Source organism: Passer montanus, unplaced genomic scaffold, assembly GCF_014805655.1.
Source record: "Passer montanus isolate IOZ18808 unplaced genomic scaffold, ASM1480565v1 scaffold127, whole genome shotgun sequence".
NCBI classification, from domain to species: Eukaryota; Metazoa; Chordata; class Aves; order Passeriformes; family Passeridae; genus Passer; species Passer montanus.
Window position 1 is genome coordinate 1,288,263 of NW_024359499.1, and position 68,951 is coordinate 1,357,213.

General features: G+C 57.3%; 2 protein-coding genes across 2 annotated transcripts; both read right to left on the reverse strand.

Annotated features, from left to right (window-relative positions):
• Positions 1–15,695: 15,695 nt before the first annotated feature.
• ELF3 (E74 like ETS transcription factor 3) lies at positions 15,696–20,448 on the reverse strand. The gene is made up of 9 exons (XM_039698515.1): positions 20,293–20,448; positions 19,422–19,590; positions 18,590–18,811; positions 18,285–18,368; positions 18,078–18,191; positions 17,865–17,954; positions 17,214–17,330; positions 16,873–17,068; positions 15,696–16,768 (listed from the first exon to the last, which is right to left on the reverse strand). The coding sequence occupies exons 2-9, from the start codon at positions 19,582–19,584 to the stop codon at positions 16,648–16,650; spliced, it is 1,107 nt and encodes a 368-aa protein (XP_039554449.1). The 5' UTR covers positions 19,585–19,590; positions 20,293–20,448; the 3' UTR covers positions 15,696–16,647.
• Positions 20,449–24,403: 3,955 nt separating this feature from the next.
• Positions 24,404–59,170, reverse strand: KIF21B (kinesin family member 21B). The gene is made up of 34 exons (XM_039698544.1): positions 58,952–59,170; positions 58,446–58,628; positions 56,115–56,264; positions 55,763–55,897; positions 55,280–55,447; positions 54,707–54,822; positions 53,948–54,143; positions 52,852–53,041; positions 52,693–52,756; positions 51,525–51,749; positions 51,191–51,272; positions 50,603–50,720; positions 50,125–50,316; positions 49,350–49,549; positions 49,093–49,200; positions 48,690–48,758; positions 48,050–48,279; positions 47,516–47,663; positions 47,223–47,417; positions 46,319–46,420; positions 46,047–46,212; positions 45,602–45,662; positions 45,237–45,294; positions 44,589–44,794; positions 44,084–44,158; positions 43,846–43,959; positions 43,184–43,222; positions 41,007–41,143; positions 40,564–40,744; positions 36,583–36,747; positions 34,978–35,095; positions 34,116–34,286; positions 33,448–33,647; positions 24,404–33,027 (listed from the first exon to the last, which is right to left on the reverse strand). The coding sequence occupies exons 1-34, from the start codon at positions 59,012–59,014 to the stop codon at positions 32,928–32,930; spliced, it is 4,725 nt and encodes a 1,574-aa protein (XP_039554478.1). The 5' UTR covers positions 59,015–59,170; the 3' UTR covers positions 24,404–32,927.
• Positions 59,171–68,951: the final 9,781 nt, after the last annotated feature.

Consider the following 68,951-nt stretch of genomic DNA (forward strand, 5'->3'; position numbering starts at 1 on the left):
CTGCCCTGGTACCAGGCACACAGGAGCAAAGTTCAGAGCGTGAAAAACGAGGTTTACTTTCTTGGTAACATCTAAAAAGTTTAATTAAAGACAGTAGGAGGCAGAAATAAAGTAAAGGGTTAAAACCAGCTGGGTGCTTGGCATTTCGCTAAGAGTACACTGTTATTTTTGGAGATACTCTTTAAATACTGTTTCTATTACATTAGCTTGTTGCATATTCATAGACTTTTGCATATTTATATTTTTCTATAAACTAGTGTACATATTCTAGGAACTATTTCATATGGTTTTCCTTTGGGTTGTTTTCAGCTGTTTTCAGCTGTTTTCTTTCAGCTGGTTTTTTAGACCATGTGTGTTTTTTGGCTGTGGTTTTGGTTTGTTCTCTTTATCACTTCTAGTTTGGGGTTTGGTTTATACTTTCTTCTGATGGCAGATGCTGATAGTTGGTATATCAATAGTAGGGTTTTTATTACATGTTTACTGGATATTATTTTGACTAAATAGACAGTTCACTTATACTATGTTAGCTACTACTACTATGTCTAAGTTTTTGTTAATTTAGTAGAATTAATTTTTTTCTTATTAAATTTAGTATAATTTGTTATTTAGTAAAAATAAAAGCAAAGTTACTTTAATATTACACATATAGTATTTATTTTAATATTATACATATAGCATTTATTTTAATATTTGTGAAAAGCCAACAATATAATATGTATTTATAACAAGAGGGTCCTACAGCCCTTCCCCTCCCTGGCACCTCTTCCTTTCTCTGGGAAATGGGGGCAAGGTGCTGCCTCCATCCCAGTGGATATCTCAGCCAGTCCTGCAGTAAAGGGAGTAGCAGCCCTGCCACACTTGCTGAGCCCCTGCTCTGCTGTCCAGGGCCAGCCCAGCTGTGTGTCAGAGGGGAGCTGTGAGAGCAGGGCCACAGGGCTGCAGGCTGGGGGAAAGTAGGCTTCAAAATGGGTCTTACTTTGGGGTCTGGCACTTTCAGTGCTGTGTTTTATTTCTGTGGGCAACAGGTTTGAAGGAAAATTCATTTCAGGACCAGCACATGTCTGAAAAGACAGTGTGGCATTCACATTCTCTGAACAGAGAGAGACATAATTTTCTCTCACAGGATTTTTCCTGGAGAAGCACAGAGAAGAGAGAACAATTCTTATCTCTGTTTGCTGTTCCTGTTGTTTTGCACTTGTGGAATATGTTAGGAAGATTGTTTACCTGAAGGGATTTCTTAATTGGAATCTGGTGATGGTTGTTTATATTAATCGGCCTATTGGGTCAAAGCTGTGTCCTGGCTGTGTGGAGACAGTCGTGGGTTTTTCTTTAGTATGTATCTTTTGCATAGTATCTGTTTAATACAGTATAGTATAATGTAATATAATATAGTCTTAATGAAGCAATTGTTCACTTTCTGAATCAATGGGGTCAGATGCCAATCACTCCCTGCTTTGGGGGCACCCTGCTGTTTGATCAGACAGAGCTCCCCAGAGTGTGCAGCCCCACAGGGTTCACCCCAGGGCACAGAGCCAGCCCTGCACCCTAAATGCCCTCTGCAGCTGAGAACCACCACGGTGCTGGAGAAGCAGAGGTGTCTCAAAGCTTCTACGTCCCTCTTCTGGGCAGCCACCAGTTCAGGCTGATGTCCTTGGGTGTCCCTGGGCTGTGCCCTGGTGTCCCTGCCTGCAGGGATGGAATGGAGGGTGGAATAGCAGCCAGTGGGATCCCCAGCCACCACGGGACACCAGGGACACCAGGGACAGCAGGGGCAGCAGGGACAGCAGGGGCAGGAGCACCAGGACATCCAGCCCTGGCCGTGGCCACTGCACCAAGGAACAGGTAAATGGTGTTGGGCTCAGCATGGCTAAACTGAACTAAAATCCTGGCCACCCTCAGCAGCCCTGGGAGACCCAGCAGGATTGCAGGATCCCCAGCTGCCCTGGAGATGTGGACGGGTGCCAGGAACCTCCCTGGCTTCCCACATCTCCACGGGAGTCCAGCCAGCTGGTCAGGAACCCCAGATCCTTGTGCCCAGTGCCGGGGAGGTGCACAGGAATGCAGCTCCAGCTGTTACAGACCCACCAGGCACTTGGCTGGGGGAATCCTCAGTCCCTCATCTCGCTCGTGCCTGAGCTGCTGCTGGGCTTTATTTGTCCCAGGGCAAAGGCTTTCCCTGAGTCCTGTCCACTCCCTGAGTGTGCCCCACTGCAGGCAGGCTCTCCCGGGGTGACCTGGGTGAGGAGGCACGGCTCAGCATGGGCGCTGCCACTACCTACACTTGCCCTTTCTGTTGCTCATGACCCCAGGACTGTTTGCAAAATGAATGTCAGGGTGGTGCCGCACCCGTCTGCCACGGCATTCAGGGAGCTCCATGCGCGGGGACGCTGCCCACACGTACACACCTCCCACAGCACAGCCACCCCGGGGCCTGCGAGGGGTCCCTCTGCCCACCAGGGCACGGAGGGACCCCGGGAGCCCTCTGGCACTGGGTGCACCGGGCATCGTGCAGCTCAGCCGTGCCTGGTGTGCCCCAGGTCTGCAGGTGCCCCAAAGCCTCTTTCCTTTGCCCTGCTGGTGTGCCCCTGCACTGGGCTGTGCCTATCCTTCTGCCTCCATACAGGGTGGGTGCCCTCAGCTCTGGTCTCCCCTCCATCCCCAGATCCTGGGCTGTGGGTGCAGCCCAGCCTGATGGCCTCCAAAAGCCAGCAGGAGTGGGGGACAGATCTTCTGGCTGTGCACAAAGGTCACAGAAAGAGAAGTGGCTGGGACAGTGTCTCTTGTCTTCAAAATAAAAAAAAAAATAAAAAGAATACTTTAACATGAAAAAAGAAAATTTCCAGCCATCGTCAGGGCAGGGAGGAGCTGCAGCCATTTCCCAGGCCAGTGTCTGGAGCAAGGACCAGGTGTACTGTGGGGACAATGCTTGACCTGTCCACAAGAAGGGGGCTCTTGTAGTCCCCCAGCCCCTGGGAGCAGAGGTTCCTGCTGGCCCTTGCCCTGGGCTAGGAGTAGAGCCCCAGCAGTCCCTTGCCAGTGCCCAGCTGTTGGCTGGTGACAGGGATGGCTCTGGGACAGCATGGGCCTGGCAGGTTTGGGAGCACCTCTCGTGGTGCTTCCCTGGCCCCTCCTCTGTTTTCTGGAGACCTTGGCAGCAGCCAAATCTTTGTACAGAACACACATGGCACCAAGTTTCCAGCCCTGAGCTCTCCAAGATGCCCCTCTCTGCCAGCGGCCATGACCCCTCCAAGACCCCAACCTTCAGCCCAAGGGGTGGAGCAGGGAGGGACATGGATGGGAGAAAGATGGGGCAAGGATGGAGAGTGTGTGTGTGCAGGGTTGGGATGTGTGTGAGAAGAGGGTCTGTGTGTGTGGGGGGGGTGGAAGGGGGCACAGCCCCCCCAGAGGCATGGGGGATGAGCACATGGGGCTCAGGGGCTCTGGCTGTGGTATCTGCCAGCAGGAAAAGCAGTGGTGGGAGCAGAAGAGAAGGAACAGTACTCTGAAGCATCTCCAGGTCTCCAAGGTGCCCAGAGGGTGCAGTGCCCTGGGGTGGCAGAGCAGAAGGGCTGCTTGGCCTGCTCTCTGTGCCTTGCAGGGTCGTGGCCTCTCCCAAAGGAGTTTGCCCAGTTTGGTGGACAGGTGGCAAAGCAGAGCCTGGGGAGGGCAGGAGGGTGCTCCAGGGCTGTGGAATTGTTCTGCTGCATGGGGGCACGTTGAAGATGCTGGTTCTCAGGCTGGCAATGTGACAGTGGGGGACACGCTGGCTGCTGAGGAGCCCCAGGCATGGAAGGAGGCTGTCATGCTGCAAACGCCATCACAGGGGCACCCTGTTGATCCCATGCAGGTCAGGTCCCTGACCTGACCCACATATGACCTCTCCTGCTCCCACCCCACCTGTTCCGGCTTTGATGATAATTATGCCCCGCAGACTGTTCAGTCTCTGTGCCACACCCTGTAGGCGGGGGCAAAGTCTGCTGCTGCTCTGTTCGTGCCCTGTGGCTGTACCGCGGTGCCTGGCACCAAATCCCTCCTGAGCCCCCCTTTCCTGGAGCTCCTGTGGAAAGGGGAGGGGGCTGCACCCTGCCTGCCGGCCCAGCCCTCCTACCCCAACCCCTGCCCTCACCTGTCGGTGCCCTGCGCCCTGCAGACCTTGAATAACCTGTTCCCCCTCCTCCTCTTGCCTCATGACAAAGCACCTGGCATGCGGTGCGGAGGGTAACCACAGGGAATGAGCTCATCGCCACCCCGGGGGCACTGTGGGACAGTCACAGGGTCACCGGAGCTGCAGCCATGGCCCATTCCCCATCCAGCTTTCCCTGTGGCACACCCCATGCTGGGTGCCTGTTTCTCAGGATGAATGGGATTTGCTCACTCTTTGGGGACAAGAGAGGGAACGAAGCTAAAGACAGCCCTGGGATTCCCAACCTGCTGTTGTGGACCCAAGAGCAAGAACTGGTCTGCCCAGAACCCTGTGTACCAGGAGTTCTGCACAGTGCCAGATCACCCCTTGCTGTGCTGCACCCTCAGCCCTCCTCACCTCCCTCAGCTGGCAGAAGTTTGCTTTGAACCCTGGCCAGCGTGTCTGCCTCATGGAGCCCTGAGTGCTGCTTTCATCCCAGGGAGCTCCGTCACCCTGTCCCTGTTGCCCTCTTCCCCTGTCCCTGTCCCCTGTGTTCTGGGACCCACAGACCCAGGGACACTCGGTGGCTTTTGCCTGGGCAAACTGAGCCAGATGCCAGTCAGCTGGGCTGGTGTGTGTGACCCACCGTGGTTGGCTTGCCAGGGCCCACCCGCCTGTGCATCTGGGCAGCTGCATGGCACTGTCACCCCTGCCTGGAGGGAGAGGCACAGCCCCAGCCTCAGCCAGGTTTGTGAGGGGGTTGAGATGTCTGCAGCGCCTTTGCAGGACCTCAAGCTGTTTGGCTTGTTTGGAAGTGGCTGGGCAAGATGCTGCTGGCTGTCACTCGGGGCTGGAGTGGCCCAGCCAGATCCAGGAGGGTGTTTGTGACTCTCAGTTCATGCTGAGGTGCTGGGAGTGCTGGAGGTCTCTGACCCAGGTGAGCTCGTCCCTGCAGCTCTGAGGCCATCAGGCTGTGGGGACTGAAACCAGGGAAATACACAGTGTGGGATCACACAGCCCTTGTACCTGCCCAGCCGTGCCCAGCACAGCCCCTGCTGGGGACACACCTGGGAGGATGGCCGCCAGAGCAGGCAGGGTGCTGGCCAGCAGGTACCAGCCTGTCTTCGCCACCTCCTGATAAGGGATGGGCAAGAGTCCCCCCATGGCCTGCTTGCACCTTTCCCAGGCAAGGCTGGGGGTCAGCTCCTGACCCCTGAGGGTTCTGCTGCCACACAACAGGGAGCACTTACCTTATATCATCAGGTGCCCTTCCCTGTTGCCTCCAGCTGGGCTGGATCAGGGAATGACACACCACCGTGATTCCTTGGTGCCATCAGCACCCCTCAGGGATTTCTGCCCATCCCAAAGCCCTTCTCAATCCAGGGAGCTGGGAGCAAAGGCACAGCCTGGGGTGTGTATGGCTGGCTGAGGGCGAGGGGACACCTGGGCATCTTCTGTGGGTGATGGAGGTGGGACATGTGAGTGGCTTGGGCCACCACCATGTTGGGTGCAGCCTGCCTGAGGGCTGTATGCCCATGGGAGAGGAGTTGTGTGGGGACTCGTATGAGGAGCCCTGTGTGTAACTGCTGACACACTGAGTATTGCAGTGAGCACCTCTGTGTGTCTGTGTGCACACCTGCAGCTCACACTGCTGTACCTGTGGGTGTGCAGTGCACACTGTGTGTCTGTGGGTGACTGGCTGGAAGCCTCACCTTCTGCCTGCATCAGCTGTGTCTGTCTGGGAGGGTTTCCAGTGTCACACACCTTGGATGTGCCCACCACTATGTGTTTGCAGTGCACACTGTGTGTCTGTGCACACTGTGTGTGTTTTTGGGAGTGTTTCCAGTGTCACACACCTTGGATGTGCCCACAACTATGTGTTTGCAGTGCACACTGTGTGTCTGTGCACACTGTGTGTGTTTTGGGAGTGTTTCCAGTGTCACACACCCTGGATGTGCCCATAACTGTGTGTCTGTGCACACTGTGTGTGTTTTTGGGGGTGTTTCCAGTGTCACACACCCTGGATGTGCCCATAACTGTGTGTTTGCAGTGCACACTGTGTGTCTGTGCACACTGTGTGTGGTTTTGGGAGTGTTTCCAGTGTCACACACCCTGGATGTGCCCATAGCTGTGTCTGCAGTGCACATTGTGTGTCTGTGTTTTTGGGAGTGTTTCCAGTGTCACACACCCTGGATGTGCCCATAACTGTGTATTTGCAGTGCACACTGTGTGTCTGTGCACACTGTGTGTGTGTGTTTGGGAGTGTTTCCAGTGTCACACACCCTGGTTGTGCCCATAACTGTGTGTCTGTGCACACTGTGTGTGTTTTTGGGAGTGTTTCCAGTGTCACACACCCTGGATGTGCCCACAACTGTGTCTGCAGTGTCTGACACCCAGGACTCCCTTTGTGTGTGGGTAACAGGACATGCTGCAGGATCACAGAGTCACCCAGGAACACACGTGTGGGAAGGGCCTTGAGGGTCATCCTGTTCCACCCCTCTGCCATGGCAGGGACACCTTTCACTAGACCAGGTTGCTTCAAACCCCAACCAGACTGGACTTGGATGCTTCCAGGGATGGAGCAGCCACAGCTTCTCTGGGCAGCCTGTGCCAGGGTCTCAGCACCCTCACAGGGAAGAATTTCTTTCTGATATCTAATCAAAGTCTCTCCTTTTTCAGTTTAAAACTCTTCTCCCTTGTCCTGTCACTGTCTTCCTGAAGAAAAATTGCTCACCCTCTTTTGTATAAGCCTCTTTGAGCCACTGGCAGAGGCTCTAAGGTCTCCTGGAGCTTTCTCTTTTCCAGTCTGAACAACCCCAGCTCCCTTTCTCAGGATATCCTCACCCAGCAGTGCAGGTTTCCCTCTGTGGTGGGGCAGAGCTGTCCCTGCACGGTGGCACCGGAGCTGGGGACACCACTCCTCCTGCTGCTGCAGCAGGTGATTCCTGGCAGGACCCAGCAGGTTGGGACAGGCAGCGGGTGCCAGCCGCTGCCCCCACCCTTGCTCTACCTGTCAGACAGGTGGAGCTGGCCACCTGCCACCGCCTGCCACCGTCACTTCTGGGAAGGGAGGATGCGGGAGGGATGGGTCTGCACAAAGGCTGAGGACCTGCCCACAGCTACAGTGACCCTTGGGACCTGCTCCCTGGGATGGCCTGGGAAGGGCTCCCACTACCAGAGGCGCTGGCAGGCCTCGGGGCTTCCCTGCACGTGCCCGGGGAAAGGGGACAGACAATCAGCTCCTCATGTGCCTATCTCCTGTCCTGCTGTGCTCAAAGAACCCCTGGGGCACATGCCAGGGCACCCTCCCTCTTAGTCCTGTTGCTGGAGAAGGGTTTCCTGCACATGGATTCCACCAGCCTGTTGGGGTGGAGAGGGTGAAGGGCTTCTCCTTGGGTAAACCCAAGGGGCTCAGTGTCCATCTTCTGGATCCTGCACAGAACACCCCAGCCACTGCCACAAGCACACCTGGGGCCAGGCACATTCTGTGCATCCTGCTGGAGCTGCTGCCTGCTCTGGCCTCCTGACAAGGCCAGCAGCTCAGGTGCCACCAGCTGGAGCCCAGTGTCAGGCACAGCCAGGTCTTGCTGTGCTCTGCTGGGCACACTGGGAAGGTACAGGGAAGAAAACTGGGACAGGCACCTCCACACCCTGTGCAGACCTCCCAGTGGCACAAGCCACGCTGTGTCAGAAAGAGCCAAGGCTCTCGTCCTCCTGCTGCTGGAATAATGCAGATCCCACGGGGAAAACACAACTCTCATCCCTCAGCACCTGGCCCCAGAGTCCCTGGTTTTTGCACCACCCCTGTGGCCCAGGCTTCTTGTCAGCTCACCCCGCTGTGCACCCCCAAACGTGCCTTATGTAATGGCCCTGGTGTTTGTGGCTCCCACAGAGTGCTCTGAAACTCCTTTTAGAAAGGCCTGGAGCCATGAGATCTTGTCAGACCCACCCTTTGCCCAAGAGCAGCTCAGGCCTGGGCTTGTTCACCTGCAGTCCTGAAGGCAAAGGCTGGAGCAGGGCCAGCTCTGCAGGGAGCCTGAGGATCACACCGGAGCTGGCAGCCACACAATGGCAGCTCCTGGGCCACCTGGATGTGCCCCAGCTGAGGCTGGCATCCACGGCCTGGCCGCTGTGGGCACGGTCACTCTGCCCTGGGGGGTTTCAGCAGCAGGGACCCCCCCGGCAGGAGAGGAGTTCCTGCATGAGGAAAGCCCAGGCAGGGGGAGCTGCCCCCAGCCAGCTCAGTGTGATATCTTCCAGGGTTTTGTGTTGGGATGACCAGCACTAGACCCTCATTCTTCACCTCCCTGGCTCAGGCCGTCCTTCAGAGCTGGAGGGGCTGTGGCAGCTCAGCCCCAAGCACACCTTTGCCCCGGGCTCTGGCAGCGAGCAGGGCTGACGCAGGAGACACGCAAACCTGTCCTGTGCTTGGCGGGTGTGCCTGCAGCTCTCAGGGCACTGCCAGCCCTGCGCCTGTCCTGCCCGACGGGCAGGCTGGGCAGATGGAAACCTCTGTGAGGAAAGGCTGAGGGAACGTGGAATTGTTCAGCCTGGAGAGGAGGAGGCTCCAGAGAGACCTTAGAGACCCTTCAGTGCCTAAAGGGGACCCAGGAGAGCTGGAGAGGGATTTTGGACAATGGCCTGGAGTGCCAGCACAAGGGGGATTGGCTTCCCACTGGCAGGGATAGATGGGATATTGCGAAGGAATTCTTGGCTGTGAGGGTGGTGGGGCCCTGGCACAGGGTGCCCAGAGCAGCTGTGGCTGCCCCATCCCTGGAAATGTTCAGCGCCAGGTTTGAGGGATCTTTGAGCAACCTGGGATAGTGAAAGGTGTCCCTCCCCATGGCAGGGGGTGGAACAAGGTGGTCTCTAAGTTCCCTTCCAATCCAATGATTCTGTGACTCAGGGGCAGGCAGGCAGGCAGGGAAATACAGCAAACACCCCAGCACAACACAGTGCATGACACAGCAGGCTGGATATTTTATACCAGTCTCCTATCCACTCCCTGACCCTTGGAATCCTGCCAGGAATGCACACAGGAGGGCTGTGATGCTCCTGTCCAGGGCCATGGTGGTGCTGGCCTCCCTGGCCTGCCACAGGGTGACACACTGGCTGTGTGGTTGTTCCCATTTCCTCCCTGCATACCCTTGGAACATCTCTGGCCATCAGCAGCCTTCATGACATCCCAGTGCTGCAGGTCAGCAACCCCCAGAATCCTTTGTGGAGCACCCAGAGAGGGACATTTCCCTTTCCATTCAGGCTCAATGGACACAGTGAAATGCTCAGCAAGGGGTTCCCCATGGCTTCTTTAGGCACCATTGCAATGCAGCAGGGTGGTATAACTTCTCTATTCCAGTTCTCACCTCTCTCTTGCATCTCCTCTCAGGCATTTCAGACACCACTGCCCCTCATCTTCCTTCTCCCCCCAGCACAGCATTCTGCTCTCCTTCCTCTCTGACTGCTGTGCTCTGTGCTGGGACACTGCAGCAGGGCAAGGCGTGGAGCTGGGACAGCCCTGTCACACACCTGGAGCAGGGCCCTGGCCATTCTGCCTTTCAGCATTCTGCCTTTTGAGGAGCAGCTCTTGCTGAACTGGGATCAGAATGCACCCCAAAGGGTTCAGGGAGCTCAAACACCTTGATTTCCTCTGTGTCTTCTCAGTGAAAACTCCCAGGGGAGCATGTGGCCACAACTGGGTGTGAAGGTGAGCAGCGAGTGGAGGAGATCAGGGCTCCTGGTGAGCTCACTGTGGAATGAATCTGCACAGAAGATGCCAGCTGGGAGCTGCAGCCTGTGAGCTCACACACTCTGTCCCCCATCACACAGCACAGCATCTGCAGCTGCCCCTGTTCCCAGATCTCATCATCACCAAGCCCCAGCTCAGTCCCAAGCCTCTCCAGGGCTTTGAGGACCACTCCTCATGATGGCTTGGCAAAGGCTTCAGGGCTTGTTTGCATGTGGCCTGCTCGGGAGGGAGCAGAGAGAAGAGCTAGTGGTGCCTGGTTGCCTGTGGGAAGGTGGAGCTCTCAGGAGGCATTGGGCAGTTGAGTGACATGTCTGTGTGATGGAAGCAGACCTTGACAGCCTCTTTGGCTTCTGCCAACCCACCAGGGATGCCACGAGCTCAGCTGGGCCCTTCAGTTGGTGCTTTCCATTCCTGGAGTGCCCAGCTTGTGCTCTCTGCCCAGTGACTCCATTTCAGGCTGATGGAGTGCCAGGCTCCATATCGTGTTTGGTGGATAACAAAGGGCAGGGCTGGCCAGGAAACAAGAATGCAATGAACATTTCTTTTGATTCTACAATGAAACACTGTAATTCCTGGTGGCAATGAGGGACAGAGGGGAATGAAGAAGCTGGGAGACATCCACCCAAGAAGGGTGCCAGAAATCAAGGGCTGAGCATGTATCCCAACCTGAGCAGTCTGAGATCTGGTATTTTCTGTAGGAGGGGAAGGATCTGAGCAGGAACAGGAGCTGGGGAAGATGCAGAGATGCAGCTTTGTCAAACTTGTGTGAGAATAAATTTTTGGGCTGGAATCAGGTCACTCAATCAGACTCCTAGAATGGTTCGTGTTGAAAAGGATCTTAAAGATCATCCATTTCCACCCCTCTGCCATGGCCTGGGACACCTTCCACTAGCCCAGGTTGCTCCAAGCCCCATCCAACCTGGCCCTGGACGCTTCCAGGGATGGGGCAGCCCCAGCATTTTTGGGCAAACTGTTCATGAATCTGTCCCTGGGGAGCAGGGACCAGCCACCGTGGTCAGCAGGAGCTGGAGTGCAAGCAGAGCTCTGCTCCCAGAGAAGCATCAAGAGCAGCATGGGGCCATGAGGCTGGGACAGCCCCTCCCCATGGCTCACAGGGCAGCTTCTGCTTCACTCTCAGGCTGCAGGGAAATGCCTGGTGCTGAATCAGCAAGTGGCAAACCAGGAGCCAGCCACTTGGGAGCTTGGACCCTCCAGTCCCATCCTGCATGAACAAGCCAAGGATGTCCTGGGGCAGCCCCTGGGAGCTCTGGCTGGAAGCAAGGGATGGGTGGGTGCACAAGTTGAAGTGCTGAGCACAGAGAGAGGAGAAGAGGGGACAGGCAGAGGCACGTGGGGTGTCCCAGGGTGGTACCCTGCTTTCCCAGGTGGTACCCTCATGCCCTGGGGCTGCTCCTGATGTCACTGGCTACCTGCTGCCTCTGGTTCCAGGCAGCTGCACCAGCTTCCCCATTCCTCCAGTGGGAACAGCCGTTCTCTTGCTAAACAATCAAACAGCCCAGGGTTGCCAGACCAGCTCCTGGCAGCAGGCAGCTGCCCTGGCCAAGCAGGCACCCCTGGCAGCTCTGCTGGCAGTGGTTATCAAAGAAACCGTCAGGCAGGGGGAGGGTGTTCTGGGACCCCAGGTAAGTGCCCCCGGGGGGCAGGATGCAGCTCAGGGGCCTGCCCAGCCCTGGGCATGCCAGCCCAGCCCTGACAGCAGCCTGGCTTGGAGCCTGCCCCAGCAGCACCCTGCTGCAGCCCCTGGCAGCGCTGTGCTGCCAGCTCCTGTGTGATGTGTGTCCCCTGGGCAGCAGCTCTGCCCTCCACAGCTGCTCTGAGCAGCAGCCCTCCCCTCTGCAGTTCCACTCTCAGAAATGCAGGTGTGTAGCAGCCCCAACCCTCACAGCCTGGCCCCCCAAACATTCCCCCTCCTGCCCCAGCACAGCCCTAACACTCCACCCACGAGAGCCCTCACAGTGGTTCACCTGCTCCACTCCCTTTTCTCCCATGCTGGGAGCAGCTCCTCTCCAAAGGCTGCATGGCTCCCACATGGCTCTGCCATCCCTGAGCTCTGCCCTCGCTGCAAAGGCAGAAGGGTAAGGAAGGGTGAAAGCCAGCAGGGACTGCAGGGAGCTTGCAGGACCAGAAAGATGGTCCCTGCCTCCCACGGCTGTCCCCATCCCCACTGCATTCCCATCTATGCTGATCTGCTCACAGATGGCCACAGTCTGGCTGGGCTGGAAAATCAGGTCATGCTGTTGTGCTCAGGGGCAGTTCATGGTCAGGCATGTGGGATATTGGACACCTTCTTGCTGGTCCAGGTGAAACCTCTCCCCTCACCCAATTTCTCTGCTCCCACTCAGCGCATTTCAGCCACTTTCAGTTATGTGCTTTTGGCCACAGCTCCTAGGGAAGCAGTAGCCAGGGCAAGTTGTTCTCTTCCCTAAGTGGGACCAGGGCTGAGCAATGGCCCCTGTGTCCCTTTGGGAAGTCTTGAGGAAGACAAAACACACTGTAATAATGAGACTTGATGGGTGCCCAAGATATTTCCATGAGAACTGTGTGCCTGTTCAACCTGGGACCACCTGATGGGAAAAGTCTGCCAACAGACCCCAGGGTAAAAGTGTGAGGGGAGGCTGTCTTTGAGGAAAATCCTCTTTTTCTTCAGTTCTTGTCATGGCTTGCCACAGCCATAAAACCCAGGCACCTCCAAAGACAATAAAATAAACAAATCATCTGTTTTTCCTGCCTCCTGCTGAGAGTCTCTGCTAGGGTGGCTCAGTATGGGCTTGGAGGTGGCTGTGGGGTTACCCCAAGTGTGTGCTGGCTGTGCACTTATGTTGGGGTGTGTGCATTTCTCTAGCCTTGCTCTCTCTCCAGTCCTTCCTGGCTCTTCATCCCACTGACCCACACAGATTTCATGAGAGGCTGCAGGACCTGGTCCCCCTGTCTGTGCCTACACACGCCTGCCTCCTCTTCCTCCTCTCTCACAAGGTACCCACACAGCTGGGGGACCTCAAAGGACAAGGGGGAATGGCTCCACAGTGACAGAGGGTAGGGATAGATTATATTTTAGGTGGGCATTCTTCCCTGTGAGGGAGGTGAGGCCCTGGCACAGGTTAGCCAGAGCAGCTGTGGCTGCCCCATCCCTGGAAGTGTCCAAGGCCAGGTTGGATGGGGCACTGGAAGGTGTCCCTGGCCATGGCACAGGGAGTGGATCATGGTGGTCTATAAATTCCCTTCCAAACCATCTTCTGACTTTATGATCCACACACCCTTCCTCTGCCCCAAGCTCCTGCCTGGTGTGCCACCCACTCAGCAGTGGCAGTGGGGTGGCAGCGATGGGCACCAGGGACACTGGGGGCACAGAGGTGAGGCAGACAGGTTCCCTGCTGCTGTTGGAGCTGGTTAAACATTGTCCCAGGCCAGTTAGGTAACACAAACTGCAGCGGGAAAGAAATGAAACTGCTTGAGCAAACAAGGCGCGCTTGGCAGGGCACCAGGCTGCGTGACAAAGTTCTCCCCTCTCACTGCCAGCCTGCTGGGGTTATCTATTTACGGAGAATAAACACCTCACCCACAACCCCAAACTTGAGTGCCAGCAGCCAGGAGCGCAGCCAGCTCCTGTGAGACCCAGCCTGGGGCTGGCCTTGCTCCACTGCCGTGTTTGTGTCTGCTCACAGACACGCTGGTGGCCATGGGCACTGGGCTGGCATCTCCCGTGTGCCCCTCCTGCCACCCCTCTGGCCTGCTCTCTGCAGGAGCGCCAGCAGGTCAGGGATGGAGCTGGAGCACCCTCCACTCACTGGAGCCAGCAGACACCAGCCAGGAAAACCTGTTCCCTGGGGAGGGTTATGCAAGGAGCCTGACGGAGGTCTGGCTGCAGCCCAGACCATGGACTGCCTCCAGGTTCACACCCAGGGCCTGGGACCTCTTCTTGCACCACAGGGCAGCCCTGATCTCCTCAGCCCAGAGTGTATCTGGGGGCAATACAACTTCAGCCCAGCATGCTGGAAGGCAAGGAAAAAGGTCTTCCCTATGAGACCAGCAGGGCAACTCCATATAGAAACAGCAGCCAAAGCCACAAAAAAGATGGGTCTGGCCCATGGGCACTTGTGCCCCTGCAAAGCAGCTGGGTCATGCCCCTGATGTCACTGCAGCACCTCTAGGAGGATGCTCAAGCCACCAACCTCACACTCAAGCTGAGGCCAGGCAGACTGGGAGCAATTCCAGCTGCTTCAGCCAGCTCAGCTCAGGGGGACAGCCCAGGTGGTCTGTTTGAGAGCTTGCCTTGAAGGGCTCAGTGCTCTGCTTTGCAGCGTGTCCCACTCCTGGGAGTGCTGGAGGGGCGATGCTGAACAGTGCCATGTCTCTGGCAGTAATGAAGGGCAGTAGGGGAACGTGGGCAGATAGGACTGGGAGAATGATTTTAAATTACTAGAGGAGAGATTTAGATTAGATATTAGGAAAACATTCTCTGTGGGTGTGGTCAGATCCTGGCACAGGTTGCCCAGAGAAGCTGTGGCTGCCTCATCCCTGGAAGTGTTCAAGGCCAGGCTGGACAGGGCTTGGAGCACCCTGGGCCAGTGGAAAATGTCCCTGCTCACGGCAGGGGTGTGGAATGAGATGAGCTTTACGTCCCTGATCAACCCAGGCTGTTCCAGGATTCTGTGATTCTGTGATAATGGCTGGATCCTCCTGCCAAAAATGCATCTCAGGCTTTGCAAAACACCTTTACTGTCAAGGCAGCAAAACTTCCCCTCACCCTCCTGCTGGTGCTCTGCTTCTTTCCTTAGACCCCCCAGGCAGTGTCTGGAACCACAAAAAAGGATGTGGCACAGCTTTTGCCTGGGCATCCCAGACCTTGTCCAGCTCCAAGCTCAGAGGACAGGTCCCAGGGCTTTTCTCTTTGGGAGTGAGCAGGAACTGAGCAGTGCCCAGTGCCCTGTGTGCCCCATTCAGCAGGTCCTGGGCACCAGCAGAAGGTCAGGGTGGCACTGAGAACCCCCTGGTGCCCAGCAGTGTTCAGAGAGACTCGCTGTGAAATGCAGTTTGTGCCAGCCTGGAGCCAGTGCTGCTGGCCACGTTCATGGCAGAAACATAGCAGAGAGTCTGCTTGGCCTCCAACACCCTGCACTCCTTCTTGCCACCCCAAGACAGAGCCTGTGGGCTGGAGAGATCCTCTCAGCACCCCTGAGACAACCTCCCAGCTTCCTCACAGCTGGGCTGGATGGGGAGGCAAGATGGCATTGGGCAAGGAGGGGTACCTGATGTGTTTAGGCTGCCCACACTGCCAGGTCACTGCAGTCCCCCTCCCTTGTGCCACCCAGGTCCTGGAAGAAGCCAGAAAACAGCCAGGCTTGGAGAGGAGCAAGCATTAATCATCCTGTAGTGCCTGTGCTGCTTCTTGGTATCCCTCCATGTCTCCCTGGCCAGGGAGAGGCTAAAGGTCCTCCTCCAGGCTGTGACTGGGTGTTAATGTGGAGGGTGTTAGAGAAACCTCTCCCCAGATCAGCCAGGGCTTTGCTTCCCACCAGCCTGCAGCTGGTGAAGTCTGGCTCCAGAAAGGGGAGTGCCAGGGCTGGAGTTCCAGAGGGCTCTCAGAAGAGCCAAGGTTTGGAAGTGGGTGTGAGATGCCCCTCCGTGGGTGGCTTTGAGCCAGTCTGGGACAAGCCCACCCCACCCTGAGGAGGACCCTGTGACTCTGTGCCAGGATGGGAAGGCAGGAGATGGTGGCAGACGAGGTCCAGGCCATGGCACATCCCAAGTAACACAAGCCTGGTCCTCACCGTGTGGTTAAGAAAAACAAGAAAAATTACAGATAGGTACAAAACCCAACAAACCAACAATTTATTAATCTTATATTCCCACTTGAAAATGAGAAAACCACATGCACCTGGTGGGTGCCTGGCTGTGTTGGCGTCCCCTTCCGTGGCTGGCACAGCACCAGTCTGTGCCCTGTGACATCACTTCAGTCCAGCTGAGCATCACCACCTGCCACCACACACCTGTGTGCCCCACAGCACACGCTCTCACACAGGAACATCTTACTCATGAAAAAATATATCTGTACATTCACTCTGTACTTGTTTTGGGTCTTAAATTAGAAGCTACTTTTGGAGAAAGGGCCTGTCTCTAAACACAGGCCAGGCTCGAAATGCATGCATGCTGTCCCACGTCCTCTTCTCACTCACTGAGGGCTTTCTGGGGCCAGGTGAAACTCCACAATGTTCCCATCTTCTCTCAGCAGGTGCCACACTGAGAAGCTGCTACACAAAGGGGGTCTCACCCAACCCACATGCAGTGAAGAGGACAGGGGGCACCTTTGGCACGGTGCAAGCAGCGAGAGGGAAGACCCCACAACTGGGACAAGCTCTGTTCAGTCACAGGTGACAGATGTGCTGCTCCTCTGCCCAGGCAGGAGGTGGGTGATAGCAGGAGACCTCCTGGGCTCTCACAGTGGGGCTTGAAATTCTCTTCCCGCGTGCATCTGTTCAGGCTTTGAAACAGCCACAGTCCCCATGGCTCCAACTGGAGGTACGGATCCAGCAAGGGAGTCACAGTTTGCAATAACCTACTGGAGCCAAAAGATGGGCTCTGAACACCTCGGTGCTGGCAGTCACCCGCACACACGAGCGTGCCCACGCGAGGCTCGGAATTCCACACGCTGCATGGGCCAGCAGCTTCCACATACAGCTGCAGGTAAAGTTTCCTGTCAAGGAGCCCAGCTCAGGGCTGGCCCTGAGGGGCTTATCAGACCCTGGCTCATCCAGGACTCCTACAGCTCCTTGTTCCTGTTGAGCACCTCCTCTTCCTTCCAGCCGCTGGAGTTCTTCCCAAACTTGTACACCAGCCGTCGTCCATCGACTCTCTCCAGGATCTCCCGTTTGTAGTAGTATCTGTGAGACACAGAGGTGCAGTCAGGGCTCTGAGGAGCTGCTGGAGGGCGCAGGCTGAGCCCCGGTGGGGCTGAGTCCCCCCCAGGACAGGGTAGGGCACCTACCGCATGGCTCTGCTCAGCTTCTCGTAGGTCATGCTGCTGTTTTTCTTCTTCTGGCCCCAGAGCTGAGCCACCGCTTCCGAGCGCAGGAACTTGAAGACGCCCTCCTGCCGGTCCTCCCACTTCATCAGCCCCTTGTTCAGCTCGGGGTGGATCAGGATGTCCCGGATGAACTCCCACAGGTGGGTACCTCTTGGGGCTGAAAGAGGACATTGAGCTGTTAAGCAGGGAAGCTCCCGCAGGTCCTTGGACCTTTGGATCACCCTAAATCCCTCTGCCAAGGCCCTTCCTCCCATTGTTCCCCACAAAGCCAAGAGAGGCTCCTGGGCTGAAGGCTCACGTACAGTGCTTGCTCTTCCTGTTCTCCAGGCAGTCTCTGCTCTCCTTGCTGAGTTTTCGGGGCCGTCCCCGTTTCCGCTTGCCGTGTTTGCTGTCCCCTTTTTTGCTGCCTGGAAAGTGGTCTGTGCACACAGAGAGGGGCACACGTCAGGCTGGGCAGCACATGCTGGGCTGCAGCCCCCTCCCTGTCCTCCCAGGGACCAAGAGCACCCTTTTTTCAGGCCCAGGTACCAGAGAAATATCCCCTGAGTGCAAGGTCACCCCATTCCCTCCAGCCTCATCCCACCCTCACTCCTGACAATCTGCTTAGTGCAGCATGCTGCTCCTTCCCAAACCCTACTGCTTCCTTGCATTCCCAGTGTTCCCAGTGTAATCACCAGCTGGAATCAATACCAAACACTAACCCCTGTGCCCAGGATCCCTGATGCAGTCTTCACCCATCTGCCACCACCCACCCCTTCCCACAGGATCACCACTGCCCTACCCATCGCCCTGCTCAACAGAGAGAAACAGAAGCAGAGCACTCGGGGAAACAGAAACTTTCCCTCCTTCTCAGTGTGAGGATGTGTGTTCAGGTGCTGCCCCTAAATCATTGCCAGGTAAGAAGTGCAGCCAGCCCTCCCCTCCCAGCTCCTGTCTGGAAGAAAACAACTCACCATCAGGGAAGAGCTTTGATTCTGCAGGGTCGAGGTCGAGGTCACTTCCACCGGAGTCTTGAGAGTTGGGGCTGTGGGACATCATAGGCCCTGAGAGGCAAAGGATCAGGGTTCAGACCTCTGAGCATCTGGGGGCTTTTCCCCCTGGTTCCCACCCTTCCCCTGCCATCAAACTGCTTTGAGACCCAAACCCACCCTTGTCAAAACACTGACCTGAGACATCAGAGCTGCCTGGGGACATGGAACCAGGCAAGCAGGTGAAGTCTGTGAAAGGGTTTGTGGGCTTTAAGTCCTCCAGGGAGTCCTTGGCACAGGGATTTCCCAGCTCTGGAAGGGGCAGAGAAGGGAAGAAGGGGTTAGCCTTGCTGCCATCAGTATATGATCCCTATGGAAGAGGCTTGGCCAGGGCCCCTCTCTTACCCAGCTGGCTGGAGTTCAGGAAGGTCTGGGAAGATGCATCCTCTTTTTCCAGCAAATCAATGATCCAGTTCAGCTCATCAGAGGCTACAGGGGTGAAGCACTGGGATTAGCAATGCCTGTTCCATATGAAGGGGAATAGTGCATGCTGGGAGCTGAGCCCAGCCACGCTTGGTCTGGTCTGTGCCCCCTCACCCTCCCACGCAGCCTCTGCAGTGCCCAGGAAGCACTGGCTCCTGGCTAGTGGAGCTCAAACTCATTATTCAAGCTGCCAGGCCTGCAGGTGAAGGAGACCCTGCTGCACTCACTGATCTCGTGCAGGCGGTCGTAGAGCTCATCCCCCAGGGGCCCGAAGATGAGGCGCATCTGGTCCCTGCTGCAGTGGCACAGCGTGTGCCCGTCCATGTTGCAGCAGGAGAAGTCGATGGAGCTGGCGTCATACTTGTTCTTCTCCACGTGGTAGCTGATCCACTCCAGCACCTGCACCTTGGTCCAGAAGTACGGGAGCTCACTGAACCACTCGGGCTTGTCTGCAAGGGATGGAGAGCAGGGCTCAGAGCAGGGTGGCTGTGCCAGCACCATGTGCCTCGGGTGGGCTGCCCGTGGTCACTGGACACCTGGTGTGGTCCAGTGGCAACCCTGAGGGACACACAGGCCCTGCTCTTTAAGAGCTATGGGACTAAAGGGTCCATAGTGCCCTGCCCTGCAGACCCCACACTTCCCCCACCGCTGGTTTCGGTGCCATTTGTCCTGTTTGTGCTGTGATCCAGACTGCTCTCTGGTGTTTCTCATGGTGCCTCCCTAAGCACCCTCACATGAGCCCCCATCGCCACGACTGTACTTCCAAACTGCTCTTGGTGAGCCCTGGCAGCCTGTCCCCTATGCTGTGCTGTAGGAGGAGGACAATGATTCCCCCACCTCCTGTATAAAACAGATGTGCTCCCAACAGCCATACCTTGTGCCACCCAGGGTGTCCTCCCACAGCCTTTCCCTGGGGAAACTGAGGCATGGTGGAAGCTGCTGACCTGTCCTAGTGGGACAAGGACCTTGCAGTGGCTCTTCCCAGCCAGTGGCACTGCCTCACAACTGCCCCAATGTGCCGGCTCTCCAGTGCCACCAGTGCCACTCCCCTGCTCCTACCTGTGCTCTGTGCTGGGGGCTGGCTGGCCGGGAGGCTAAGCCCCAGGTTGCTGTCATCCCCAAGCTGTCCCAGCATGTCCAAGCTTGGCTGCACCTCGTCGGGCTGGTACATGGCGCTGATGTAGTTGGAGAAGATGTTGCTGATCTCACAAGATCCTGCCATGGAGCTCTGTGCCGAGAGATGACAGTGAGCCCGGGCCCCCAGCACCTGCAGCAGCCCAGAGCCAGGCTGGGCGAGGTGGGGCTGCCTCTCCCTCCACCCATCGTCACCTCTCGGGTCACTTGTGCAGAAATATGCACCCAGCACCTGCTGGCTGGGGCTGGGGCTGACTCACAGCTCCTCGGGGGCCAGCACAGAGGGAGGCTGAGCCCGAGCGAGCTGGGGACGTGGCGTCACCCTGCTCGTGAACAGCCCTGTCCCCAGCAGCCGGGCCTCGCCCTGCTGCCAGCCAGCAGGAGGTGACAGCAAGAAGGCGAACGGTGACACACAGCCCCGCCGTGGGCGGCGGTTTGGGCACTCGGCCGCTCCTGAGCCCCCGGCCCCGCTGCTGTGCCACAGCTCCGCTCCTCTCCAGCGGCCACAACGAGCACATCCCGATCCCTGCAGCCGGGAGGGCACCGAGCCCTGCCCGGCCCTCACAAAAAGCCAGCTCGTGCTGTCCATTACCAAGCCGGGGGGCTGGAGGGGAGCTGCTGTCCCGCTGGGCCCCGCAGGGCCCTCACTGCCAGCGGCGCAGGGAGAGCCAAAGGCGCAGTGAGGCAAGGCCGGAGCGCATCCCCCGCTGAGAGCCAAGGTGCACGGGGAGGAGAGCAAGGCGGCCGTCCTGGCCTCGGGGACGTCAACAGGCCTCGGCAAAAAAAGCTTTGGTACCTTCTGTGGTGGCAACTCCAGCAGCGGCGGGTAATCCAGAGAGGAGCCGGGGCAGGGAGGGAGCCCGGGCTGGCACTAGCCACTGCTCATGGGCCCCGGGAGGCTGGTGCCGATGGGCAAGCCCTGCCCGCGCCTCTGCTTTTATAGCTTGGGCGGCGTAACAATCTGGCAGCCCGAGGGGAATTCCAGCCCCAAACGTTCATGCTCCCAGATCCAGGTGATTTGCATAATATGAACCACCGGGTCCCAGCCCTGCGCTGCCTTGCCGGGAAATCTGGGCTGGCCAGTTTAATCATTGTCAGAGCCCGTGCCCCACCGGTGCCCAGAGTTTCACCCACACTGCCTTCACGGGCTGGTTTCTCGCCAGGCCCGTGTTTGTTTGCTCACAGCAGCAGGTTCACGCGGCTCCTGCAGCCCGAGCCGCCCCTGGCTGGGGTCGGGGTGGGTCCTGGGGCCCGGGGGTCCCTGCCCGGGTTTGCCTGGGCACTGGAGCCGGGACACTGCCCCGGGCACACACCTGGCCAGGGGACAGCCGGCCTGGCAGCCAGCAGCTGCAGTGCCCCGGCCGTGCCTGGAGCACAGCCTTGGGTGGCACAGATTTCCCAGAGCAGGAAGAGGGTCTCAGTGACAAGCGGGACAAGTGCTGGGGACAGGGCACGGGCTGGGAGCAGGGCTCAGGTGGGGACTGGTGGTTTTTGTGGGGGTACAGCAGAGACCAGGCCTGAGAACTGCTGCTCTGTCTGTCAGAATGGGTCGATTTTTGCCTGGGGGAGGTCTGGGAGAGGCTGCAGAGCTGTGACAGCCCATGCCCTGCCATGTCACACACGCCTGGCACCGGCAGGCACGCACACTCACCAGGGAATGTGCCGAGGGACAAGGCAGGGTGGTGGGATGCATTTGGGGAAGTACCTTTGGTGGCTCTTGCCTCTCTGGCCTTGGGCAGGGTACCTGAGGTTTATTCCTGCTGGGTTCAGCCCTGTGCTGGCAAGGGAGGCCTGTGCCAGGCCAGTGCCAGCCAAAGCTGGGGCACCCCTTTGCCTGGTTCTGGTTCTTTGCCGAGCCAGCCACATCCACACCATGTGCAGACTGAGGCAATCCTGGGAGCAGAGCAGACCCCGATATCACACTGCTGCCTCCTTGTCACTTCAGGGTCCTTATCACTCCAAACCTGGCAGCAAACCATCTCCTGTGACACTGTGCTGACAGGCTGTTGCAAACATGGATACTCCAGCCTGGCACATGGACCAGCAAGGGTAGGGTGGCTCATGTCCTGTCCCCTGTGTCACATCCCCCAGGCCCCGGGGCAGGCAGGGCCAGTGTGCCAGCCAGGAGGCACCGGGTGCCCCAGCTATCACCCACCCCAGCTTCATTCCCCCTCAGCACACTCATGAGAGCTGGTGCTGCCAGGCCCTTCTGTTCCCACAGGGACATCCCCTGCCAGGGATGGGGGTCTGTCACTGCTGCAGGGCAAGCCAGGGCCAGCAGGGAAAGAGACCCAGAGCCTGGCCCTGCCCCCAGCCAGGGATGGAGCCAGGGCTGCCCTGTGCCCGGGGAGCTGGCTGCCCACTGGGTGCCATGCCTGTGGCTGGAAAGCTGCCCCTGGGGAAGGTTTTCCCACCCACCGCGACACTGCAGGTGTCCCTGGAGCAGGGTGGGACGTGCCAAAATTTCGCCATCCCCTGGGCCACCAGCCAAGGGGTGGTGAGGTGGCCCTGTGGCATTTGGGAATCTCCTGCCCGGGCCGTGCACAGCCCACCCACCCACAGCTCTGCCCCTGGCAGGGCTGTGTGGCACAGACCACCCTGAGCACCCCTGTCCAGCTGGCCCTTCCCTGCAGACTGACCTCAGGGAGGCACCACAGCCAGCCTATGAACCCAGGCAGTGCCACCATGGCAGAGGGGCTCCCAGGGGGTGACACCCTCAGCCTCTGATGTGTGCTTGGCACAGCAGGAGCCCTCTGTGCCCTCCTGAGCCTGCCCCTTCCTTTCCTCTGGGAATCAGGAGACCAGTGCAGGACCTGTCCTCCCCAGCCCCCCGCAGGGACCCTCCTGCCTGCAGGAATGCCCTTCCTGCCCCTTTGTCCTCTGAGCTGCCACAGCCTGGGCCCTGTGATGGCCCCTGGGGACATCACCATGGGCAGCACTCCCCAGAGATGCTGCAGCACTGTGCTGGGAGCTTGGGAGGGCATAAACCTCTCCTCAGGTGTCCCCAAGGCCTCCCTAAAGCCGTGGGGCACAGCAAGGTGCAGAACGGGACCCTCCCCTACCCAGAAGCAGCCACAGCCCTGGTGGGCTCAGAGCCATTCCTCCCTCAGCCTGAGGATGGGTGGCACAGGGCTGCCACATCTCATTGCAGCAGCTCCCAGGCTGTGTCCCTGCTGTCCCCTTGCTGCTGGCCCAGTGCACCTTCAGGCATGTGGGGTGCAGGGCACAGGTCGCTGCCAGCCAGGCTGGGCATCTTGCTGCAGCAAGAAAGAGTGTGGCATGAGTGTGACATGGTGACATGGTGACTGGCAATAAAAAGTGTCTGTGGTGCCACGAGTGGCTGAGGCACCAGGCAGGAGCAGGAGCGATGTCACCTGCCCTGCCAGGGGGAGTTGGGCCCATGACACCCCACGTTTGTAGCCCAGGGCTGCCACTGGCCCTGGCAGCACCATGGAGGCTCACGCCAAGGTGACAGCCCTGTCACAGGCTGAGGGTGACACAGGGCATGGTGCTGGGGGCTGGGACACCTGTGGGCACTGCGCATCCGCTGGCCTGGCATTGCTCGGCCCAGCACTGCGGGCACGTTTGGGGCCGGGCTGTGACCCCGGTGTCAGGGCAGCGGTGCCCAGGCAGGGCAGGGCTGCGGGAGCACAGCCCGAGGCTGGCTGGCAAAGGGAAATGGGGGCTGCAGGAGCTGAGCCCGGCCCCAGGGGCTGCAGGCACAGGTCGCTGTCCCCCTCCCCAGCCTGCAGGCGGCTGGCTGCCCAGCGCCGCTGGGCTCCGGCATCAGTCCCCTCGGGGGGCACCGCGCGGTGACACCGTGTCACACGTGCCCCACGCGACAGCCCGCAGCGGCGGGGCCCCCTCCCAGCATCGCCCCCAAATCCCCTACCTGCAGGACCCCAACATCCCCCCATCCCGCAGGACACTGCACCGCACCCCAGCAGCTCCCCGGGCAACCCGGGGGCTGCCTGGCAGAGCTGTGTGCCACAGACCACCCTGAGCCCCCGGTGGGACCCCGCATCCCCGGCAGGACCCCCCATCCCCGGTGGGACCCCGCAACTCCGCACCCCCCCCCGTGTCCCTCCCGCGCTCCGCGGTGCTGCAGCCAGCGCTGCCCCCTGCCGGCGGCCCCGCGCCACTGCGCCTTCCCTTCCCTTCCCTTCCCTTCCCTTCCCTTCCCTTCCCTTCCCTTCCCTATGCTGCAGGCTCAGGGATGCTCTGACTCCTGCAGGGGTTGGCACTGCCTGGTGGGCACCCTCCTCCTCCTCCTCACCAGGAGAGGGGCAGCCCCTGAGCCCCTTGCACCACCTCAGCCCCTCAATCTGCCCCCACTAAGGTCAGTTCTGCCCCGTCTGCCTGAGGACCTGCTGCCTACAGGGGTCCAGGTCACCTGAGCATCATGGAAATGTTTGTTTACAAAAGCCATCCAAGATGATTGAGTCCAACCACTCCCCCAGCACTGCCACGTTCACCATGGAACCGTGTCCCCAAGTGCCACATCCACAGGTCTTTTGACCACTTCCAGGGATGGTGACTCCACCACTGCCCTGGGCAGTCTGTGCCAAGGCCTGAGCACCATCTTCGTGCAGAAATTTCCCCCAATATCCAACCTGAACCTCCCCTGGAACAACTTGAGGCTGTTTCCTCTTGTCCAATCTTCTCCCAGCCAACAGCATTATAGAATCACAGAATGGTCTGGGGTGGAAGGGACCTTTAAGGGCCACCATGTGTAATCCCCCATCATGGGGAGGGACACTTTCCACTCCATCCAGAAGGGATGCAGCCACAGTCCCCCCTCCCCATTTATCCCCCAGCCCCTGGACCAGGCTCATGGGCACAGGAGGGCATGGGAGGCTCCTGGCCGTGCCCTTTCCCTCCTCAAAGCCACCTCTGTACTCCGTCCCTTCATGTCAAGAACATTTTATTTGCAAAGACAAAAAGGCAAGAAACAAACAGCCATTGAAAAACGTACAGCAGGAGAGCACAATAACTTACACTATTTACAGGAACACACCACGGTAGAAAACACACACACACACCCCTCATGCTCTGACAAACCCAGCCAGGGCCGGGCTGCACAACCCCCACACAGACAACGCCAGCCTCCAGGGCAGCTGGCCTCTGGGAAAAGCCCCGGGTGTGAAAAGGCATCTGCTGTTGTGCTCCTTGTGCAGAAAGGAGAGGTGGAGCAGGGACACAGTGCTGCAGCTGCCCCAGCCTGGCGTGGGGCTGCACCCGGGGCTCCCAGGCCACGAGGAGCAGTTGTAGGAACCAGAGCTGTGCTGGGTGAGGGGACGAGCCCTGGGGCAGGAGGAAGGTGCAGGGCTGAGCTTTTCTGGGATGGGTCTGTCCCAGTCACAGCTGGAGCACCATGCAGCACCTGGAGGGGCTGGGGGTCCTCGGCCCTTCCCAGAAGGGTGAGGGGGGCTCAGATGGACGTGCAGCCTGCAGGACAGAGTGAAGCTCCAGGGAGCCTGTGGAGAGCAAACTGGAGCTCTGTGCTTGGCAGGGATCGTACCGGGACCCTCTTCAGTGTGGGGCATGGGCAGGACTGGTGAGGAGCATGGGCAGGACTGGTGAGGAGCACTGGAAGGACTGGTGAGGGGCACAGGAAGGACTGGTGAGGGGCACTGGAAGGACTGGTGAGGAGCACTGGAAGGACTGGTCACAGGAAGGACTGGTGAGGGGCACTGGAAGGACTGGTGTGGGGCACAGGAAGGACTGGTGAGGGGCACTGGAAGGACTGGTCACAGGAAGGACTGGTGAGGGGCACTGGAAGGACTGGTGAGGGGCACAGGAAGGACTGGTGAGGGGCACTGGCAGGACTGGTTTGGGGCACTGGGAGAGCACCGTGGGAAGCAGGCACTGAGTCTGCAGCACCAAGGCAGGAGGCAGCAATTGAGACCCCAAAGCAGCTGTGCTCAGAGCTGGTGGGGAGGAACAACACGCCTGGGGGGGACAGGATGGGACCCCAGAGCTCCCATTCCTCGCAGCTGACCAGCCCAGCCCGTGTCACCAGAGCTGCAGGTGACAGGAAGGGGACACTGCTCAGGAGGGCTCACAGTGCTGTGGGGGTCCAGTGCTTTTAGGCTCTTGACTCTGGCCTGTGCAAAGCCCAGCTCTGGGGCAGCCCTGCTCCCTCCACAGAGACTGGAGCTGTTGCTGGGGGTGAGGAGACCCCCAGAGCAAGAGTTAGGCCCTGGGAAAGAAGCATAACCCAGCAACCTGAGGCAGGAGTGCAGGTATGATCACACCCTTGTCACCAACCGAGGTGCCCAAGGGCAGAGAAAAATGAGGTGCGTGGTACAAAGGCAGCTCCAAAGTGTCCCTGCCCTGGAGGGGCTCTCAGAGGGGCTCTGAGACCACCAGAGGGGACTTCAGGTGTGCAGCCAGGCCCCTGAGCTACAGGGATGGAACAGCTCACCCACAGGCAAGGAGCCTTCATCCCAGTCCTCCTCCTCCTCCTGTCTCAGCCCATGGTCCCAGCAGAGCTCTGGAGGGCCAGGGTCCAAGGGGCCACCCCTCCTGGAGCCACCTGCATGTGGGACCTTGTGCTTTAGTGTTTGGGAGGACCTGCACGCCAAACTGCCCGTGTGGCTCAGAGCTCCTGACCCCACTGTGCCAGGGCAGTGCCAGCCTGAGCTGGGGGCCCCAGGGCTCCCCCTGCTCGTGTTCAGTGCCTGGCACTGAATCCTGACACAACTACACTTTGGGGAGTGAGAAGTCAAACATCACACAGCAGCATCAGCTCCTCACAGACCATCCCCAGCTTGGGCAGAGGCTTTCACAGCACCCAGGCCCTGCTGCCCTGCAGCAGCCTCTGGCAGAGGTGGCTGGAAGCAGCCCACTCCAGCAATGTGCTCTGCAGACATCTCCCAGCCCAGAGCTTCATCACATCCACAGAGATCTGTGAGAGAAATTTGGGCTGAGCTGAGCCTTCCAGAGCCCCCTTTCCATGGGACCAGATGGGACATCCAGGCTGCCAACCAAGCCAATCACCACTGGCAACACCACAGATCCTCAGACCAGGAACCCCACGAGAAATGGGAGCAAAATCTCGGTGTTGCAACTGCTCTGGGGGATCCCACTGCAAAGGGGAGCTGGCAGGGCAGGACCCCAGCCCTGCTCCCTGCCAGGAGGAGGCAGGGAGGGGAACACGGGCTGGCTCAGACATGCAGCAAGGTGGGAGCGAGGCCACGTGTCCCCAGAATGAATTCAAGTGTCAAAACCATAACAATAACAATAATTAAGAGAAAAAAATAAAAAGCCTTACACCACAAACTCCCCACCCCATCCCCAGTAGGAAATCCAATGATGACAGCACCCAGCTTGCACCGTGAGGTAGCTAAACCAGATCAACACCCAAAAAATGCTCTTCTGCATGAGAAACATCAACCCACACAGGTACCAGGACCTACACACACACACACACACACACACACAGAGCTGTGGGATCACAGTCAGCCCTGGCCTGGTTCCAGCCAGGACAGAGTTAATTTTTGCAGGAGCCAGGAGGGGACATGGCCAGAGCCCAGAGGTTCTTTTAGACATCTCACATCATTGCTGGGGCAGGGACTCTCTTCCAGGGAGAAGGGATCTCTTCCACTCAGGGTAACACCGTGGTGAGCATTTGCATGTGATTTGCTCTCTTTTGTACACTTTTGTTATTCATATTGTTGCATGTTTGCTATTAATATTGTTGCTGTTAATTTTTCTTATCTCATTGCTGTTTCCAGTCAATTGTTCCTGTCAACTACCTGTGATTTTTTTACCTTTTGTGCCTCCAGTTCTTCTCTCCATCCTACCACAGGGAAGGAAGGAGGTGGGGATTGTGGCAGCACACAGTTGTAGTGGGAACACTGATTTGGGGAATACCAGTCCTAAACCACAACAGCTTTTTTTTTTCTTAGCATCCAAGGAAGGGCTTGAACAGTTGAGATAACAACAGATCTGCCCAGAGTGGGCTGAAGCAAATTTGATCTAAACATTTTTGATCACCTAAACATTAGGTACTGAGGCACTGGTGACAGTGTTGCCTGCTCTGCCCATGTGGGTACCTAACCCTGTACATAATTCTGTCTGCTCCCATCACAGTCTCTGTCTCAGAGCAGGGAGGGGGATCAGGATTAGTTTATGACATGATAACATCAAGGGCAGTGAGGGATATGTCTTGAGTGTTGTTCTTCTACCCTTACCTGGGGCACTTCCTTTGGGAGTCCATTAATAACAATAATGACCAACCCATGGAGAAACAGGGGAGGATGATTTTCCCCAGATTTTCACCCACTTTCCCCCTTGAGGCCTGTTAAAACAGCTTTTGAAGCTCTGAATTCCCTTTGGCTGTTAAGGAAATCATATTTTTGTCAGGTCTCCTTAGTGCAATCCACATACTCTTTGGAGTAAAGAAAGATTTCTAAGGAGGTTATTCTATCCTGATGGAGAGTAGTCATGACTGGAATGAGCCTGGGAGAAAATGGGCCACTTTTGGAAGAAATTCTCTCCTGCAATGATTGGGAAGTTGCAGGAACAAGTACAAGATGCTGTAAAAGTAACAGAGCACTTGCAAGGAGAATGCTGTGGCAGTTCCAGCCAGGAGCCCCACTGCAGTGTGCTGGGCCCTGGTGAGCATTCATCAGACACTGCTGCTCACCAGGCAGCACCCTCAGGGCAGGAGGAGGAAGGCAGAGCAGCAGGCACCGTGGTCACTCAAGCTGCAGCTGAACCACAGGGACACTGAAGCTGTCCCTGAACCACAGGAACAACCCGTGCTGGCAGCAGTCACCCCCACACAGAAATCCCAGAGCAAATCAGTTTGTACAGAGGGATGAAGAGCAAGCAGGGCCCTCACACCAGGAGGAAGAGGCAGGGCTGGAGATAACCACCCATCCCTACCCCCAGTGAGCTGAGATGTGAAGAGGTTTCAGCTGCCAGGGGGTTGAGCCCCTGGTGACCCCACTGCTGCAGTCATGCTGTGGAACCAGATGGAAGGGAAGGAACTGGGATCCCTGTCCTGGGACCTGGGCACTGGCAAGGGGACTGGGCAGAGCACAGACACTTTCAGCCTCTGCAGGCACCTCCTGCCAAGCGTGAGGGAAAGGTATTCCCTCAGGGATGATGGAGCACTGCAGCCAAGCAGGTGGAACAGCACGGACAAAGTGCCCAGTCCCTGAGGGAACTGGCTGTGTTAGAGAGATCCCCAGGGATTCAAACCAGCAGCAGTGCCCTGCAGATGCAGATGAGTCCAGGGCACACCATCCATGTGGCAGGAGGTGTACAGAGCACAGCCTCACTGGCACTGATGTGGATGATTTTCCCCAGTCTTTCACCCAGTTTTCCCCCTTGAGGTCTGTTAAAAGGAGCTTTTGAAGTTCTGAATTCCCTTTGGATGTTAAGGAAATCATATTTTTGCCAGGTCTCCTTAGTGCAGTCCACATAATCTTTGGAGTCAAAAAAGATTTCTAGGGAGGTTATTCAGGGATCTGAAAGGAAGGAGAACAATCAGTGTTAAAGGTGACTCCCCAACTCTGATGATGAAGATCATTGTTTTTCCTTCCTACCAACCTGTGTCTCAGCTGTGTTAAAAGACTGTCTAAGACTGGACCAGCCCATGGACTGAGGAAATGTCCCCTGTCACACCAGTACAGCCCAGAGCCTCTGCTGCTGGGAGCAACTGGCCCTCTCCTGAGAGAGAGGGGACACATCACAAGGCATCCTATGGTTTTACCTGCAAGAGCACAGAGAGGACAAGAGGAAGTGGGAAGGAAAACCCACCTCTGCCCCAGAAGCATGGCTGTGTGAGTTGAGAGGAAAAACAACAGCAGCAGGAAATTCTTCAGGGATAAATGCCAGCCCAGCTTCCAGTGGGCATGTACTCAGAATAAAAGGGCTCATATCACTTCTGATCCTCCTGAATGCACCTTCACATCTGCAGGCAGTGAGCAGTGAGAACCCTGACAAGAACCAGAGGGGCCCTGCCTGCAGCCAGGTGTGGAGAGCAGCACTGGGCTCTGCTGGGCTGTGTGGATCCCAGGCTGGCACAGCAGACCCACAAGAGTGTAAGGCTTTACTCACAATGTGCTGATGCCATGGAGATACACAGGAGCAAGATCCATTTCTTCTCCTCAGAGGAGAGGTCTACTCAGGTCAGTAGAACATGGCTGCAGGCAGGTCAGGGTGTGCACTCTGCATGTGAATCATTCTCTCTGTTGTATGCTTCTGTTATTAATATTGTTGCTGTTTTACTGTTTGCTTTTTATCTCACTGCTCTTTCCAGCTCTTAAATTGCTCTTATCTCAACCTGTGATCTTCATCTTTTATGCCTGCAGTTCCCCTCTCCACCCTGCTGGGGATGGGGTGAGTGGTGCACGGTTTTAGTGGGAGCACTTGATTGGAGAATGCTGTTCCTAAATCAGGACTCTCCTCCCTTCAAACCCCCGCCTCAGAACAGCAATGCCCCAGCAGCAGCTCCCTCCCTCCACGGCTCAGGATGGCCACTCAGCCCTGCAATGCTGAACAGGCACTCCCAGCCTGCACACAGGAAGGTACTGGTGGCAAAGCAAGGCAGCTCTGACCCTAGGTGTCCCCTTCAGCCATGGCAGCAGGGAAGGCTCCAGGGCAGGCACTGGAGATCTCAGAGCAGACAGATTCTACAGCCAAACACTCACCAGAGACACCACACACAGAGCCCCTCCAGCCAAGCAAAGGATAAACCAGCTGAGGAAGGAGTGCAGAAACCCTCTCCAGGACAGGCCTGGGGGGGAAACACCTCCTGCAGACCCCCATGGCTGTGTGCCACAGGATGGATGGGAGCCTCTCCACCAGTGCTGGCTGTGCAGGGCTCAGCCACAGGCACAGGGAGCAGGGACTGTCCTGGGCAGGGTCACACTCACACACATTCACACACATACATGTACCATTTACCCTCCAACAAGGCAAGCCAGCAGGATGGAATTTCCCCAAAATAGGCAAACCCCCCCTCCCCCCACCAAATCAAAACAGATACTGTTGTCTGTCATGATGCAGAGGAATCCCCTCACTCCAGCCAGAATGCTTGGAACAAGGGCTGGTGGCTGATGACCTGGGGCTGGTCAAGGTATCACCATGGTTGGAGAGAGCAGAGGGGCAATGGTCTGTGCTTGATGGGGCAGGTCCTGGAGCCCCTGGCCTCCAAGATCCCAGTTCAGTGCTGGTGGGATCACACGGAGAAATCCTTAAATTTGAGTTCAAGTGCTGCTTCTTCTGTGACAAAGGGGAAAGGAGAGTGTGTGAGGCAGAACACCCATCCTGGGGTCTCCTTGGCCATTCCACAAAAACCCTGGGTGGCCCAGGGCAGGACAGAGCAGGGATGGTCCACTGGGCCATAGGAGAGATGGAGGGAAGCTCCAGTGTGAGACCAGGCCCTTACCAGCCCTCCTTGAAGAGGAGAGACAGAGGAAAGAGCCTGCAGAATGTGCATCCTTGGGGAGTCACTCCTGAGTGGAGCCCCCAGCCCCTCAAGGAGATGAGATTGTGCAAGATCATCCACGGCAGGATTGTCCTTGGAGCACAGGGGAGTCAGGGGACTTGTGCGAGGTCAGGGTGTGCAACCCCTCCCCCTGTGCTCCTGCCACTGTGGCCTCTGGCTGCTCCCTGCCCTGCTGCTCCCCTCCAGCCTTGGGTCCATGCAGCCCAGCAGGCCCAGCCTAAGCAAGCTCCAGTCCAGGCAGAGCTCTGAGGGCAGAACCTAAAGGAAGGACAGACAGAGCCACAGCAGTGGGATGACAAATCCAGCCTTGGCCTTTTTGCCCTGCAAGCTCCATTCTTGCTTCGTTTCTCCATCCCAAGGGGGTTAAGTGGCTGCAGGCACCCAGCACAAAACCCTGATGGGAGTCACGATGTCCAGAGCAGGGCTGAGAGGGCTGGGCATGTGGGGAAGAGTCCAGAGCCATGGAACAGCTGAGTTTACAACTGGGGTTTGGAGAGTGTCAAAGGGAACTGCAGCAGGTCTGTCTGGAAGTTGCCCAGTGGAGATCATCCCAGGCTTGCTGTGCCTCACGAGATGGAACATGGCAAAGGAGCTCAGAGTGTGCCCCTCCAATCACTGGGGACACATCCACAGAGGGATGGGAAGGCTGGGAGTACCACATCCACAGAGGAAAGGGAATCCTTCTGCAGTCCCCACAGCAGAGGTGTCTCACAAGTAATGGCTCCAGAGAAGCACCCTCTGTGTGGTGGTCCTGGCCAGCAGACACCAAATGTCCTGGTGGGGTGGAGAAGACTCCTGCAGGAACCAGCCCGGGAGCAGCACAGCACAGAGGCCACGGGGGCCCACAGTGGCAGGAGGGAATTGGGTGTCTCTGAGGAGTCAGGGATCTCTGACCCCCAAAGTCCTTACAGCAGGATGGGTGAGAGGAGAGATGAAACATTTCCTGTTCACTGGAGAACCGTCGAGAAACCTCAGCAGGAGGGCAGGTGGAGCTGCTGGTGCCCCCCAGAGCTGCTTCCTCACAGGAGCTGACAGTGCTCGAAGTACCAGACGCAGCATTGTCCACCCCGTTGGGTCAGGCACAAAGAAATCCCTGTCCTGGGCTGAGCTGCTGTGGATGACTGAGTGCTGAGAGCAGGGGGAGGTACCCTGACCTTCACCCTGCCCCACGCCTTCCAGTCTTTCTGCAGTTCCTAGTTTGACCCCGCAGGCAACCTCCTCCCACTCCAGAGCTTCACTGTCAAGTCGCTGAGGAACAAAGGTGAGAGGGACAGCATGACCCAGGGGTTGGGGCAGGAGCCCCACAGCACTGCCCCAGAGGGTGCTCACTCCCCACCCACCACGGCAGCATGCAGCCCCCCAAGCTTCCAGGCCCTTTTCCCTTGGCAGGAGATTGTCTGATGCACTTTGGGGAGAAGGCAAACCCATTGGGGCTCAGCCTCCAGCTCAGCCCACTGGCAGCAGTTGGGGACAAAGGGAAAGGGGTGACCTCCAGGGCTGACCCCACACCAGGACTCCTACCCTTGAATGAGCTCCATCTAGGTCCCAGCAGTGATATCCAGGGAGCTGCTTTGCTCCTGGGGCACGGGCTGATCTGGGGGTGGCTGCTGACTCCCAACCCACTATCCATGCAAAGGCACGGGCAGGCCATGGCTTCCCACTGAGCTGCCAAAGTAGATGTGGGCACTTGGCGAGGAAAAAAAACCAAAAAGAAGTGGAACCAAGGCAGGGGGATGACTGGGCCAAGGGGCTGAGTCCATTCTAACAAAGGCTTATCAAGTGGGGAAAAACGCAGAATAGTTTCATACCGTGAAGAAGCAGCTCAGACCAGAGAAAAAGGGGTGGGGGGAGAGAGAGAGGAGCAAAGCAACAGTGAGAGGGACAGAGGGAGGGAGAGATGGAGAGAAGAGGGAAGGAGAGACGGAAGAGGAGCATATGAGCAAGAGAGTCAAAGAGCAGGAGGGTCAAGGCAGACTAGTAGCACGGCCCTTTATGGCAAGGACGCGTCGTGGAAGGCAAGGGGTGAGCCCAGGCACGTAATTCCATAACTTTACCCGGCAGTCGCTGTGGCACAGATGGGAGGTGGGGAGAAGGAGAGGCAGAGAGAGACAGAGAAAAAGGAAGGGAGAAAAGGGACAGGGTCGAAAAGAGGATATCAGAGTCTTGCTGCTGAAGAGCTCCCCGAGAGCAGCAGACAATGCCCAGCCCCGAGGGAGAGGGGTCCCTGCGTGGGGAGTGACCCAGGGCATCACCAGAGCGTGGGCAGGGGGTGGCCAGGGACAGCTCTTGGCACTGCAGTGGGCAGGCCTGGCCATGGGCAGGCTACAGTGGGCAGAAGGAGATGAAGGAGTAGAGGGACTAAAAAGCTGCAATTCCCTCCCCGCTCCCTGCTCACCCAGCACCCACCCAGGCCCAGGGGTGACAGCTCAAACCCAGGGTCTCCCCCTTCCCAGGGGCCACGGGGGCAGAATGCCCAGGGCTCACCTGGAGGCAGTGAAGATGTGCTTGGAGTTGGTGCAGATGGCGTTGATGGGGCTCTCGTGCCCCTTGATCTCCCCGACTGGGGTGAAGGTGTCCACGTTCCAGACTTTGATGACGCCTCCTCGGCAGGCGCTCAGCACCATGGGGCGGCCGGGGATGAAGGCCAGGGCACAGACCCAGTCCTTGTGGGCATTGGGGATTTGCTGCAGGCACAGAGCACAGCCATGACCAACCTCATCTGCAGCACCACGGGCAGCCTCAAGCACCCATCCTGGTGCTCCCTGTCTGAGGGAGCTCAGCTCCTCACTGACGCCCTGGGACTGACTGGGACTATGGAACTGGTGGTGCCCAGGTAGGAGCCAAGGGTGTGGGCTCAAAATCATGGCTTGGTTTCTCCCTTGGGCAGGAGACAATTCAGGAATTCTGAATTCCACCCAGAATTCAGGGTGGAACACAAGAACCCACACTGGATCTGATGCCCCAGCCTGTCTGAAGGAGAGCCAGCAATCCCAAGCACCTGCTGGACAAATTATGGGGGCACAGCACCCCCTCACCCACACACGGCCCAGCCCTGGGAGTGCCCTCCCTGGGGAGCTCCACTGGCACTAAGGTCCTGGATACCCCCCCAGGTCCCAGCAGCACCCCCCTCTGCCCTGTGCTCCCCTCCAGACCTGGATAAGTTCCTGCTGCTCCAGATCCCACTTCTTTATGCCGTTGTCCCTGGAGCCACTGAAGAGGACATCTCCCTGGATGGCCAGGCACTCGATGCCATCGTAGTGAGGGGGCTCGAAGTTGTGAGTGGGGCCAATATTGCCCACCATGCCCTCCGTGATCTCAAACACCTGGGGAAGAGCAGCAGGTAACAACCACAGATGGCACTGGGGACTCCCTCCCCTGGGGAGTTTGGCCACCACCCTCCATGTCCCAGGCTCAGGGCACCTAGAGATGCTGGAAATGGGATTGGGCATGGGCTACTGGAGGCTGTTGGGGCTGAGGGTCCTGCCACAAGCAGAGGAGATCTGCCACCAAAGACAGCCCCAATCTGCTGCATTTTACTCATGGTGAGCCTTCACACTCCTCTGGAGCCAGGCTGACAGCTGAGGGGGATCCTGCCTCACCATCTCACCACCCCTCCTCACTTCCCTGGAGACAGCTCTAATTCAAGCTGCTAAAACCTGAAAGGAAGGGACAGGCTCCTGCTGTGCTGGAGCTGTGACTGAGCAGGCACAAGGCATCTTTATCAGGGGAGGATAATTGAGCAGAACAGGGTGAACTGCTCATCTGGGTCAGCCCTCACATGCAAATCCCAGCCAGAGCGTCTGATGCATGAGAGAAATGCAACTTCATCTCCAAAGGTGCATTGTGCACCAAGCAAAAAGCAAGACTTGGGAAGAGGGAAAAAGTGAAAACCTCACATGCAGAGGTGAAAACAGAATCTGGGCTCAGCTTTCAGGAGGAGAGAAGAGCGAGGGGTTCCCAACATCTGGGCTTCCCTACAGGACTCGGGGTGCTGCTCCCCAAGGAGCAGAGTACCTTGACGTAGTGATCCTTGGAGCCTGTGACCACCAGGTCGTGGTTGCTCGCCGTCTGGTTCACGGTCAGGCACATCACGGGCCCGATGTGGCCACTGAGCTTCCCCACGGGCTGCAGCCTGGCAGTGAGGGCACAGCTCAGCCCCTGCTGTGCTGAGCTGCTCCCCAGGGCGCTCCCATGCCCAGCCCGGGCTGTGCCCGCCAGGGGAGCGGGCAGGGAGAGCCCAGTGCCCGGGATCCAGGGGAGGAGGGCAGCCTCGGGGTGTGCCAACAGCTGGGTGTGCAGCCTGGGTTTAGTATTTACGTTTTGGTTCAAACTGTTTCACTGGTTTTTAGAGATTTTTGAGGGTCTTTTATTTTTTTTTGATTCTGGGGATTTATTTTTCCTAGCTTACATCTGTACGTAATCTCTGTTTCTTCAGGGAGGTCTTGACTTTAACAGGTGTCCTCACACAGGGCAGCACTAAAATGCTGTTTTTTGTGATTTGGATTGAAGGTACATGAGATGATAGTTTGTGTTTACATTTAAATGTTTATTTTTTTTAAATTTATGTTACTAGTCTCACAGGTAGTGAGTAGTTGTAGTAGTTTTGTAATATTTTACTAATAAGGTACAAAAGGGTTAATTATTTTTTGTTATAAGGTTAAATTGTGTAATTAAGAAATTATATCTAAATTATTTTTACTTTTAATTTAGTAATTAATTATTTGAAGTCTGCAAAGTAGACTTTTTTGTCTAATTATAAAATACTACTTAAACTTATGAAGACGAAGGTGAAGAAGAACTAGTTTATGTTCTAAAACTTTTATCTTGATCTATATATATTCCTATATTTTAAAACTTTATATTTTAAGTTTTTTATTTTGTGGTATTTTATACTTTTAATTAAACTACTTTAATTAAATATACTAATTAAATATACTACAGCCTGAGTGTGTGCCAACATCTGGCTGCAGAGCACAGACTGCTCATCACCCCTTGGGTCACAACTGTAAGTCTTAAATTTACAAATCTTAAATCTTAAGAATTTTTTTAAAAAATTCTTTTAATCCTAAATTAAGATTTATGATCTTAAAGATATCAATTAAAATAAATTAAAATCTTAATTTTTAAATTTAAAAATCTTAAATTTAAGATTTAAGAAAATCTTACCTTTAAGAAAATCTTAAATTTAAATCTTAAATTAATCTTTAATTTTTAAATTAAGATTTGTGATCTTAAAAAATCTTAACATTAAAAAAATTAAATCACAAATTTTAAATTTAAAAATCTTAAATTTAAGATTTTTTTATAATCGTAAATTTAAGAAAATCTTAAATTTAAATCTTAAATTAATCTTCAATTCTTAAATTAAGATTTATGGTCTTAAATCTTAAAATTTTTAAAATTGAAAATCTTAAACATTAAATTAAAAAATCTTAAATTTAAGATTTAAGAAAATCTTAAATCTTAAAAAAATCTTTTTAAACCAAAACCACTACAGTCCCATAGGAAAGCATCCTGAAAACCTTTATTCCAGGCACCTTGCACTGTGAAAAAGGCTTTAATTTCCCCTGGGATCATTCCAGCTGCCCCGAGCCCCAGCTGTGCCCAGCTCAGCCTCACCTGCTCAGCTCCCAGACGCGCACGGCGTTGCCGGCGGCCGCGTAGAGCGCGGTGCCCGAGGGGTTCAGCGCGATCTGGTTGATCTGGTGCTCCCCCTGCACGCTGCTCACCGTGCGGCTGCTGGTCCCGGCACACGCGTCCCCAGAGATCACCTGGCCGGACGACCTGAAGGGAGCAGAGTTCAAAGGGGTGATGTATCGTACCTGCCGGGGAGTAATTAGCACTGACTCCGTGATTGCAGGAGGCTGATCAATCGCTTTATCACAGAATCGCAGAATGGCCAGGTTGGAAGAGACCTCGAAGATCATCGAGTCCAGCCCAGCCCCAACACCTCAACTAAACCCTGGCACCCAGTGCCCCATCCAGGCTTTGTTAAACACCCCAGGGATGGTGACTGCACCACCTCCCCATTCCACAACTTTATCACTCTCCCAAGGACTTTCTGGGAAAGGCAGAGAGAAGCACCAGAGAGGAGAAAAACAATTCTCATCTCTATTCTCTGCTCCTGTTGTTTTGCACACGTGGAATGCGTTAGGATATTGTTTACCTGAAGGAATTTGGTAATTGGATTCTGCTGAGGATTGTTTTGTTTCCTTGGCCAATCACACAAAGCTGTTGCCCAATTGTCAAAAGTCAGTCGTGAGTTTCCTTTAGTATTCTTTAGCAATCTTTGTAATATAGACATAGTGCAATATAGTATAATAAAGCAAGTGTTCAGCATTCCGAAGCCTTGGAGTCAGATGTCAATCATTTCTGTGATGGGGGCACCCTGATATTACTATAATACTATATTGTACTATTAAGAAAAAACCCATCTGTGGAGACAGATGGGCATGCCAGCCCTCTCCCTTGGAAAGATATCCCTTTAATGGACTATGACAAAATCTTCTCAAACTCTCCTGGATTGAGAAATCCTCCGTGGTCATGGTGAGTTCCCACCATGCTTTGGAACCCCCTGTAGATTTGTTGGGACTGATTGGTTTTCCCCCTTTGTACCACCCCCACTTTTCCCCATAAAACCCCCAGCAGTTTCTGCCCTGTTCAGGGGAGAGCTGCTGTCCCTGGCCTCCTTTGCAGGGTGCTGGAATAAAGGAACTGTGCAGAACAACCACACGGTGCTCCTGTCTCTTCATCCCTGTGTTGGCGTGGGTACACCTTGCAAGGCAGAGCTGGAATCACTGCTCAGAGCTGGAATCACTGAGAGCTGGAATCACTGCTCAGAGCTGAGCTGCCTGCCCCTTGCTGAGGTTACCCAGCAGCTGAAGGAGTGCCTCAGACCCCTAGAAAGTTGTCTCTTGGGGGACCTCTCTGGGAAGGTTGTGGCATCCAGGTCGAGCCATCAGACCCCCACTGCCCTTGCAGACTGTCCAATACATTTGCAGGGTGCTGGAATAAAGGAACTGTGCAGAACAACCACACGGTGCTCCTGTCTCTTTGTCCCTGTGTTGGCGTGGGTACACCTTGCAAGGCAGAGCTGAAATCACTGCTCAGAGCTGGAATCACTGCTCAGAGCTGAGCTGCCTGCCCCTTGCTGAGGTTACCCAGCAGCTGAAGGAGTGCCTCAGACCCCTAGAAAGTTGTCTCTTGGGGGACCTCTCTGGGAAGGTTGTGGCATCCAGGTCGAGCCATCAGACCCCCACTGCCCTTGCAGACTGTCCAATACAGCTCTGACCTAACTGGTCCTTGAATCCAAAACACCATCACCAGTGGCCAATTAAGAAATCACCCTTTGGTAAACAAATCTCCATAACACATTCCACATGTGCACAATGACAGGTGCAGCAAGTGGAGATAAGAACTGTTTCTCATTCTTTTCTCTGAGCCTTCTCACAGCTTCCCAGGAAAATCCTGGGAGAGAGCTGTCTCTCTCTGTTCAGAGAATATGTGATTACCACAGGTGATGCCTTGTCAAGGCTGAACAGAGCCTAGACAGAGCTAAAGAATAAAATAGGGATTTATTAGGAGGCCTCAATAGATCCACCTTGGGCAGCACAAGAGCCCAGCAGTTTAGATTTTGTCTGGGGCAAAGTAACCTTATAGAAATATCACTACTGTGGTAGAACTGTGCCTAAAGACAAAAAAGCTTTTATTCTCTATTGCAGCTTTTTTGATACTGAAGGCACTTAGTATGAGTTTCTACTAAAAGCTAAAATCTATATTCTAAATCTATATTTCTATTTCACTTTGTAGCTTTATATACACCTCAGTTTTTCCAGGGGTTTCAGTTCAATCCTTGTGCTTGGATTTCCCTCCAGGCCTGTTCCCTGAGGGGCCTGTATTCCAACACCAGGCAGGGCTACACCCCAGGTGACCCAAAATGGCCACAAAATGGATGACAGGTCATGGCGTCTCTCACTTTTATAAGTTTTGGTCCATTTGCATATTGGAGTTAATTGTCCAATTCCAGCTTTAGCCCATGAAGTCCCATCCTTCTTGTATTTCTCTCTTCAGCCCACATTATTTGTGCTCTTGGGCCTGAAATTTGGATCATTTGTCCTTGGTCCCCAGCTAGAGAAGGAATTGTTTTGTCTCCCTGCTCTGTGCAGAGAGCTCACCATCCCCTAATGTGAACCCAGACCCACACACTAAAGCAGCACAGAATCTGAAAAATAGAAAAGCCAAAACCTGAGGCATCAGGGAGGATGAGACCAGAGCCTCTGAGGAACCACAGGGCTGGCTCCAGGCTGGCACAGCTGGGTCCCACACTGAGGAAAGCCTTGAAGTGTCCCTGTCCCTCTGGCCACAATGGGACCAACAGGAGCCTTGTCCCACAGGCCAGTGCTCAGCCTGCAAAGGCAAGTGGGTAACTCTGACCTACCATACTGTCCCAACCTTTGAGCCCTACTCCAGACTGGCAGCCACAGCTCCAGTCTGTTCCACGCTCCCTTCTGGTCCTCAAACTCCTCACGGAGACCCAGGTTTCCCACTAAAGAGCCTGTGATTTACCCAGGCACTATGCTGTTTGGGGCTGTGCCCCCCTGCTGGAGCTGCCAGCTCTCCTGACCATCCCCAGAACAGCTGCAAAATCTCTCCAAAGCTCCAGACCCTGAACAAGTGCTGGATTCTGCACCTGGGACACAACAACCTTGGCTGTGTGGATACAGCAGGGAACAGAGGCTGGAGAGCAGCTGTGGGAAGGGACCTGGGCATCCTGGTCAGTGTATGTGAGTCAGCAGTGCCCTGGCAGCCAGGAGGGACATCCACGTGCTGGACACACCAGGCATAGCACGGCCAGCTGGGCAAGGGAGGGGATTGTCCTGCCCTGCTCTGGGAGAGCCTCACCTCAAGTCCTTGGTGCAGTTTTGAGCACCACAATATAAAAAAGACATGAAGCCATTGGAGAGCATCCTAAGGAGGGCCAGGAGAATGGTGAAGAGTCTGGAGGAGAAGCCTCATGAGGGGCAGCTGAGGTCACTTGGTTTGTTCAACTGAGGAGACTGAGGGGAAACCTCACTGGGGTCTTCAACGTCCTCATGAGGGGCAGCAGAGGGGCAGGTACTGATCTATTTCCTCTCATGATGTGGCAGGACTCATGGGAGTGGCTGGAGCTGAGCTGGGAAATGTTTAGTTTGGATGTTAGGAAAGGTTTTTCCCCCAGAGGGTGCTGGGGCACTGAAGAGGCTCCCCAGGAAATGGGCACAGCTCCGAGCCTGTCTGAGCTCAAGAAGTGTTTGAACAATGCTCCCAGACACAGGGCAGGATTGTTGGTGTGTCCTGCACAAGGCCAGGAGCTGGGCTTGATGATCCTGATGGGTCCCTTCCAACTCAGCATATCCTGTGATTTCGTGACCCTGAGTCTTTGCTGCAGGAGGTCCCCATGAGTCCCCTCACCCCAACCTCTCCCAGCCTCCCTGCTCCCTGGGGACGCAGCACTGCAAACTGGCACTAAGGAGCTGTACCTGGCCATGTCCCAGCCCCTGCAGGTTCTGGAAATGGCTTCTGCAAAGGCAGAGAAGCCCAGGGTGCCTGGGCTGCACGTACGTGAGGGTGCGGATGCAGCGGGCGGAGTCGCGGATGTCCCACACCTTGATGTAGGACGTGGACACGGTGAACACCAGCCCCGTGTGGCTGCAGTACTTGATGGAAACCACGTTGTTCGGGTGGCCCTTGAGAGAGGCGATTTCCTGGCCTGTCACCAGGTTCCACATTTTGCAGCTGCGGTCTGTGGGAGGAAGAACAAGCCCAGGAGTGTTGGGGGTGTCACCTCCCAGGGCACGGTGGCATGGGGACAATACGCCTTCTGAGCACGTCCCCCCACCCACAGGGCCAGAGGAAAGGAGCCAGCCAGCCCCAGCACAGGGGCAGGGCAGGGCTCAACACTGAAGACAGGGACCACCCCTGTAGTGCCAACACTTCCCGTGCTCCCAATGCCAACCTGCTCCCACAGCATCTGCATCCTCCCTGCCCCTCTGGCCATCACCCACCTTTGGACCCGGTGAAGAGCAGCTCATCGGTGGCATCCAGGCAGAGCACAGGCTTGGTGTGTCCCTCTGCCACCGAGACACACTGCAGCGGGGCTGTCCGGGCATTCTTGGTGCCACCCACGGGGTTAATGATGCCCCTTCACAGGAGAGAGAGAACAGCTACAGTGCGGGGTGGAGAGGCACGGTGCCCACAGTGCCAGGGCATGGAACAACACCAGCTGTCTCACACCAAGCACCTCCCACTGCCCAGCACTGAGGCAGGCTGCTCCAGCTGAACGTGGCCTGTCTGAGGTGAGGTCTGTGGAAACCCCAGAATGTCCCCATGGGCACCCCCTGCCACCAGACAGGGAAAGGGGGAGGCTGCCCAGTGACCTCTGCTCTCCCCCCAAACCTCTCCTGCCTCACCAGCACAGACCCAGGACTGTTCAGGAGACTCAGCCCCTTGGCCCCTGAGTCCATTTGTGCACTCTCCAGCCTGAAGCTCTGCTGGGATAATGTTTCAGAGTACCAGTACCAGCACCCCCATCCCTTGGAGGCTGTCACCCTTTGGCTGGTGGCATTTGAAGACAGGGCCTCACTCCTTTACACAGATCACAAGGGTGACAAAGGGCAGCACCAGCCTCTGCCCCCATGTCCCTGCTGCAATGGCTGTTCCTGCCCCCACTGCTGGCTCTGGGCAGGAGAGCACCTACCCCTGCCAATCCTGCTGCCCAGGAGCACTGCTGAGTGTCCTGGGGGACACATCTGCCAATCCCCTCCACTTCAGACGTGCTCAGGGTGCTGAGGACCACCAGCCTGCCCCTCCTGTGTGTGACCCCCATGTGCCTGCTCATCAAGCACAGCGACAACACCCAAAGTTGTGCTAGTTTTTTCTTACAGGCAGGGAAACTGATGCATGGGGCTAGAGAAGGGCAAGGTTTGCATTAGTTGTGAGGACAAGCACAGAGTCATTAATTGGGTTTGGAAATCAAACATGCATGTGATGTTCCTCAGCTCTGCACTTACCAATGCCAAGCCAGCAGCCCTCCCCTCACCCCCAGTGCTTCCACCAGCCTCAAAGCAGCACTGGATCCAAGGGGAAATCCCTGCACTGCATCTTCCACGGACTTTGAGTGGCTCCCTCCTACAAACTGCCCAGGGTGACCCTCTCAGACTGGTCTGGTGTCACTTCTGCAGTGATAGGGGCCTGCAGGAGCTCAAGGCACAGGCAGAGGGAGGGGACACCTGGATGCTGGAGGGCTGATCATGGAATCATGGAATTGTTTGGGTTGGAAGGGACTTTAGACACCATCTCATTCCATGCCTGTGCCATGAGAAGGGACACCTTAGACTAGACCAGGTGGCTCCAAGCCCCATCCAACCTGGCCTTGGACACTTCCAGGGATCCAGGGGCAGCCACAGGTGCTCTGAGCACCCTGTGCCAGGGCCTGCTCATCCTCAGAGGGAAGAATTTCTTCCTAACATCTAGTCCAAATCTCTCCTCTTTCAGTTTTAAACTGTTCCCCCTTGTCCTGTCACTATTTGCCCATGTAAAAAGTGGCTCTTCCTCTTTGTTACAAGCCCCTTTAGGCACTGGAAGGCTGCAAAGTTTCTAAAGGATGGGGGAAATGTGGCCCTTGTTCTGAGAAACCTCTGTATTGAGGAGGATGCAGGGAGAGAAGCCCAGGAGAACCTTAACTTCAAGGCTGAGCTCTGCACCACAATCTGACTTATTTAGGAAAGAGACTGACCTTTTCCAACTCAGCACAACCAGGCACAAGGTGAACCTGAGATAACTGCCTGGAAGAAGCTTGCACAAGGGACGTACTGCAAGCACCCTTCCCCATCATGTCACCATCCTGCTGGAGAGCTGGGGAAGGGGTGGCACATGGTGGCCTCATGCTGGCAAGAAACCATCAGAGCTGGAGGAGGACATGCTGCCAACCCAAAGCAGCCAGCACCCATTAGTGAGCCCAGCACCACGCACCAAGGGCTAATCCAAGCAGGAACAGTTTGGACTTGCAGCTGAGGGACAGCATCAGGCACCAGAGGTGGCATGCCAGGGGGGACAGACACACAGCTGGGATGGGGGGAGAGCAGCAAGCTGCAGGCAGAGCATGCAGGGACAGGGAGAGCAGGCATCTGACAGAGAGAAGGAGGAGCGGAGGAAGGGATAATAAATAGAAAGTTGTCTATACCTCAGCACCTCCGAGACAGAGGAATCGCTGTCATCAGACCTAGGGGCAGAAAATTAGCAGGATTATGGGAGAGAAAACCCAGACTAGAGAAGGCAGCGGTGGAGTCAGAGGTGGAAGATTGTTATTGCATCCAAGCCATGTAGGACAGAGAGAAGGAGTGGAGGGAGGGAGAAGGAGAAGCACACATGGAGAACCAAGGGAGAGCAGAAGAGCAGGAGGGCGTGTGAGGATCAGAGAGCAGGTCTCCATCAGGGAACACCAGCGCTGCTAGCAAGCCCAGAGCAGCACTTGAGCAGAGCAGCCCAGCTGCCAGGAGAGGCTGGAGCAGCATTTGTGGCTGGATGCCAGTCCATCAGCTTCCTTTGAGCCCTCATCCCCTCACCCCATCCTGCTCCCTCGTCTTTCCAGGAGTCCAAGTCAGGCACCACCCTGTCTGCAGGCAGAGGCCAGGACTGTGAGCTCAGAGGGGCACAGTGGGCAGGAGCACAGCCCTGGCATGGCAGCTGCTCCATCACAGGGAGCAGCAGGGAGGTGAAGTGGTGACAGGGCACTGGCTGGAGCCAATCCAAGCCCTGGTGTTCTCCACAGGACTCAGTACATGCCATGTGCTATCCTGGCCTGGGCTCCCCTCGCTCAGACACTCTCACCCCAGCAGGACTTACTTGTCCAAGGCAGATCCCTGGCTCTGGGTGCTCGTGAGACGGGAGAAGACGTTGCGGTCGTTGCGCGGACGGGTGGGTGGGGATGAGGGTGGTGTGAAGCCAATGTCTGTAGGCCTGAGCCAAAGGATCAGAGTGACACGTGACTTGGGAACTGCTCATCTGGCATCTGACTGGCACCAGAAAGAGTCCTGGGCCACACAGCACCCCCTGCCCATGTCACTGATCCTCCCAAGCTCACCTGGCAGGTTGCCCGCGGTCGTAGGATTTCCGCCGTGTCAGAGGCGAAGTGTCCGAGCCCCGGGACTGCCTGGGACTGCAGCAGGGGAACAAAGCAGAGTGGGTGCCTGCCCCTGCACCAGGATCCCTCCACACTGAACACCTCTGTCCTCCCCCAGAAGAGCAAACAAGAGATCGGGCTGGAGTCACAATCTCGTGGCAGCCCACAAGTGCAGAGGCCTTTGGCAACCCAAGACACCTTCAAAAAGGCTGATAACCCAGAGCAGAGAGTTGGGGACCTCCCCCTTCTTTCCCTGCTCCTGAAGTATCCTCCTCTCCTCTTCAAAGGACACCAACAATACTCCTACGCTCTCCAAGCCCCACTGAGGAAATTCACCACTACATGCTGTAGCCAAGCATGGACAGATGCAGAATTGGGCTCCCCTTCACCTCTCTGCACCTCCACAGGCCCAGCTTCCCCAGGCCCAGGCCTCCTTGAGCCTCCCCGACCCTCGTGCCATGCTCACAAGGTGCTGCCTCGCGTGGGCAGGCTGATGGTGCGCGACACCTTCTCCTTGTAGTAGGGGTCCCGGATGGAGAAGCCGATCCCGTCCTCTTTGATCTCCATGAGGGATGCCAAGGATTTGGTGATGTTCTTGGTGGAGACGTCCAGCGTGGGTCCCAGACACTCGGCTGACACTGCCTTCATCTGCCCCGAAAGCTTGGGCTCTCCCTAGAGCAGGGCAGAGGGCTCAGGGTGGGCAGCACGGGGGGCAGTGGCAGCAGATGTGGGCTGGAAGAGTTTGTGCTCTCTGGCCACAAACCAGCTCCCCCATGTGCCACTGGGATGCCCATCACAGCCAGCTCTCCAGCAAACATGACAGCCTGTACAGAACAATGGCTGCTTTCCTCCACGGGGACATCCTCAGTGATACTCAGATCTGGAAGGTACTGCCTTGTGTGGTGGGTGTTTCCCAAGTCTCTGGTGCTCCAGGACAGGACCACTGTACCAGGAGACCTTGGTTCTGCCCATCCAGAGAGCAGCCATACTGCCTTAAGCCAAGCCTGGCTCCCCAAGGTTCAGACTGCAGAGCAGAGGCCTGAAGCATCACTGAACATCCTTCCATCCCCCCTCCCAGCCTCTGTGACCAGGCCACACAAAAAGGCCCACTAACCTTGAACTTGAAGTCATCCTGGCTTGCTGAGCCCTTCATGGTGAAAGACTGGGAGATGCTGCAAGGAGAAAGGAGCCAAGATGGATCTCCAGTGCCAAACTCTCTTCAGAAAGCTGGTGCCACTGGTCCACCAGACTCCTTGGGTCACCCTCTGCCCCCCAGCACCCTTTCTCCAAGGAATTACCAAGCCTTCACTCCCTGCTCATGTCCAAGACACATCCTGCTCCCCCCACCAAGGGCTGGGCACCACAGAAAAACTCAGGTGGGGCTTTGTTCATCCATGCCCCTCTACGAGGTCCATAAATGGCACCAGACATTGTGCCCCAGCCACCACCACCTCAGGCAGTGCCAGGCTGGGTGCTCACCTCCCATCTGAGGCCAGGCTGAACTCTGAAACTTCCTCATCTGTGCTGGTGTAGCCATTCTCTGTGAGAGGGAGACAGTGCATCAGCAGAGGGGACCCAGAGGGGGTCACCACTGTCACCAGCCCCATCCAAACCCTGCAGTAGAGGGGACATCCCAGGAAGGCGTGGGGGTGACCCAGTCCTGGTCCCTGTTATCCATGGCCAGGAAAACATGGGGGGTGACCCACTCCTGGTCCCTGTTATCCCTGGCCAGGAAGGCATGGGGGGGTGACCCAGTCCTGGTCCCTATTATCCATGGCCAGGGCACACGCTCCCACCCAACATGGCCCTTGGGCAGGGTCGCAGCCACAGCACCTCCAGATGCTTTCTGGAGAACCAGTACGGGTGGGCACCCAGCACACAGGCAGCACAGCTGGCCTGAAGATGCACCTGCCTCCGGCCCCACCTTGCTGGACGTTGTGGATCAGTGCCTGCAGCTCGGGGTGGGACTCAGCCTTCTCCCTCAGGGCGTCCAGCAGGGCGTGGTTCTGCGAGGAGCTGGCCACGTCCGACTGCCGCAGCCGCCCCTCCAGCAGCCGGATCTGCGCCTCCTTCTGGGCCACCTGCAGCCCCTGCACGAGCAACGCCGGCACTCAGGAGGGTGCCACAGGTCCTTGCCACCAGGTGGCAGCCAGGAAGAAACCCTGTGACACATGCACACCCAGCCCTGCCCCACACCTTGTCGATGGAGGCTTTCAGGAAGTTGTCCAGCAGCAGCCGGGCTTCGGCCAGGGAGCAGGAGCTGATCACCACCGAGGTGTCCGTGGAGTCCAGCTCCTCCTGAAACACAGAGACAAGGGCTGCATGCAGCAGGGTAGCTTTGCTGCTGGATTGGGATGGGTGGAAGGGTCTCCATGGCAAGCACAGCACTTCCATCACCCTGCAAGCACTGCCCAGTGCAGCCCTCACCCTCCCCAGTCTGCCCAGTGGCTACTGGGGAGATCCAGCCATGGGACTGTCCAGCGCTGAAGGGCTTATGCACTGCTACAGAAATTCTGGTTCCCACACAAAGCTAGACAGAGAACAGACACCAGGCTCACCCAATCCACAACCCAAAGCCCAGTGTGAATTAACAGCAGTCCTTCTCTGCTAATCAAGGTGACAGCTGGGGACAAGGCAGGGACAGCACACAGGCTCCATTTCAGGCTGCAGGCATTGAGGGGAGCTGGGAGCTGCCCAGTGGCATGCCCAGTATCACAACTGGACACAAAATCTAGATGGCTTCTGCTGGGAAAAGCCAGTCCTCCTAGGATGTTTCCAGTCCATGAAGCAACAACCATGGGTACAAGTGACCACCAGCCCTGTGGGCAAATGGGGGCCACAGCTTCCCTACAATTCCAGGGCAGCAGGACACCAGCAGCCTGTCCACAGACATGCAAGGACCTGCCAGAACTCCTCTCTGTAATTAATCACCTAACGAGAAGTGACTGTGTGGGTGAAGCCCCACCAAGAGTGACAGCTCAGAGGACTCTGGTTCCTCTGAGCAGAGCCCAGCCCCAGCTGGCAGTGGCCAAGGGTGCTCTTTCCACAGAGGGATGCTCTCATTTTCTCCCTGCCAGCCAGACCCAGCCCTACTGCTCACCTTGGTCTCCTCAATCTGCATGATGGTGGCCTGGCAGTCTGAAATGCTGTCGTTGATATAGTCAATGTTGGCCCCCAGCACCTCAATCTCCTCGTTCAGCTCTTGCAGCCCCTTCTGCTCCTTGGGGCTCTCTGCCTGCAGCTTTGCCCGCTTGCCCAGCAACGCCTCCTGCAGCAGCGACAGCTCCTCACGTTTCTGGGGGAAAAGGGAAGGGGGATCAGCACTGTTCCCATGGCCACCTCCCTGTCCTGCACCCACCACCCAGCCCTCTCTGTCCCCAGTGCTACAGCCACCTTGATGAGCCTCTCCATGTCTGCCTCCAGGTTGACGATGGTCATTCTCTGCATGACAATGTCGAAGATGCGCCGCTCCAGGGACTGCCACTTGAGGCGGGCAGCTTTGCTGAAGGTCTGGCTCGTCCCCTTCTTGGGGAACTTCTTCCTACAGCCAGAGGGAAGAAGAGGCATTTGGGCAGATGGCCACACCATGCTGGAGAACTAGGCTTGCCCCAGGATCCGGCTGGCCAGAATCAGAGGATACATCTGTGTTGTTCCCACATAGCCCAACTTTTTCTCTTAGTAAAGCAGGACAAGAGATGAGTCCAGCAGGGTTTGTGCCACAACATTTAATCCTCATGGAGGGCCAGCTTTGAGCTCAAGCCCAAGTGACAGTCACACTGTGCCAGCACAGCTTATCACAGGGTCACTGATTTAATATGGCTCCAGTGGACACTAAGCAGCCACCCTTCAACCTCCACCACCAGCCAAAAGCCAGGCATGAGGGTCCCTGGGATGTCTCACTCCCTACCAGCCAGCCCCTGCCCTGACCTGGCAGGCCGAGCCCCATTAATGGAGGACGAGGGGTCTCCCAGGAAGTTGTTGATCTTCCTGTTCCACTGGCGCACGATGCTGGAGACGGAGCGAGCGCCCGACTCGGGCTCGGAGGAGGTGGTGCTGGCCGAGACCTCCGCGCCCGAGTCCATCATGGCCGGCTTCTGGCTCATCCTGCCTGCCACCCGCTCTGACATGGGCTTGGCCAGACGGCGCAGCGCTGACACCTGCCCGCGGGAAGGACAGCAGAGAGGGTGTCAGCTGGGCAGCCCCACCCAGCCTAAACCCGTTGGCATCACCCCCAGGTCCCCACAGGTTTGAGAGCAGCAAAGCCCAGGGACTTTTGTCCCTCATGGAGTTCCCTCTCCCCCCTCCACCCCTGCCACCAGCTCTGCTGCTTGGGATGGGGAACTCTGCTGCTGCCTACATCCATTTCCCACCCGGTTCCTGAGCCATAAAACCTCTCCCTGCTTTTTGCAGATCCCATTCCCAAAGCCAGCCCAGATTGTCCTTTTTGGGACCCCATTCCCAAAGCCAGCCCAGATTGCCTGAAAGATGGGATTTCTCTGAGCCAAGAACTGGGGCCCAGATCCCCATGGAAGCTGGGGGCTATGTGGAGGAAACCCCCTTTCCTCACCTCCTGGGTTTTCCTCCGCAGCACTATTTCCTGCTGTCGCTTCTGAGATTCCAGAGCCCTGATCTGGAACTGCATGAGTGAGAAAGAAAAAGACACCCCTGAGGTCCAGCCCAGACGTGGTTGCAGTCCCAGTGCTCCTTTTGGCACAGTCTCACTCCTGAGTCTAACAATGAGCCTTGAGCTGGCTCTGGTTGCACATTCCCCCCTCCCACAGCATCCCCACAACTCCAACAGGAGCAGTGGGAAGCCTTCGGGAGCTGCTCATCCAGCTGTGCTCTGCCAGGACCTCCAGCGAGGCTTCACCAAGCTTCAAGGTATGTGTGAGCAGCTGGAGTGGCAGAGCAGCACAAACAGCCCCTCCCCAGCCAGACCAGCCCCTGCACGGGGCAAGGCAGGCTCTCACCTCCTGCCGGCGCTGCTCCTTCTTGAGCTGCGCGATCTCGCGGTTCCTCTTGGTCTCGGCCAGCCGCCGCCGCTGCTGCTCCTCCCGCATCTGCTTCATCAGCGCCACCTGCAAGCAGGGGCCGCTGTGCCACCGCCCCGGGCCACCACCCACCCCGCAGACACACGCTCTGTGCTTGCCACCAGAGTGCCAAACACTGCTCCACGCGGGAGCCGGGCTCGTCCAGGATTCCCCCCTGCCCCGGCACATCCAGGTACCTTTGCCTTCTTCATCTCGGCCACTTCTGCCTGCAGCTTCCGCAGCTCGCGCTCGTAGCGGGACTGGTTCTTGAGCAGGCGAGCGTGCTCTTTCTGGGCTGCCTGCAGCTTCTGCAGGTCCCGGTTCATCTCCTTCAGCCGCTTCTCGTAGTCTGCCTTGATCTTGTTGGCTTTCTCCTCTGTGTAGCACTCCATGGTGCCTGGTGGGTGGGGAGAGAGCTCGCTAGGGCCATGCACCCCGGGATCCTCCTGTACCCACATACCTGCCTGGAGGCACCAAGCACTGCACCCCTCCCTGTCCCATCAGAGCCCCCCTCACCCTTTGTGAACTGGGGCTGTCTGGGAATGCCCTCTGGAAGAGCTCAGAGTGCAGATACAGCGGCTGGCCTGAGCAGGGCTGCAGACTGGGACCCACAGCCACACACAGGGGTGACCCTGCCCTATTTAAGCCTGGAGATCAGCCACCCCACTGGGTCTTTTGCCTCTCCATTTCCCCAGGAATCCCCCCAGCTCATGAGGTGGTGCTCAAGGCTGGAAGAGGCTTTGCCTTGCCGCCCTTCTCCAGTACCAGCAGGGTCCAGAGCTGTGCAGCTGACTGATGCTGCTCCCACAGCAAGACAAGCAGAGACTTGGGGGTGCCAGGGATTCAAGGACAGGCAGGGGGATGGACAAAGCTCTACCAGAGCAAGGGGTGGATGCTTTCACTTAGAGTTAGCTGGGCTTGAGCTGGAACTGGGGTCTGAGAATGGGATCCCAAGGGTGAGGCAGTTCTCACTGAGGTTTTGCAGGACCCGGTCCCGCTCCAGCTGTGTGTCCCGAATCTTGTTCTGCAGTAGGATCAGCTTCTCCTCATACTGGTGCTTGAGGGTCTGCAAACGCCGCTGGCTGTTCTCCAGCTCATCAATCAGCTTCTGCTTGATCTCAATCTCACAGGTCAGGTCCGCCAGGTCAGCCTGGAAATTCACAGCTGGAGGCAGAGGAGAAAGTCAGGCTGGGAGGCATGGGGAGCATCACCTCCACGGCCCCACTGAGTCACAGCACATGGAGAGGGCAGAGAAGCTGATGGGAACCCCCACTGTGGGGAGCAGCAGCACCCAAAGAGCACTGCAGCAGCCCTGGGGCTCTTGAAAGTCCTACACAACAGACTTGGTTGGGGCATGGTGAGCTCTGCCTCCCCAAGAGCAGAGCTCATTGCCAGAGACACCAGCAAGTGCCCTTCCATGCCCATGGCTGCACACAGATCTCCACTTTACCCTTCTCCTCTGCATCCGAGTCCGAGTCCACCAGGCTCTCTTCACTGCCCGAGTCCTCATCTTCATCCTCGCGCCCATCCTCTTCCTCACAGCCACTCTCATCCTGTTCTTCCTCCTCCTAAGAGATGAGTGCCTAATCTCAGCCAGCAGGATGGTCTGTCCTTCTGCCCACAGCTTCTCCCTCCTCCAAACCAGAGCTCACCCTACAGCAATGGGCCACAGCCCCCAGGTGGGACTCGGCCTCCCACACAGGATGCCCAGGGGCTGCAGCACCATTTTGGACCAGCACATACTGTTGAGAGGGACAGCAATTTGACCCTTCCATTCTTGCATCCATCCCTTCCCAGCTGACCCCAACTCATCTATGCTGATTGAAATCAAGCCCCCCAAAACATGGACTCCTCGTTCTACATTCAGGCTGACTGGGGTGTACCCAGCTTCCACCCTGCTCCAGCATGGAGTCCTCAGCAGAACGACCCTTCCAGCCTGCTTCAGGGCCAGGCTGAGCTTGGTTCCTGTCCCATGTGTGGCAATTTCAGTGCTCCACCACCCAGACATCCCCCCAGTGTGAGCACGATGCCCACTCACCTCTTCCACCTCATTCTCATCCGTCTCCTCCCCGTTGTCCTGCTGCAGTTTCTGCCTCTTCTTAAATGCCTCCTTCTCTGGGCTGGGGGGAACAGAGGGGGCTGGTGAGTCCCAGCATGAGAGAGGTTCTGCTGGGCCACCCTCCCTCCTGCTTTTGGACTCTTTGGGGAAAACAGCCTCTGGAATTACGTGACGGGGAAAAGGAGACCAAGGGCAGGGCAGGGCTGGGAGGGGAATGAGGCGTGTGGGCTCTGGTGTAGCAGAGCTGGGGGAAACAGGAGACCCAACCCCACAGGGACAGACTCAGCCTCCCCTTGCCAACACCTCCCCACACCTCTTCCTCTGCTGCCGCCTCTCTTTCTTCTTCAGGCGCTCCAGGTCCTGCTTGGCCCTTCGCAGCACGTCGGAGGCCTCGGTGTCCAGGGGGGCGGCGGGGCTGCAGAGCCCGGCTAGCCCCGCGCCCGGCGAGGAGCCCACGGGGAACGCGGGCCGGGCAGACACCCGCGAGAGGCTGCGGCGCAGGGACTCGTTCATGGACTCGCTCTCCAGGAGCTTCGTCCTGGGGAGTGCAAACAGCAGTCAATGAGGGCCATCCCTCTGCCCTGCAGGGTGGGTCTTGCCTGGGTTTAGAATCACAGAGTGGTTTGGGCTGGAAGGGACCTTAAACCTCATCTCGTTCCACATTCCTGCTATGGAAGGGGCAGGAACACCTTCCACTAGACCAGGCTGCTCCAAGCTCCATACACTTACAGATATGGAATAACCACAGCTGCTTTGGGCAAACTGCCACTTTTGGTGCCACTGCCTCACCACCCTCACAGGGAAGAATTTCTTCCTAACTTCTAATCTAAATCTCCCCACTTTGAGTTTAAAGCCATTTTCCCTTGTCCTATCACTATCTGTCCACCTTAAAAATAAAAAAAAAAATCCAACACTCTCCCTCTTTCTTATAAGCCTCCTTTAGGCAGTGGAAGGGGCTCTAGGGGCTCTTCTACAGATTGAACATGATGTGATTGAACATGATGTGTGCCAAGGACAGAGTCACTACTAAGCCATTCCCCCTAATGATGGGTCAGAAAGCCACAATGCTGCCAGCATCATGTTCAACCTGCAGAAGACTCTCCCGGAGTCTTCTACAGATTGAACATGGTGTGTGCCAAGGACAGAGTCACTACTAAGCCATTCCCCCTAATGATGGGTCAGAAAGCCACAATGCTGCCAGACAGGGTACCAGGATTAAGCAAGAGACTGGGATGGACCCATCTTTGGGAGGCAGCAGTCCCTGGACGACCCCAGGCACTTCAAACAGCACCTCCACCTCCATCAATGCCCCACCAAGGACAACAACAGCCAAAGCACTACCTGGCACCAAGGCTGGGCCTCCTTCAACCCTGCACAGCAGCAGTGCTTACAGTCCACCCCAGCAATGCTGGAGGCACTGAGCTGTGAGCCACCCAGCCCTAGCCCCTGGCCCCAGAGTGCCCAGCTGTGTGCCCGCTCACCTCAGCTCCTCGATCTCCCGGATGTAGTTCTGGATGAGGGTGCCGATGGCTTCGTTCCCGTCACCTGCAGTGGGGAGAGGCACACGCTGCTGTACCACAGCCCCTGGCCCTGCTGCTGCCCGGGCTGGCCCAGCGTGCCACGTGCCAGCCCAGCCTCACCTGCTTTGGCCAGCATCAGGTTGGCCTCCTGGCTCATGAGGTAGGTGACCCTGCTGTTGATGGCGTCGATGGCCTCCTGCATGGCCTTGACGCGCATGCGCAGGGCGCTGTTCTCCTTCTGCAGCATGGCGTTCTCCCGGAACAGGTCGCTGTAGCCCTCTGCGCCATCCTCCCCGATCACCCGCTTACCCTGGGGGCACGGCAGGGGAGGGCCTGAGGGCAGGGCAGGCTGGCACAGGGACACCACCACTGCACCCCTGGGGGCAACCCCAGACACAGCAGGGACAAAGCTAGGGACCAGGAAAGCCTGAGCTGAACATGCAGAGGGTGAGAGATGCTTCAGGGCTTCTCTCTGCCTTACCACCCCCAAAACCTGGCCAAGGTCCTGCCTTGACAGGCAGGAGCTCAGACCCTGTTTCTTAAGCCTCCTGACTCCTCCTAGCAGTTTCTCCTGGGGGGCAGGGGATGGGGGCAGAAGGGTCTGTCCCACTAAACCTGCCAAACTCAAACACAAGGAGGGGCCTTTCTGCACCTGTCTCTGCCTCCTCGCCAGGGTTGCTCCATCAGCTGGGTTTGCCTTTGGTGGAGCTCATTTTCCTCACAGCAGCTTTTGTGTGGTGCTGTGTTTGGGATCTGTGCTGAAAGCAGCACGGATCCCACAGGGATGATTTAGCTCCTGCTGAGTCAGGAGCTGTTCTGCCCCCACCAGCGTTGGGCCAGGGGTGCACAAGGAGCTGGGGGGACACAGCCAGGACAGCTGTCCCCCACTCACCACAGGGATATCCCAAACCACAGGATGTCATGCTCAGCATATAAAGCTGGGGGAAGGAAGCAGAAACAGGGGATGCCTGGAGTGCTGTCCCAAGTCACTTTACACTTGACAGAGCTCTGCTGGGCTGGGGATAGCTGAACACCTCCCTGTGATGGGACATGGGGAATGAGTTCCTTAGTTTGCTTTACTTCTTAAACTGTACCTAAACCAAGGAATTTTCTCACTGTTACTCTCCCAGTTCTCTCTCCCATCCCACTGGGGGGCAGTGAACAGCTGGCTGCAGTGGTTCCCTTGCTGGGCACAGCAGGACATGGCACCACTCACTGCCTTGTACTCCATGAGCTCCATCTGCAGCCGGGCGATCTCGGCGCGCAGCGCGCTGATCTGCTGGCTCGTCTTGTCCTGGTTCACCACCACCTTGTTCTTGATGTTGCGAGCCCGGTTAGCGTACTTGAGCGTGTTCAGGGTCTCCATGAAATCCCGGTCAGAGGGGCTCACACAGGCAATCATGATGGTTTGGCTTGGGGATGCAAGGGCAGGGTGAAAGACAGTCCCTGCACAGCTCAGCAACCCAGCAGGTGCAAACCCAGGACTCAGCACAGAGCACTGACCCCACACACCCATCCTGGATGGAAGCCCATCCTGGGCCCTTCTGGGTTTTAAAACAAGGTATGAACTGGGTTCATCCCTCCCACAGCCAGAGCAGCCACAAGACCCCTCAAGCACATCATACAGCACTGGGCAAAGGCAGCCCCTCCTCAATGCCTCCCTCTTTGGAGAAGAGGCAGGGAATTCAATCCCATTCTGGGCACCATCACTTGCCAAGTCCCAGATCTGTCAGGGCTCAGGAAGGTTTTGCATGAGCTGATTCTGCCAAAGCTGCTAACTGCACCTGAGGCTGATGATGTCTTTACATCTGCAAAGTCATGCCTTGCCTGGAAGAAAGCATCTCTTCCTCACCAGGCAGCCACTGGAGCCCTGAGACAGCCCCTACATAGCTCTAGAGCCCCCTCAGCCCCATGGCAGGGGGACATCCCCTGCAGCTCTCGGCCCAAGCTCAGCCCCCACCTGGGACCCCCTTACCTGTTGCCCCCGAGGGAATCCTGCAGCAGGCGAGTCAGCTTGGAGTCACGGTAGGGCACGTGCACGACCTTCTTGCTCTGGTCTCCAAGGGCACTGATGACATTCCCCAAGGCCAGCTACCAACACAAAGGGAAGCCCCCCCAGATTCAGCCCTGGCTGAGGATACAGCACCTCAGGCCTGGGGCACCCACTGTAGCACAGGTTTGGGTTGCACCAGGGGCAGGCGTGGTGCTTCCCTGGGTGTGCCTCTCTCCCATGCTGCACTGAGAAGAACCATCAAGCCCCAGAGTGGGTTTTTTAGCTCTGATTAGCAGATCTCACCCTTTTGGGAGCTGCACCCCTGTGCCCAGCTGTACCCCTCCCCACAGCACGAGTCTCCTTTGGGGCAGAGCTGTGCCCCCACCACTGTCACTGTGCGTGTTCTCACCATCAGGCACAGGCAGCACAAACCCCAGCCACGACAGCATACCCCAGCAGCCCAGGGCAGCTCCAAGCAAGACCCAGAAGTGTTAGAGGCTTCCCTGGCAGGCCTTGCCTTGCCACCCCCTGCCCCCTGGTGAGCCTGGTGCCTACCAGCCCACAGTTGATGGAGATGCCCTCCTTCGCTCTCTCGCCAGTGGCACCTGTCCGCTTCAGCCTCTCCGAGCCAGCCAGGTCCACAAAGTGAAACTTGGCTGTCAAGGTCTCGTACTCAGCAGCAGGCTGGGATCCATCCAGAAGGCTGCTCACCTCCTCATTCACCTGCAGCCAGGGACACACCAGGGGTCAGCATCCCAAACTGGAGCAGGCAGAGGCTCCCTGGCCTTCAGAGTCCCAGCCCCTCAGAGATGGGGACAGCACCCCAAGAGCAGCTTGCTCTGAGCCAGCCTGCCTTGGATCAGCTCACCCTCAGCTCCCATTAAACCCTAATGCAGGCTATGACTGGAAAGAAGACAGAAAAATCCCTGCTTCCCTTTGCCAGACTTCAAACCCCCTCCCCTTCCCAAGGGAACTTCATGCATCACCTGGGTATGGAACCCAAGAACAGCCTGGCCATGAGGCAGGATCACATCTCACCAGCTCTGGGCGGGCACACACTCTGGTCTGGCACAGGTAAATAGTGAAGATGGCATGGGATCTGGAGCTCTGCACGTTCATCTGAGTGCTGGCCGTGGTGCGGGAAAGAGCTCCTTGCTTTAGGCACTGGATCAGCTGCAATGACACCAGGCAGGGAATGAAACCTTAAAGCACCCTTCTAGGGAGTCAGGACAGACCCTGTGCAGCTCAGGGGACACACTGACCTTTTCCAGAACACCCCCAGGACTGCACTGGGAGAGATCTCCCCCCAAGGCTGTCCCCACATAGCACATCCCTGGCCAGTGGCACCCAGCTGCCCGCCCTGCTCTGTGTCTGCCCATCCTGCACCCACCTCATCCTGTGAGCTGATGAGGCGTGATGTGACCCCCGTGGTGTAGATGCTCCCACTGGCATCCTCGTGGATTTTGATGTTGGATTTGCGGTGGCGCGCGTCGGGGTCGCGGGTGCTGTCGAACAGGTCCAGGATCTCCTCATTGTAGAGCTGAGCAGGGCAGCAGTGGGTGTGGGGTGAGCAGGGGAAGCACGAGGCTGCTGAAGCCTGGCACTGCAGGACGGGCAGGAGCTGCCCTCTGGCACCCTGCTGCCACTCCCCCGTAGCTGTGTGTGCTCACACTGCCTGCAGGGCTGAGCAGGGCAGCTGGGGGGTGTGCATGTGTACCACAGGAGGCACAAGCACAGAATCATGGAATCCTTCAGACTGGAAAAGCTCTCTAAGATCATTGAGTCCAACCATTTACCCCAGCACTGGCATGTTCACCACTAAACCGTGTCCCCAAATGCCACACCCACACATCTTCTGACCACTTCCAGGGATGGTGACTCCATCTGTGCCTGGGCAGCCTGTGCCAATGCCAGACCACAACTTCAGGGAAGAAATTTTTCCTAATATCCTATCTAAACCTCAACTGGAACAACTTGAAGCTGTTTCCTCTCTTCCTGTTCCTTGCCCCTGGGAGCAGAGCTCGACCCCCATCCGGCCCCACCTTCCTGCCAGGAAGTTGTAGAGAGAAAGAATGTCCCCCTGAGCCTCCTCTTCTCCAGGCTGAGCCCCCCAGTTCCCTCAGCCACTCCTCATCAGACTGCTGCTCCAGAGCTTGCCATGCAAAGCTCTGAGCTTTGGGTTGGTTTCTGCTGCCCAAACCTGTCCAGTTCCTGGTGCACACGAGCAGCTCCACTGAGCAGATGCCCAGGACATCCCCCTGACCTTCCTGGTTCACCTGGCCACAGGAGCCAGTGAAACCTCACTCCCATCACAGCTCAAGGTCCTCTCTGTCAGGTAGAAAGGGGATAAGGGAGACCAGGGAGTGCTGAACAAGCAGGAAAGCCCAGCTGCCCCAGAGCTGACTCCATCCATATCCTAACTCTGCAGCCCCTCTCAGCCTGGGGTGGAGGGACACCCCTGCCCATCTGTCCCCCTGCTGCACCATTCAATGTCACCTCTTGCACCACATGCCCGTGCAGAGGGCTGGGTCACCCAAGGATTGCAGGTTCCTGGCCAGCAGAAGGGATCAGACTAATCCGTCCCTGGCTGCCCCTGGTGCCACCAGGCTCCTCAAGGGTTTAAACCTGCTCCCAGAACCTGCTCCCAGGAGCAAAGTCACAAGACAGGGATCAGCCAGAACAGGTCCTGTGCCCCTGCCAGGACAGCAGGGTTTGTGACCAGTGCCTGAGGTGGCCATGTGCTGCTTTAGCCATGTAGGACTTCAGGACAGGCAGGAAACTGTCCCCCTTTCCACCCCAGCAGAAAGGATCCCTAAAGAGAAGCCCCACAAACTGAGCCCAGTTGGGCGGGAACAGGAGCTTGGATAGGCCAAGAGATGGGAATGGAAGGACACAACAGCACCACAGAGTTAGCAAGGGCTCTGCAGATGGAGACATAACTGGGAAGGATTTCTCCAGCGTGGAAGTGACTTTGGGCCCTCTCCAAGCCATCAGCATCTGAAGACACCCAGATGTGATGGCCAACAAAGCCACCAGGAGGCAAGATCACAGCACAGGGCCCCTCCCTGCCCATCTCCTCTCACAACCTCAACCAGATGAAGCTTGCTTGGGAGCTCAGCTTTGCTCAGCACCCCCTGTGCTTTCTCACTAGGACCTTAAAACAGTTCCCACTTGCACCTCTTTGCTCTTTCAGCCCAGAAGCAACCTCCAGGAAAAATGCTGCCAACACACAAGGACCATGTGCTTCCCAGGACAAACTTCTCCAGGGAATGAAGCAGTTAATAGAAGAGGTTTTGAACAGGAGAAGCCAGGGCAGAGGCAGGACAGGATGCATTCTCAAGATCAGAGATGCAACAAAGGACATGGAAAACAGCACAGTCCTTCCCCAACCCCCCCAAGAGTGGCATTTTCTTCTCCTCCTGTTTCACTGGGAACTCTGGCCAAGGCTATCCTTGACCTCAAACAGGGGTAAGACAACCCAGAGCCCCTGGATCCCCAGGGGACCAAGCCATAAGGCCCATCCCCACAGCGGGAGCTCCCTCCACCAGTTTGTAGCCACGTAGGTGCTTCCAGTCCCCACTGCACCAGCCCCATCCCCAGTGCCATGCCTGTCCCAGGGTCCAGCTCTGCCAGGAGCCAGCCAAGAGATCTGGAGGAGCCCAAGGCACAGGGGCAAGGACAGGGCAGGGCCACGGCGTCCCCCAGACCTCCCATTACCCACCTCCAGGAACTGGGCGCTGACTTTGAACTCGGGTGCTGCCAGGCCCTGGCTCTGGGCTGCCCGCCTGCGCTCCTCGATGCCGCTGAAGAGGTGGCTGATGGCCCGAGGGATGATGCCCTGCTCCTCCTCCGAGATGCTCATGTCAAAGCCAGTGCCCATGGTGTAGGTCTTCCCTGCTCCAGTCTGTGCAGAGACAGAGGGGAGCTGGCTGGGCCCTCCCCGGCTCAGCTCTGCCCAGTGCACCCCACATTTTCCCTCTGCTACTTTAGGCTCCCCAAATGCCCTTGCTGAGCTACTGTGATCCCCAGAGACACATCAGCTCCCACACTCCCAGCCCTGCCAACCCCCGTCCCACCCAAGGCCACCCCTGCCCCAGCTCTCGCCCAACCAGGGACAACTCTGTTCTCTCCACACCCAGGATCTCACACACGCCCACCTTCCTCAGCCCCCCCAGGTGCCCTCTGCAGCATGCCTGGAGAGCCCAGGGCTGAGGGCAGAGCCCGTACCTGCCCGTAGGCCAGCACAGTGGCATTGTAGCCCTCGAAGCAGCCCTCGATGAGCTTCCCCATGCACGTCGTGTAGATCCTCTCCTGCCACGTGTCCAGGTCAAAGACAAAGTCATAGGTGAAGGCCTTGTCCTTGCCCAGCAGCACCTGGGGCTCGCCAGGTGTCACCGAGGTGCAGATGTGACATCCCTCTATCTTCTCTTTGGGCAGCTGCGGACGGATCCTGTGGGAAGAGAAGCAGGCTGAGTGCAGCACAGGCTTGGGGGACACCAGTCTGGCCTGAGGATGAGAGCACAGCCCATCCTGTCATCCATGTCCTAGAGTGTGCCTAGTCCAGCACAAGCAGGGGGAAAGGACTGCTCCCCACTGCTCTGCACTGCTGCAGCCTCACCTCGAGTGCTGGGTGCAGTTTGGGGCACCACAGCATAAGGACAGAAAAGTATCAGGGAGTGTCCAGAGGGGGGACATAAAAATGGTGAAGGGCCTCGAGGAACCATATGAAAAGCAGTTGAGGTCACTTGGTTTGTTCAGACTGGACAAAAGCAGCCTGAGGTCAGATCTATCGAGGTCTGCAGCTCCCTCACAAGGAGCAGCTCTGATCTCTGCTCTCTGTGACAGTGACAGGACCCAATGCTACAGCTGGAGCTGGGCATGGGGAGGGTTAGGCTGGGTATTAGAAAAAGGTTCTTCCCCCAGAGGGCACTGCCCAGGCTCCCCAGGAAATGGCCCTGAGGCTGCCAGAGCTCCAGAAGGGTTTGGACAGTGCTGTCAGGCACAGAGTGGGATTGCTGGGGTGTCCTGCACAGGACCAGGAGCTGGAGCCAGTGAACACCGTGGGTCCCTTTGAGCTCAGGACATTCTACAACCCCTGCTGGAAACGTGGCTCACACAGGCAGGAGACAGACAGCACCTCTGCCTGTAGCACAGAGCATACAGGGCAGGGATGCTTCAGCTGCTACAGCCAGCCATAACCCTGACGTGTCTGCAGCTGAGAACAGAGGGTGACACATCCCAGAAACACCAGCAGACACCTCCATGAATGAGGTGACAGGTAGGGCTGGGCACACAGAGCCTGCACCTAGAACTGCCCCTGGCCCACCAGCCCCTCACGGCTGCACTGGCTCATCCATCCCGCTGCCCCTGGCAGAGCTGGGCACAGACAGGGGCTGTGGCACCAGACCAGCCCCAGCCTGGCAGAATCAGGGCAGCCAGGCCAGCACAGCCCCACTCGCTCCGACACAGACACATCAAACCGCAGCTACAAAGGTTTGAAATGCAAAATGCAAAACCACGACAAGACAAGACAGTCCTCACCGTTTGAAGCAAAGCACCACCCAGCCCAAAAGCTGTCCCCAGCCTTGGACTCGCCGATGGGACCGGGACAGGCGAGGCTGAGCCGGACCCACCCATCACATCCTACCCACTGCACTCACCCCTGCCTGGGAATGGGAGCAGAGCAGCTGGACCTGCACAGACACTGCTCCAGTGCAGCCCTGCACACACACTGCTCCAGTGCAGGGCTGCACACACACTGCTCCTGTGCAGGGCTGCACACACACTGCTCCTGTGCAGGGCTGCACACACACTGCTCCTCTGCAGCCCTGCACACACAGCCCTGCACAGCTCTGCCTGTGGTGATGCACCGGCTGCAGGAAGCTGGGGGCTCCCAGGGGACTCGTGGAGAAAGGAGTTTGGAGCCAAGCACAATGCAGATAGCTCTCATTAGTGCTAATGACTGCACAGCTCCCGTCCCCGGGTGCTCCATAAACACAGCTATTAATTCCTTCAAACCACATCCCTGGCACGCCACATCGAGACCTGAGCAGCCGCTGTGTGCACTGGGACTCAGAATCAGGAATCTCCTGGGCTGGAAGGGAGCCACCAGGATCAGCCAGCCCAACCCCTGCCCTGCACACACATCCCCAAATCCCACCCTGGGCATCCCTGGTAGTGCTGTCCAAACACTCCTGGAGCTCTGGCAGCCTCAGGGCTGTGCCCATTCTCTGGGGAGCCTGGGCAGTGCCCAGCACCCTCTGGGGAAGAACCTTTCCTGATATCCAACCTAAACCTGCCCTTCATGAGTCTCTGATCCTCTCCCACCCAGGAGCAAAGGCCAGGAGGGCTCTGGGATGTGTTTGGGGGTACAGGGTACCCTTGGCAGGACAGGCAGTGCCAAGCACCCTGCACCCCTCACCCCACGCAGCAGACGCATGGGAACTGCTCTGTGCCTCTGTGGATATATTTAGCTCAGCAGCCACAATAAAAAGCAGCTTCTGATGTGCTCAGTCCCAGACTCGTTCCTGTCGCCTTCCCAGGGTTCCACCCTCCTCCAGAAAAATTATCCCTGACTTTAATTACTTTTGAGCAAGATGATGTGCATCATCTTGAACAGCAAGAGCTGTTCCTCTTCCCTCCCCGCCCTAGACATTCCCTGCAGCCCCAGGGAATGGGCAGAGGAACAAACTGGAGCCACAATACGTTTGGGAATTTTTTCCTTTCTCAAGGAAAAATGAGAGCAAGTTTTCAGCAAAACATTTCTTTGTCTCCCCACTCCCCCCAGGGGGTTAAATACCTGCAAGGGGGGTTTGGACCAGCATGAGCAGCAGCACTAGAGGGGTGTGCACACATGAATTTGCCACAGGGCACTAAGGACCCCACTTTGAGCCTGGCCATGCTGGGCTGTTCCAGTGCCCATACACCAACATCTGCCCCACTGCCATTCCCCAAACCTCACTGCCCAGCCAGCTCCAAGCACCCAAGAGACCCATCCCTCACCCTGGCCCTCCCAGCCAGGGCACCATGGGGCTGGGGAGGACCAAGTGCCAGTCCCCAGTGTGCAGGGATGCCATCCTGTCCCATCTCCCCAGTGCCAAAGAGACACTGGAGATGCAGGAATCCCCCAGGGAGATCCTGCTCCTCAGGCAATTGGCCAAGCCTTGCCCAGGGATGTCCCTGGGAGCTGCTGCCAGCTGCTGGACAAACACTACAGACTGCAATGAGAGTGGGGTGAGTGCAGCAAGAGGGCATGGACGGGCACCAGCTGCCAAAACTCACGTGGGAAAGCACAGAGACATCACAAAGCATCACGGGGCCTCACGCAGCCACCAGGAGACATCTCAGAGGGTTTCTGTAGGCCAGTGCAGCTGCTCCTCCTGTTCTCCAGTGTCCAACTGCCCCAGCTCTCCTGCACCAGTGTTGCACCCCTGCCCTCTCAGGAATCCCACCAGGCTGGGAACTGGGCAACGTGAGACCCCAGCTGGGTTAGGGAGGTGTTCATGTGCAGTTCCAAGCCATGCTCAGGCACCATGACACCTCCAAACGTAGAATCATGGAATTGTTTAGGTTGAAAACACCCTCTAAGATCACCAAGCCCAACCATTCCCCCAGCTCTGCCATGTTCACCATAAACCATGTCCCCAAGTGCCACGTCCACACATATTGTGAACACCTCCAGGGATGGCAACTCCAGCCCTGGGCAGCCTGTGCCTGACCACCCTATCAAGGAGAAAATTTTTCCTAATATCCAACCTAAACCTCCCCAGGACAACTTGAGGCCATTTCCTCTCACTTTACCTGGGAGCAGAGCTTAACCCCCACCCTGGCTGTCCCCTCCTGTCAGTAGTTGTGCAGAGCCACAAGGTCCCCCTGAGCCTCCTTTTCTCCAGGCTGAGCCCTTTCCCAGCTCCCTCAGCTCCTCCAGACCCTCCCCCAGCTCTGTTCCCTTCCCTGGACATGCTCCAGCCCCTCAATGTCCTTCTTGTGAGGGTTCCTCAGGGCTGGAGGTGCCTCAGCAGTGCCCAGCTCAGAGGGATGGGCACTGCCCCGGTTCTATGGCTGGTACAAGCCAAGTGCCATTGGCCTTCTTGGCCACCTGGGCACCACTGACCAGCATCCCCCTGGTCCTTTCCTGCCAGCAGCTTTCCAGCCAAACATGACAATCCCCCACAGTGCCAGCCCAGGTTTCTCCCTGGCCCTGTTCTCAGCCCCAGCTGGTAATGCTGCAGAGGTCACAGTGCTTGCCATCCTCTGCCTGAGCTTCCCATGTTAAAAGTTGCTCATCCCACATTCTCCAACAGAGATGAGCAACTTTAGTGGCCGTAAAGTCACCATCTGAGTGTGTTCTGGCACTCCTTGCCCCTACCACTACCAAAAAGACCCTGGCCACTTGCTGCCTGCTCACAGGTCCAGAAGAACTGGGTATGATGCTGTCAGAGTCAAACCTGTGAACGATGGAGCTGCTCCCCCACCTGCCAGCCAGCCTGCTCCACACCTGGTCATGAGCCACCAGCCCTGAGGACAGCTTGTGCCAGCCAATGGGACCCAGAGCAGAGGCAAAAGCATTGGGGTGCCCTGGCCTGCAGGACTGGGGCACCCACTGAGAGCCTTGCTGCCCTCCTGAGAGCCCATGACACATATTATGTGACAATTAACAACCTAATTGTTAAGTGGCAGCCAAAATTACCCAGCAGTTCAGCAGCAGGGTGCTGCCTTCCACCCCCCAACCTGGCAGGAGTGCCCTAAGCCCCAGCTCTCCCTGACAGTCTGTGCCAGCCAGCCCCACGCTGGCCCTGGTGACCCCCTCTGCCCAGAGCTGACACGGGGAGGACACAGCCTGTCCTGAGGCCAGCAGCTGCTCAGTGCTCACCTCCCTCCTGCCCATATGAACACACCAGGCTCAGCACAGGCACCCCAGGAAGGAGAAAGGCAGCAGGACCACAGCCTCACCAACCCCTCAGCTCCCTGCCAAGGGACAGTGACAAGGAACAGAGAGCCAGGACAGAGCTGCACAGTCCCAGCCAAACACTCCTGCCAAGAAAACCTTCCCAGGCAGCCAGTGCGGCAGGCAGGAGGTGGAAGGATGGATGGATGGACACAGAGAGGGGCAGGCAGGGGTGCAGAACATCCCTCCCCAACCGGCAGCTCCCGCTGGGGCGATGACGGGCGTCCCAGCAGGAGCCTGATCCAGCACCAGCATCCAAAGGCACCAGCACGAGCCACGCAGGGACACACACAAAGGGGAGCTGGGCTGGAGCGTCTCCACTGCCCCCCCTGCCATCCCTGCCAGGCTGGCAGGCTCTGAAAGCGCTGTCTCCATGGCTGGGCTGCCACGGAGACCGAGCATCTGGGAGGAGGGCGGGGAGAGGGTCCTGCTACCCAGGGGCAGGAGCTGAGGCACAGGAGCTTGGGCAGGCACAAAGGGCGAGCTGTTCTGCACTGCTGCCCCGTGCCAGGCTTGGGGGAGTGCAGGAGGGGCTGGGAGCCAAGTGCCAGGTGGGCACTGTGAGGCAGCTCCACAGGCAGGGTCAGCCTGGGGGTCCCTGATCCTGCTGGGAGGGATCTCCCCAGCCCAGCATCTCAAGATGCAAGAGGCACAGGGATGGGGTCAGCTGGCACTGCCAGTATCCCCAGGTGAGGGCTGCACACACCACGACAGCCCCAGCCTCCTGCACTCCGAAGGGAGGCTGTCTCCTTGCATGGGAAAGCACAGCTTGGCTGACATGAGCTGCCGGGTTCATGCCCTCCTCACCCAGCTGTCTCAGCTTCCTGTCTCCCAGCCCAGCACCACGGCAGCCCCAAGGGGCTCAGCACATCCTTTGGCCCCCAGCGCTTTGCCAAAGCCACAGCAGCACACTCCCACAGCCCTGCAGCACAGAGCCAGAGCCATGAGAGCCCCACCCCACCAAACCGCCTGTGGGCACACAGCAGGGCACACCACCCTGCTGAGACACAGCTGCCCTGCTGCAGGGGCAGAGGGACCCAGAGCCATCACCCAGGATCACCCATGTCACGAAGGGGCTGCTTCACCTCCCAGGGAGCCTGAGCACACCCACCTCCAACATTTCCCAGCGCTGTCAGGGGGCTGTAGGGCAGCTGCTTACAGATTGGGGGACCACAAAGAGCTCCTGTCCCTCCAAGACCTCTCTGCAAGCTGCCTGCAGACCCTACAAAGAGCTGTTCCTCTTCCCTCCCAGGGAGGCTGCCCAGCCAGGAAGGGCTGGCTGCCCAGGGAGCAGAGCCAGAGCTGGAGAGTGATGGGTGGAAGAGCTCCATGGGATTTTCCCTGTCTGTGCCAGGGCCCAGATGCTCATAGCCACCACCTCTTGCCCACCTTGTCTGCAGAGGGGCAAGGCTGCCCACTGCAATGCTGCTGAGGCACTGCCCCTCACCCAGCCACAGGCATCAGCTGCTGTGGGCTGGCAGAGCTGGAGCTGGCAGAGCCCACCAGGGGCACAGCCCAGCTCTGAGAGCCTGTCAGGACAGGTGGGCTGGGCAAGCCCAGACAGCACCTGGCTCCTCTCCCCACACTGCCTGCACTCATTCTGCTCCTGCCTCTGCTCCCACATCACCTGTGCTCACCCCACAAGCCTGCATTCACCCCATTTCTCCTCCCCACACCATCTGCATTCACCCCATTTCCCCTCCCCACACCATCTGCATTCACCCCACTCCCACCCCCATACCCCTGTGCTTGCCCTGCTCCCTTGCCCACTCCCACCATGACCCAGCTCTGCTCCCAGTGGCACCAGGCCCCTCCAGCCCCCCAGCTTCAGAGCTGCAGGAGCTGTGCTTCCCAGCTTCACCCTCCCCTGCCCCAAGCCTGCTGCCCTGTGATGCCACCATCAGCCCAGGGCAGCCAAGAGGAGCAGCTCTCTCATCCTCCAGTGCTCTCCCAGGACATCTCATGGGCCAAGGACAGCCCAGGCATCACACACCCAGCAGGTGAGGAGGTGTGTGGGGCTCTCAGCTTGGTCAAGCAGCTCCCCAGGGTAGGATCAGAACGAAGCACTCCAGGTTTTCCCAGACCTCAAGCATGGATGGGGCTGCCCATCCTCCCCAGTGGCTGCCCAGGCCCAGATCCCATAGGAGAATGTTCCCCTTGCCTGGGAAAGGATCTCCCAGCCCCATTCTCCCCGAGCATGGGGACCAGGGAGAGGGCTGGCTGCCAAGGGCTGCCTCTCTGCACATAGGTTATATTGGACACAAACCAAGACAAAGTTCAGCATTTAATTACCACGGCAGGGAAGTGGCTTAGCAATCAGAGAAAATTGAATCAGACTCCCTGGAGACTGCCAGGTCTGGTCAGCAAACAGTCCAATTAAGAGATATAGCCAGGCACCTCCCAGAACAGCAAGAACAGCACAGAGACCCCCGTGCCACTGGGCCCCAACAAACCCTGCCAAGGCAGGGTGCCACAGCCAGCACAACTGGATCAGCACTGGGCCAAGACAGAGCTCCTGGGCAGCCTGGACACCCACAGAGCTGGGGTGTGGGACATCCCAGTGGGACACCGCACTGGGCACAGCCCAAAGTGAGACATGCCTCTACATCCATGCCCCAAGGAACCCCCCAACACCACCCAGCCTGCTCCTGTGCAGGGCAAGCCTCCCTCACACCCCTGAGTCCCCTGGGCTCCCCCTAATCCCAGCACTCCAGACTTTCCCAGGCTTAGGGAAACCTTTAAATCAGGCCGTGGCAGGCACCATGTGCTGCTCATTAGCTCTGGCAGGAGCACGAGGCTGTGAGCTGCACCATCTGCTCCGTGCTGGGACCACGGCGGGCTGAGGGACACGCACGGGCCAGCAGCAGGGACACCCAGCCCCTGGCAGGGACACCCAGCCCCTGGCAGGGACCAGCAGGGCCCAGGGGATGCAGCGGAGAGGGGAGCACAGCCAATGCAGTTTGGGATCTCCCTGGACTCCAGCTTCACCCCCATAAGTGACTGCCCTTAGCCCAGGCTGGGATCAGCCCGAGGGGAGCACCAGGAGCATGTCTGCACACAGCACAGTCAGCTGTAAGGGGTGCAGTGCCACCAGACCCCACTGGGGTGGGAAGCACAAACGATGTGACACATGCCCCAGCAGGGCCCCAACTCCCCTCCAGCCATGCAGAACAGCCCCCAAAACAGCCTCAGCAGCAGCATGGCAATTAATAGGCAGTTAAAGGAAACCATCACTCACAGCAGGCCCGGGGCCTGCCAGGCCATCAGCCTGACCCTGCAAGGCACAGCAACCCCCAGCTCTGATGGGGACAGATGGACACCCCTCCCCACCCAACTCTGCACCCCAGCACTGAGCCTCCCCTTTCCCCCCAGCTCAGCAAATCCCACCCACAGGATCTCTCCCAGGAGCCCCCACAAGCTCCCCATGTCCCACTGCACCCCAGCACCACTGTGGGGGGCCCGTACTGGAGGTAAGGCTGCCCTAGAGCCAGCGTGGCAGCCTCCCAGTGCACTCCAGTGCCACTGGGGAAACAACAACACGACCTGGGCAGAAGATTCTGCAGCCCCTGAGCCCACCAGGAGCACCAGAGCAAACCTGCCCACAGGACATGGGAGCAGGTGGTAGAAAATAAATGCCTCTCCAGCCCCTCCCCAAAATATAAACAAGGGAATATAAATAAATAAATATAAATACATAAATGGATAAAAATGGATACAGATAATATATACATACATAAATTAATAAATTAAATATAAATATATATATATATAATTATATATTGCATAAATATATATAATTTATATATTAAATAAATAAATAAAATTAGAAATTGATAAATGCCAAGCCCCTGGCCAGCAGGATGGGGGATGCTCTGAAGTACCCAGGAGCAAACCCAGCCCCTCACCTGGGCACGGAACAGAGAACATTTTGACCTAATGTCTCCCTCAGGTGCAGCCTGAAAAAATGGAGGAGCAGAGACCACACATCGTGGACCAGCTGGGTTGTGCTTTCCAGCCATGCAACACTGGGCCAGGGAACTCAGTGCTTGAAGGCATGGGGAAGAGGAGGAGCAGTTCAGCTCCCTGCCAGCATCCCAGGCCAGAGCAGGCATGGGAACATCTCACTGCCACAGTCGGGCATGGGCAGCGGGCAGGGAGGTGCCCACAGCCCCTGGGGCAGCTGGACACAGGACAGGGGAGCTTGGCACCACACTCCACCACAGCAAGCTGGGACAAGAAATCTTCCCCACCCATGTCAGGCTGCAAGGAGCTGCAGGGCTGGGAAAAGGAATGCCCCAGTCCCGGGGCTCAGCTCTGAGCCCTCCCCTGGCAATGGCAGTGGTGACTGCGTGGCATCCATGTGGAGAGAGCGGGGGGCAGATCCCGGGCAAGAGGGGCAGCCTGCACCCCACAGCAGTGCAGGGCACTGGGGACACACCAGGGCTGGCTCCTGCTCTGCCCAGGGAGGGCAGGGGTGGCAGGCAGGTGCCAGGCACTGTCCCTTCCACCAAGCCAAAGTAAAACCCACCAGCAGCTGCCCAGGATGCAGAGGGAGCCCCTGCAGACTGATCTCCTGCAGCAGATCCCAGCAGGAGCTGCCCTCACAATCCACCACATCCCAAATCTGCCAGCTGTTTAACCAGTGGCATTGCCCTCACAATCCACCACATCCCAAATCTGCCAGCTGTTTAACCAGTGGCATCACCCTCACAATCCACCACATCCCAAATCCTCCGGCTGTTTAACCAGTGGCATGGAGTGTTTTGACAGCCTCCAGCAGGAAATAGCCCTGTGGGACCACCGGGGCCACCCCACCCCCAGCAGGATCAGCAGCACAGCCACTGGCAGGCCTGGCTCTGTGATTCACACTGGGCTCACAGAGGATATCACCTTCCCTCCCCGGGGGCCAGGAGCCATGTTTCTGACAGCTTTGTTTGGGGCTTCATCTGCAATTTTCTGCTGCCTCCAATTTCACTGCTGAGGCAGCAGCTGGCTCCGTCCCGGCCTGATCCTTGGGAGGCCCTGGGCTGTGCTGAGGCTCCACGGTGCTCAGCTGAATCCCCTGCGGTGGGTGATGTGTGCAGGCACCAAACCCTGCCCGAGCCGCTGTGCTGTGGGCGCTGGCACATCCGGGGGTGCAGCCCTGCTCCCCCCTCGCTCCGTCTCCATCCCCTTTGAACATTTCCGCTGCAAAAGCCTGGCTGAAGGCAGGCACAGAGCACACACCTGGGCTCAGCACCGGCCCAGGGCCCAGCGTGGTCCCCAAAAGCTCCCTCCAGG

Bases quoted from the DNA above. Each gene is read 5' to 3' on its own strand.
- ELF3 (XM_039698515.1), bottom strand. From the start codon at position 19,584: ATGGCAGGATCTTGTGAGATCAGCAACATCTTCTCCAACTACATCAGC. The intron at 18,812-19,421 runs GTAGGAGCAGGG...CATCCCTTGCAG, and splicing joins GCCCCCAGCACAGAGCACAG to ACAAGCCCGAGTGGTTCAGT. The intron at 17,331-17,864 runs GTGAGTTGTTTT...CTGTGTGCACAG, and splicing joins ATCAAAGCTCTTCCCTGATG to ACCACTTTCCAGGCAGCAAA.
- KIF21B (XM_039698544.1), bottom strand. From the start codon at position 59,014: ATGGGGAAGCTCATCGAGGGCTGCTTCGAGGGCTACAATGCCACTGTG. The intron at 58,629-58,951 runs GTACGGGCTCTG...GTCTCTGCACAG, and splicing joins CTGTGCTGGCCTACGGGCAG to ACTGGAGCAGGGAAGACCTA. The intron at 48,280-48,689 runs GTGAGGAAAGGG...TCCCGCGGGCAG, and splicing joins TGCGGAGGAAAACCCAGGAG to GTGTCAGCGCTGCGCCGTCT.